This window comes from Lissotriton helveticus, chromosome 9 (genome assembly GCF_964261635.1).
Source record: "Lissotriton helveticus chromosome 9, aLisHel1.1, whole genome shotgun sequence".
Taxonomy (NCBI): Eukaryota; Metazoa; Chordata; class Amphibia; order Caudata; family Salamandridae; genus Lissotriton; species Lissotriton helveticus.
The window spans coordinates 904,941,160-905,013,248 of NC_136070.1; the positions used below are offsets into that span (position 1 = coordinate 904,941,160).

The 72,089-nt window shown below is 45.7% G+C and overlaps 1 protein-coding gene across 1 annotated transcript; it reads right to left on the bottom strand.

The window, feature by feature from the left end:
• Positions 1-18,291: 18,291 nt before the first annotated feature.
• LOC144783318 (uncharacterized) lies at positions 18,292-36,194 on the bottom strand. Its single transcript, XM_078662354.1, has 3 exons — positions 35,789-36,194; positions 34,486-35,429; positions 18,292-18,354 (listed from the first exon to the last, which is right to left on the bottom strand). Exons 1-3 carry the CDS (start codon positions 35,871-35,873, stop codon positions 18,292-18,294), a joined length of 1,092 nt encoding a protein of 363 aa, XP_078518480.1. The 5' UTR covers positions 35,874-36,194.
• Positions 36,195-72,089: the final 35,895 nt, after the last annotated feature.

The following is a 72,089-nucleotide window of genomic DNA, read 5'->3' on the forward strand; positions in this document are numbered from 1 at the left end:
TATTTTAATCTTCCCTGCTTGCCTAGCATTGACTATTACCTGTGCCGATGCCCCTTCATAAATATTCTGTAGCATACGAATAATTGGGGCAGGGAATCCAAAATAATCCAAGGAAAAAAATAACGCTGACCAGTTAACTAAATCAAATGCTTTTTCTGCATCAATCATTAAGATGCATGCAGAAATTGAATTAATATTAAAATAGTCTAACGCCTGTATCAAATATTCTGTATTAGCTGCCATATATCGACCGGCTATAAAACCCGACTGGTCTTGATGGATTACTTCCTGGGCCGCAAACACAAATCTTTGAGCCCAAATTTTCATAAGAACCTTGTAGTCCGAGTTCAATAGACTAATTGGTCGTAGGAATTCATATCCTCCGGATTCTTATCTTTCTTGACAAAGCTAATAATTGTGGATTCTTTAAACTCAGAAGGAACCTTACCGCCTACTCTAATATAATTAAGTACATTTTTCAAGGGATCTTCTAGTTCCTTCAAAAACACCATATAAAATTCAATCGGCAACCTGTCCAGACCTGAAGCTTTTGCTCCCGCTGTTGCTTTTATGCTATTTTGAATTTCCAGGGAACTTATTTCGCAACCTATTTGATTGCTCCTAGAAATTGAGATTTTGGGAATATCCAGCTTATCAAAATATTCCTTAATCAATATTCCCTCCACTTGAAAATCTGTGTAATAAATTCTCTCATAATGATCGAGGAATATTTTCGCAATTCCCTCGCTCCGAGTATCTATTCCATCTGGAGGATCTTGAATTTTCAAAATGATGGAAGACTCTTGTTTTTTTCTAATTGAATTAGCCAAAAGCTTCCCCATCAGTTGACTATCTTCGTAGAGCCTTTGCTGAAAGGCCTTCGAACTGTTTATCTCTTCCAGAGTGAAAAAATCCCTGAGCGATACTTTAGCTTGTTCCCATTTATTAGGCATTTGATTGAGTTTTAAAGCATACTCCTTCTCAGCAGCACACTGGAGGGCAGATATTTTTACCTTGCGAACATTTGCCTTATTACTGGAAAATGCAATAATCTGCCCCCGGGCTGCTGCTTTAAATGCGCCCCATACAGCGAAAGGCTCTGCTGAATCCTTATTCACTATAAAAAATTCTTTCATCCATTCTTTGAAGCCCTCTACCCAAACCATATTCTGTAAAAGGGTGCGATCCATCTGCCACCTAGGACGCTCCCCTTCTATGCCTTCTAGCATCAGTTTCACTACAACCCTCCCATGATCTGAGAAAGGGTTACAACCTATCAGTGCGCTTGAAATTTGAAGTGATCTAGAAGATAAAAAAAATCTATTCTAGAGTCTGTATGAAACCTATTAGAATAACAAGTGTAGGACTCTGTTTCGGGATTCAGGGAACGCCAGGAGTCCCGCAGTTGGTATTCTGTCATAAAAGCTTCCAGCACACCTTTCGTCTTTGGTTTTAGTTGCCTCTTATTCTTGTTAGAAGTATCCCTCCTTAGATCCTGAATATAATTAAAATCATCTCCTACTATGATTTGCCCTGGAGTGCCCCTCAAGATTTCAGTAATTTCCATCAGGGCCGAGGTGTCATAAAAAATTGGGCCATAGTAATTCACAAAATTAAATACCTTTCCCAGCAATTTTACTACAAACCAAAGCCATCTACCTCTAGAATATCTTCGCACCTTCATAATTTCCCAGGGTAAATTCCTTGAGAAATAAATAGCAACTCCCCTCTGGGCAACCCCAGCTGAGGAAAAAAACCCATGAGAGAAATACCTTGGCAAAAACAGCTTTGGAGAATTTGTTTTCAGGTGTGTCTCCTGAAGGAAGGCCACCTGAGGATTAAGGGCAATTGCCCATTTCAAAAGGGCTCCGTACTTTTTTTTGTTGAGCAACCCATTCGCATTAATGGACAGGGTGCTACATGAATCAAATCTCATCTACAAATCTGTTAAATCTTATACATATTCCGTACCAACCAATCTTGAAAATCAAAACACCAAACCTACTGCACTTGTACTTTTTTACTGCCTTCACCCCCCCACCCTGAATCCCCCCCAAGGATGCGGGACCTCCCTCCCCGTCCACCCAGCCCACATCCCTCCCTCTACTTTCTTCTTCGGGTGTCTTCTTGTTACACCCTAGTGTGACCCATTAACCCAGGAGCACCCACCTCTTAAGTTGTTCCTAATTGCTAGTGAAAGGAGAAGAAAAACCAAACCTAACAAATCACTTTCAAACTATAAATCCAGATTCCCTTCTCTTTTTCTCCCTCAAGCCTAAGCCTTTACGGATATCTCATTGAGAAGAGTTTGAGCCTCCTCTATATCAGTGAACAGAAAAACTTTCCTTTGACAAGGACCTTCAGCTTTGATTGCTGCGCAATCGAAGCCTGAGCGCCATTAGCTTTAAATAGCTGCAGCAATTTTACAAATTCTTTTCTTCTTTTGGCCGCTGCCGCAGTCATATCTGTAAAGATCCTACATTTTGCCGTTTCTGAAACAGCGAACTGGCGTTGTTGATATGCTCTAGAGAGAATCCGTTCCTTAATCCTGAAGTCAGCAAAATTCAATAGGATAGTTCTTGGGAATGGAGAATTCGCAAACCGCTGCGCTGGTACTCTATGGGCCCTTGTTATCGTCAAGTCCCCCTCGAACTCTGGTAGGACTACTTTCTGAAGGAGTTAACCCACTGTACTCTGTCGGAGCCTTCTGTTCCTTCCGGGACCCCCACGATCCTCAGGTTAGATCTGCGAGAGTGGTTTTCCAACTCCTCGAGTTTATTTTCCATGGAGATCCTCTTCTTTGTAGCCTCCTTAGCTGCCCCTGATACCAGATTCATTTGATCTTCCAAGACTGAGATCCTGGACTCAGCCTCCAATACCCTATTAGGGAGTGCCAATGTTAACTCCTCCAGTTTATCCATTCTGGTGTGAAGGACCGCTAGCTCCGCTCGCTGATTATTTTTAATTTCGCGGATCTCGTCGAGAATAAGATTAAGCATTTCACGAATGTCCAACTGATATCTTGCTTCAGATCTCGCTTCAGATCCCAATAGATTAGAGTCAGCTCCTGCTACCCCTTCATTCCCGGGAATTACATCTTGCAAGATTTCCCCATCGCTTGCTGCCTCATTTGCTGTAAGAAGCGGAGTTTGAGGTAAAGTTACTATCATGCCAGGGTCTTTAGATGAAGCACTATCGGCCGATGTATCTAAAGTGATAGGGACTGAAGGAGGCTGTGGCGGATGAGGGGGAAGAGATTTCGGAGTTGTTCTTTTTGCGAAGAGTGGAAAGTCTTTTAATTCCTTCCCTCCGGCACCACTCTTTCTCTTCTCCTCCTCTGCCTGAGGTGCTGCCAAGACCAATACCAGAGAAGGATTAGGAGTTTGAGGTTGAACTTCCACTTCAGATTGGGGTAATGAATTTACGATATTGATATCGTCCAAATTGTCCCCCTCTATTACTACCTTTTGCTGTTCTTCGTACTGCAGGGGAGTAGAGGGGGGGAGCGGTTCATCATCTGAAGATTCCGGTGTAGTATCTTCAACTAGAGAGTTCTCCTCCCTGTTACCATCTTTATTTTTGTCTTTGGCTGCCTTACGCGCAGCTTTTCTAGCTAAGGCAAGACGAGTCCTAGCCTTCTGTCGGGCAGCCGCTTCCACTTTGCTAAGTTTAACTGCATCATCACCCTCCTTCAGTGGTGTGCCCATTTTATCTTTTAGAAGCGCTCCTCTTTTATATTTTTTTAAATTTTTTTTTTACCAGTAAATGTACAGAGCTTCTATCGCTTTTCAACTGCAGAAAATCCGTTGCAGGTTTTAATATGGCCACAGTAGTCTACACATAGTGCAAAGAAAAGCAGTCCATCTCGGGCTTTACCGTGTCCAAGTACTGGAACCCTGGTCAAGAACAGTTACTTCCTGCTGCACCTGATTCCCTGCCGATTCCCCTGCTGATGAGGTTCCTTATTACCGGCAGCGAGGACTGAATAAATCACCTGTCTCCTGGTAAAATTCAACAATATTTACAGTCTCTTACTTTTGGCCAGCCAACACCACAAAGTCTCACTGCCACCCCAACTGCTGTGCTCCAGAAATGTGCTCCAGAAATGACAGTAATGACACCGCTGCCAAAAACAAGCTCACCTCGGAAGAAAACAGCCTCTGGTTGTGTAGCGTGAGCCGGGTTTCAGGGGCAGAGATTTCCATCAGCAAACCAACTGGACAAAATTCAGAGCGGCAACCCCTCGTTGGTGCCTTCTCTATTTCCCGTACCAATTCCTTTGTGCCACCTACCTTGTTGTGCTATTTTTTAAGTATTTTTAAATAAATCGGTATTAATCTGTGCTATTCAAGGAGTTAATACTGTTACCTGATTTTAGTCATGAAATGTCAATATTGAGTAAGGTAATACATTGTTTTTTGCTGTGCCTTCATGTGTTTGTCTTATATTGCGGTTTTCAGTGAACTGTCAAAATTGTAATATTTTACTCCGTGAGTTCCAACAGGTATTTTAGTTATTAAATAGGTTTATAAGTCATGTAGGATTGTATGATTTCTCTGCATGCTTAAGTTACATTTTCAGACGTATAGGGTGGTTAATGTTATTAAATTGCTTGAGTTGATGCTGCTCACTTCCTGGAGTTATTGTTTTCAATTTTTCTGGTGACTTATGGTGTCCCATATAAACATCTTGGTATCAGCTCTCTGTTCTAAAGAAAGTGAAACAGTTTCTCCTAGAAATTGACTTCAGAACGTCTGTGAAATCCCTCATACTCGTGTATCTGGGTATTTTCCTAAAGTAAATAACAGCAATGAAAAGGATACAAACAATTGCCATACTGGAAGGTAGTAAAAGGATGGTAGATATAACAGAATCCCAATCCCCTCCTCCCTTCCGGTGGAGTGGGAGAAGTGGTGGGGGGTACAGGTGGTAGAAAAAAGGTATTGGTGGGTAGAATCACAAAAAAGAGGGAGAAAACAAGGAGAGGTAGGCTGGCAGGGGACTCATTAACAAAATATTGCCATATCCAAATATATCATTGCCCTAAATATCGTCATTCTATACTTTTAATTCTAGGTTCAAAAACATTTTCTTTTAATATCGTTGTCATTAATACCATTGTATTAAATATTGTTTTTTAAATATATATATATATATATATATATATATATTCACAGAAAAAACCATAGGTTATAGACCATATATAGTTAGGAATTAGCATTTACAAAACCTTGAAAATTCACTGAAAAAACCATAGGTTATAGACCATATATAGTTAGGAATTAGCATTTAGAAAACCTTATTTTACTCACACAAAACCATTGAAATTCCATATATAGTTAGTTGCACTAACTATATATCGCGCACCCGCAATCCACTGCTGATGATGTCACATATTACATCATTCATGACATGGTCAGTGACATCACTGATAACAACATCCAGTGATTTTTTGTTTCTATAAAGTTTAAATATGTCTTACATATTGAAGAATGAGTGGATGTGTAAGTGTCTGGACGAAGGATTTAGTAGGTGCATGACTGACTGTATGAGTGAGTGATTAAATGTGTCTCACTGACTGCATGGGTTAGTGACTAAACTGTCTTAATTTGTGCATCATTATGTCTGTTGTTCTGTAAACTGCTGCATGTGTTGATCAGTAGCTATATGAGTAACTATATGGGTTATTGATTGATTGCCCAAGTATTTGTATGGGAGACTGAGTGTGTGTGTGGCTAGCTGGGAGGTGTGTGACTCTGTGCAGATCAATCTGTACTTGTATCAATGATTGTATAAGAAGGTAAGTATGTGTTAGTATATGTTTGAAAATGTAAGGTGCTCTATGTTTAACTGTATAGACAAGAAAATGGAAGTGTCATTGATTCTTTACAGGACTGACTAGGTGTGTGAGTAACTCCATGGATGAGTGGCAGACTGTGAGTGTCTGTATAGGTGTATGAGTGCATATGATAGTGTTGTAAAGATGAGTGATTGTATGTATGAATGATTGTATGGGTGAATGAGTGAAGGTGTGTGTAGACGTAGCAATCAGTGAGTGCGTATGTAGTAACTAGTATTGGTGTGTCAATGGTTTCAAAAATTATACTCTCTTTTTAACACTGGGTGAAACAGAGGTTATATTAAAATGTGAGGAGATGCATTGTATTGTCACATGAATGATATCATCAGTGATGTGGTCATTGATGTCAAATGAGATGTCATCAGTGATGTCATCAGTGATGTCATTTGAGATGTCATCAGTGATGTCATCAGTGATGTCACTGACCATGTCATGAATGATGTAATATGTGACATCATCAGCAGTGGATTGCGGGTGCGCGATATATAGTTAGTGCAACTAACTATATATGGAATTTCAATGGTTTTGTGTGAGTAAAATAAGGTTTTCTAAATGCTAATTCCTAACTATATATGGTCTATAACCTATGGTTTTTTCAGTGAATTTTCAAGGTTTTGTAAATGCTAATTCCTAACTATATATGGTCTATAACCTATGGTTTTTTCTGTGAATTTCATTGGTTTTTTAACAGCTAATATCTGTAGCTGTAAAATGTATTCTTCTTTAAATCCAAAAATATATTTTATATGTTTATGAATAATTTTTTTTTTTAATATTTTTTTTTCTTCGTTCCCGCTTCGCGAATCGGGAAGCTTCCCGTTAGCTGACCTTGATGCCGCGAAATAGACCGCGAGCCGGTAAACGTTTCTTTACCGCAAGTGCCGCGTTAGAAAACAACATCGTGACGCCTCCCGTCCGCATGACGTTTCACGTTGTCGCGCGATACGTCATATGACGTGCTACGTTAGCGAACTGGTACGCGAAGCGAGTCGCAAAGCGCAGGTTTCTGGAAGCAAACCGGGAGGCCCTGCAAAGCGCTTAACGTAAACACAGCAAGTCATGTGACTTGGTAATAACACTTTTCATTGGTTCATTTCACTTTTGGTTTCCTAATGATGTAAGACTAGGTCATATAATCTAAAATGAACACTTTTGATTGGTTGAGAACTCTTGTTTTTCCCAAATGATGAAAATCCCTCCTTCTTTCCTCACTCTGACTTTCATCATTGTGAGAGAAAGACCCTTTGTGATCACTGAGCAATAGCTTCTTTAGTAGCTTCAGCTGGTGCTTCCCCACCACCTCCACCACATCCAAGGAAGAGTGGACCACCTGCTCAAGTTATAATTCAACAAGAAGAAGAAGAAGAGGAACAGGACGACGAGCACGAAGAGAGGCAGTTTTTGCCTGAGCAGCCCAGGACGTCTCACCGGAAAGAAAACTTCATTTGGCAATTTTTTAAAATTCCCAAAGGTCAGAAAAAAGTAAATGCAAGATACGTAACTTGCCTTATATGTCAAGATAGACTGTCCAGAGGAACCGAGAAAAAATACAGTTTCGGAAACTACACAATGCATCGCCATATGACTAGGTGGCATCCTCACAACTACAGTGCTGCACAGTTTCGGAACGACCTAGATAATCTCCCTATTATGGCCAGAAGATCTGTTGTACCGGAAGTAACGGGACCAGAGGGCAGGGAGATGGTGCCAAATATACAAATGAAATTTGGTGAAGTAAACACACCTGCGTATTTTGCGATGGATTCATTTCCTACGGAGAAAAAAGCATCACTCTGATCAACAGAGCTATTGACTATCATATGCAAGTTTGTACGAAACGCCCAAAATAATAAATACTTCTTTTTTTGTTTTGTTGCTCCTGTTGAGCCCTTTACAATGAATCGTTTTCATTGCCCCCTCCAAGAAAAACCCAAAAAAATATAAAACTTCAGAAAAATTCAAAAAAAGTAAAAAAATGTTCCGAAAAATAATAAAAAAAATATAAAACAACAAAAACAATAAAAAAAAAAGTTCTTTTCAGAACTACCTCCCCGTTATTAAAAAATTGGTACAATATTTGGAACTGTGCCAACCTCTATTTCTCTTAGTTCGCTTCCCAGTTCGCTCGCCGGTACGCGAACTAGAAGCGAACCAAAAACAGTAAGTATAAGGGAAGGAAACAGACACTTATGTTAAAAGAAAGACAGCTATAGGGGAGTAAACTAGAGATACTATTACCCGTAATCCACTGCTGATGATGTCACATATTACATCATTCATGACATGCTCAGTGACATCATCAGCAGAGGATTGCGGGTTTTTTGGCAACGTGCCTTATCCACGGTTTAATAACGCTGCCTTTTGCTTTATATAAGTTTTCAAATTGTATGAAATATATACCAATAGGTCGTTATGAACCTTTAGGTAGTGCTTTTCTTCATGAGGTCTGGTCGCTTCCATACACATACAGATGTTTCAAAGATGATCAAGAAGTTTATCTGAATGGAGAGGAATGCACTGAGACGCCAGATCATTCACTAATGTGTAGGCACATACAGTTACACGGTTCATGCAACAAACACCGACCAAATATGGCTTGCGTGTTGCAAGGCACGCCAGTTCCTGCTATCATCCCCACGTTCAAGTTGTTGGAAAATGGTAGTTATTTGATGCTCAATAATGAAGATTGTTCTGAGTTAATTGAAAAGGGTCTGCACCTCTGTACGGGTGTTCGCTATGTGAAGCACGAAAGTTTCACGGGCCGAACTCAAGGCCACCTCTCTCTGAGACAAAAGAGCTCTTATTCTTGCCATGCCGTTGAAATCTGTCCCAAGGTTGGTATTTGTGGCCAGATTGAAAACTCCCTATGTTCATGTGTGGGAGGAAATAGAACATTTCTGCAGCAAATAACCCGTTCACTTACTGTTACGATAAAAGGAATACTTTTAATTCAGATTTGCCTTTCAATTTCAGCAAGATGGTTCCGACTATCTTTAACGCATCCTCCACAAAGACCCTGGCGCACTTTTTTAAAGTTGTTACCAGTGGTCTCGTGACTTCATTTGAGAAAATCTTTGGAGTCATCCCTGCTTCCTTTCATTCTATTTTCTCCACTCTGGTTCGTGGATTGGCATTTTTACTTGCATTACCAGCGGACGCACTTGTGCTTTTTTACATTTTTAAATATGGATGTCCCTCCTATGCAACCTCCCACCCTGCAGCTGCTGACACTGTTCCGCAATCGCATGCTAGAATATTATGGCACAATGCCGTTGGCGATATTAAGCACGGCATATGGATTATCTTTTCGATTCTCCTACTTCACCTGTGTCCAGCCTGTATTTCACTGCCTGACCTGGGATTTCGATTGGGCCATTGATTTGTGTCTCTGCGGACCGGTTTCTCCTGACGTCGACTTTAATCAGCTGATGACTCCTATCATTACTCACGAGTTGGTTTGTCCTGGCGAAAGGATTATGGCTGTGGCATTGATGCATGGACTACTTGGTCCCTGGAATTTACTGGCGGCAGCACAGTCTTTCTTGGAACAGAGCTTTCTTGAAAACCCACCGAGCTGTCCTCTGATGGTGATAGATGATCCGGTGCTGGGAGAGCACGTATGTTCTTTTCCGCTTTTAAATTGGATGGCTGAACTGTTTTCGGATGAAGACGGTGACTTCCTATTGGAGGCTGTTGCAGCTTATTTTGCATACACAGTTATGTCATAGACCTTTTTCATGTTTGATATGCTGAGTACTAGCATTTCATTGACAATTCATTGACTTATTTGTCAAGTTTTTATTATTTACCTTGCCTATTGGCTTAAGACTCGATAAAGTACTTGGCTGTTTTATTTTTCTTTAGCATTAAATTTTCCTAGTTTTTAATGCTTTACCTTGCGGACCGTCCACATATAAACTTGCAATCTGCTCTCATGAGATGGCACTTCTATTATCTTATTCAGTTCGTTTCCGGATCATGGGGAGGTGTCATCTAGGTCCTGGATATCTTTACACCGTGTTAAGTTAGCATGGGCTCATTACCGGTTTAAACGCCATTTTTCCTTTTTTGCAACTTCTGCACACGACACTTAGTTGTTGCTTTAGCTTTCCACCTAGTAGTTCATCGTGGTTTACATGAGAATAATATGTTATTGCTCTACTATCTGCTTTGCTTGTTAAACTATATCTGTACAGCGAGTGCTAAAGTTTCAAGAACAACACGATACAGAATTGTTATGAGGTCTGATCTCCACGACTTCATACTCATAACATAAGTGCAACTTCTGCCAATTCTGGGCATGAGGCGGGTTTTATATTGCTTTGCCGAACACACATACACAACAGTTGATGCGGTTCACATGAAGAGAGAGCTGGTGTATGCTGATGTGATTCCTTCAAATCTAAGACACTAAAGTATGGGCACGCCCTAAACCAACACAAAGAGACCTTCTTAGCAAATAATATAATATGTGTATTAGGGAGGGTGAGATATAAGCAGCCGCGGGCCGTGGAGGGAGTTACGGTGAGGCAGGGAGGCGGGGAGGGGGAGAAGCAGGGTGGAGCCCTCTCTACCTTGCCCCTCCCCCTCCCCGCCTCCCTGCCCCACCGTAACTCCCTCCACGGCCCACGGCTGCTTATAAGTGTTGCTAACTCTTATTCATTTACAGCATGTTAACATACTGTCACCATTCGCTTTTTATGTACTAGTAACTATGCTGGTAATTTTGCTACTGATAATATGTGTACTTGTATTCTCCACCCTGCTTCTCCCCCTCCCCGCCTCCCTGCCTCACCGTAACTCCCTCCATGGCCCGCGGCTGCTTATAAGTGTTGCTAACTCTTATTCATTTACAGCATGTTAACATACTATCAACATTCGCTTTTTATGTACTAGTAACTATGCTGGTAATTTTGCTACTGATAATATGTGTACTTCTATTATCTAAGATACTACGCCTGAGAAGACGGCATTAGTAAATAAACATTTCAAATACACATGTGTTCTTCTTAACTCCATGTTCTGGTTTCTAAGAAATATATAACGACCGACTGTTCATGAGTTCCACGTATCCTGAGGTACTATAAGTTCATATTCTGGATTGTCTAAACATTGAGAGTTTGTTATATCCAATGTGACACTGTACCTAGCTTGCTAAGGAGTTTTTGATTACTAACGTGAGTTTTGGGACACCCTAATTCGCCGAGGTTCCAATCCTCTGTCCACAGTTCTGTGTGAGAACAGAAACCCTGCGACAGGGGCACCCCCGACCCTTGCTGGAGCTTCATTACACTTGCGATACAACTCCAGCAATGCGCCACCTTTACGGCACAGATACATCACGCATCTGTGCTGTTTTTGCCCCATGATGCGCCGCATTGTAAATGCAGCACACCATAGGTGACGGAACAGCGGCACAGAATGACTAACACATCCCTGGTGATGCGCCAGTCATCATAAATGTATCCCTATGCTTCTTATCTTGTTAGAGATGAACCGCCATATGTATCATCAAAGTGTTTTGCATTTCCTAAATAGCGAACTTTAAGGAATAAATAGCGATTCTTTACCATTCCTAGTTTGCGATGAGCTATTTGCTAATTACAAATTACCCATTCATTTCCTTCATTTCCATAGGGCGGTTGGACTCACTTTTAGCTCGAACGGCTGAATGGATTTCCACGAAACTTGGCAAAATTGTAGGGACTGGTAGCCCGATGTGCCTTTGCTATGTCTCAAGATATATGCTCCAGTGGTTTTTACGAAAATTAACTTTGAAAAATATATATTGGGCTACATTGGCCTATATATATGTTGGAGCCCAAATGTAGCCCAATGTAGCCCAATGAAGCCCAATGTAGCCCAATGTAGCCCAAAGATGGCCGCCAGACACACAAAAAAACAAATGTAGCCCAAATATCAGCCAGATGTAGCCCAACTATAGCCCAGTGACAGAATGACCAATCAGCTTCGCAAACCTCCGTTACGCGAAGCGGAGCGCTGTTACAGATATATATCTTTTTTTGAACGTTAATTTCTCAAAATCCACTGGAGCACATATATTGAGACCTAGCAAAGGCACATCGGGCTACCAGTCCCTAATATTTTGCCAAGTTTCGTGCAAATCCATTCAGCCGTTCGATTATTATTATTATTTTTTTTTTTTGCCCCGCGGGGCCCTTTTAAAACCTCCACATCAAACCTAGGGGGTCAGCGAGGATCTACTATGCCCCCTTATAGTTATTTCCCCCTTTGTTTTGACCTCCTCTTGTCTCTCGATCCTACCGAGAGACAAGATGGCGGCCGCTACGGACTTTTTGGAATGTTGACAGACGCCGGAGAACCAATCAGCTTCGCTTCACAAAGCTCCGTTGCGCGTAAAGTACGCGTCCTGGGACGCTGCCAGGTCCGCTGTTACAGATATATATCTTTTTTTAAACGTTAATTTCTCAAAATCCACTGGAGCACATATATTGAGACCTACAAAAGGCACATCGGGCTACCAGTCCCTACAATTTTGCCAAGTTTCGTGCAAATCCATTCAGCCGTTCGGGCTAAAAGTGAGGCCAACCGCCCTATGGAAAACTCAATGTTAAAAACACGTTTTGGGACCCCCCTTTTTTCTCGGCCCCCCCTTGACGAACCCCCCCCAAATTTTCAAGGGCTGCTCAGAAACAAAATGTGCCATTTTCCTGAAAATTTCAGCCAATTCCGTCCACAAACGCCAAAGTTATTAGACATAGAATTTTCAAAAATCCCATAGAGAAAAAATCCTAACTATATATACCTACTGGCGACTGCCAGTAGGTAATATATATATATATAAACATTTAAATATTAGTGGAATATTTAGAATGTCACTCAGAAGGCTTGCCACCCGACATCCTTGGTTTGAGTTCACTGAGTATTACAATTACGGCGTTCGGAATTCAAACCGTCCTGTCTTTCCAGCTGACTTTTGACCGTCTCAAGAGCCATTTGGCCAGTTGGATAATCCCCTGAGGAAGGTGCTTCCGTCTTCGGAATTATGAGGGCACTTTCCAAGAGCAAATCTATGTTGGCCTTTCTGACATTGATTTGCTGTCGGAAAGGGCCTATGGGGGCCCCCTTCTCCCCTGGCCCTCCGGTTGGGGACAAAGGGGGATGTATGGTGCCCCCTGAAAATCCCTGCACCGTGTGGCAGGCACCATGAGGTACCAGCCATATGGTGCAGGGATTTACCCAGGCTCCCATTTCTCAATGGGAGTTTGTGTTATGGCCGGTTTATGGCTGCAGCACAATCTCCTATAGAGAAATGGGAGTATGCGACTGCACCATGTGGGGTCGCATTGTATTGAGGTGTCGGCACCTCCACGGTGTCAGGCAGGCATGAGTCTGCTAAACATCATAATCGTGCCCTAAATATTAAAAATATTAAATGATAACATTAATTTAATAAAAATAAAATAGATTTAATATATATTTCAACAAATATAGCAAATAAACGTATTTAAAAAAGTTAGAGACACATATATAGTATTATAGATTTACATATATTTATATATATCTAGTTAAAACTATTATTAAACTAAAATTTTTAATTTATATTGTAATTTCAGATATACACCAATAGCAAATCATTTTATTTAAAACAAAAAAGTAAACAACATACATTTCTTATATTTTAATAAAAATATTTTACACATTACAAACATTAATAAGTATCAATATTATAATTTCAAATAAGCAAAACATAATAATATGAATTGTAACAATTTTAAATAAATTATTAAATTGTACATTTAATACATATACAATTACCACTACGATTTATACAAAAGTAGGCAACGTGTTGTACTAAGGAAGTATAGAATTTACTACCCCCACTTCAGGCAAAGCAACTGTAGGAAAACTGTTACATCACACAGGGGTAAAATTTACTATTCCCACTCCGGTCAGTGCAACAGTAGGAAAAGTGTTGGATTGCGGAGGGATAAAATTAACTATTCCTATTGCAATGTGTGCAACAGTAGAGAAAGTGTTGGATTGTGGAGGGGTAACATTGACTATTCCCTGCTAATGAATGCAACAGTAGAGAAAGTGTTGGATTGTGGCGGGATAACATTTACTATTCCCACTCCAGTCAGTGCAACAGTAGGGAAAGTATTGAATTGCGGAGTGGTAAAATGTACTATTCCCACTCCAGTCAGTGCAACAGTAGGAAAAGTGTTGTATTGCGGAGGGGTAACATTTACTATTCCCACTCCTATGAGAACACTAGTAGAGAAAGTGTTGGATTGTGGATGGATAGCATTTACTATTCCCACTTCAGTCAGTGCAACAGTAGGAAAAGTGTTGAATTGCAGAGTGGTAAAATGTACTATTTCCACTCCAGTCTGTGCAACAGTAAGGAAGGTGCAGAATAGCAGAGGGCTACAATTTATTATTCCAACTCCAGTAAGGGCAAAAGTAGGGAAAGTGTTGGATTGGGGAGGGGTAAAATGTACTATTCCAACTCCAATAACTTTAACAGTAGGGAAAGTTTTGGATTATAAAGAGGAAAAATTTAACGATTCCCACTCGAGTCAGTGGTACAGTAGGGAAAGTGTTGGATTGGTGAGGGATTGCAGAGGGGTAAAATTTACTTTTCCCACTCCTATGAGTGCAACATTAGGGACAGGGTTAGACTACAGAGGGGTAACACTTACTAATCCCACTCCAGTCAGTGCAACCTTAGAAACAAAGAACTTCTCCTCAACATAATAAAATAATTACAAAAACATAGAAAACAAATAAAAACATAAATATGTAAAAAACGAAATGCAAATATGTTATATTAAAAATGTATTCAATAAATACATATTACAATGTTAAATAAATATAAATAACTGCACATATTAATTATAATTAAACTGCAAAAATATTTTTCAGTTAAATAAAAAAATGTATTAAACAAATGTGTTAAAAAATCTATTTTATCATAAATTAAAAATGAATTTTTCCTAAATTAGAATTAATTTACTTCCCACAAAATAACCCCACGCAACACGCTCCTAACATTTAACCTAACAAAAAATTAATTACACATATAAAATAAATAAATATCAATTTAATAATTAATATAGGTTAAAACAAGAATCCTTATTTAATTAAAATGTGCTTACTTCCCACGCTATACCCCTACAAAACCCAAAACCCACACCTAAAATTTTTGTATAAAAATGTAATTACAAAATTAACATAATTAATTATCAATTACATAATTAATATTCATTAACAACTAATTATTAATTCATTAGAATTAATTTACTTCCCACCCCGTACCCCTAAAAAACCCACAATCCACACCTAACATTTAAACAAATTATTTACACAATTAACATAATTAATTGTCAATTAAATAAATATTATTAATTAACAACTAATTAGGAATTCATTCAAATAAATTACTTCCCAACTTGTACCCCATACACCCAACAATCTGCTACTAAAATGTAATTCAGCCAACTGTATTGCACAATTAGTATAATTGGTTATCAATTAAATAAGTCGTATTAATTTAAGATTAATTACTTCCCACACTGTATCCCTAAAAAACCCCATCCGCTACGGTACTAAAAATCACAAAAATTAATTGCATTTAATTTAATAACTACTATAAATGTAACTATATTAAAAAACGTAAACAATATTTATACAAAAACTTTACATCATATACATTCAAAATATATACTAAAATACCTAACAATAATTAAAAAACGATATTATAACCAAATATATTTTTGTAAACAATTAATGACTTGGATATTTAAAAAATGTATATTACTTACCTTAAAATGGATATTCTTACTGATGATATTTCCATTTCACAATATTTTGGCAGGACGATATTTTAATTTCAATATTTTGTCTGAATACCCTGGAAGGGCTAGGCAACTGTGGAGAGTGCACCAGCAGGAGCCCGTTGTGCATAATGTGGTGTCAGCCCACTATAAAGGCGGGATTTAGGATGAGTCTGGGGCAGTTATTTCTTGATCCTAGAACAAAAGGAGCAGGGTGTCCCATTCCATTGCAATAGCATATTGACAAAACCCTCTCACATCTTCCCTGTGAAGCGCCGTGCCCTCAGCCTCGGCCCAGGCCAGGGTCAAGAGTTTCCACACTGCGAAAGTCAGAGGTTTGTTAGCCCACCTGTGACACGTTATGAGGCATCACTCCAGGAGTATGGTCAGGTCTAGGAAGCGTGCCTCGACCCGCCACCCTGCAGGTTGCCGGAAGTTGCCCAGGGCAGAGACTTGCCAAGTATAGAGAGGCACCAGGTCAGTTAGTTGCATGAGGGGGAAGGATATCGCCGACCAGTAAGGTGTAAGTGAAGCACATGCCCAGTACATGTAGTGCAGGTCAGCGTTCCGCATTAGGCAGAGGGGATAGGTTGCGTTTGAACCAGGAAACTATCTATTAATACTCTCTGGGGTTAGGTATACCATGTGGAGCACAGAGAATATCATGAACTTATATTTGGCATTTCACAATACTGTCAGCTGGCAGGCTTGGATTCTATCTCAATCTTTTTCAGGAAGTGATCTGCCCAGGTCTGTTTCTTAATTTTCACGAGGGTCACCTGTATGAGGTCTTGCAGTGCCCCTGATAGCCAAGTGATGAGGCAGTTGACAGTTCCTAATGTATGAAGATGTTGAAGGAGGGTGTGAGGATGTGGGATGAGGCTCTGGTGTAAGTAATGTGCCAATCAGTGTGGAGAGTGCGGAATACAGCATGATGTATGAGAATTCTTTCTGATTGCAGCGACATGAGCATCTCTCTGTCAGCGTCACTCCACAGTGTTTTGGTGTCCAAGGGGAGCATGGAGTCTTTGTAGCCCATAAGCTTCCTTTCCACGGTTTTGCATTCCCTGACCACTGCGCCAAAGGAGGCACCTCTGCTCGTGACCTTTAAGGCATCCCATTCAATGGCCCCAGAAGACACTGTGCTATCATTGTGGGCATAAAAAGAAGAGATCTCACCCTGGAAATAGGCTCAAACAGGCTGGTCTTCAAGTAGAGAGGGCGGCAGTAATCAGCTTGGTGGGTATAGGGGCTTGGGGTCCTGCACCAGAGGCCTGCAACAAAGGTCTGATGGTCAAATACTTTTCGGCCCAAATAGTCCAGTTGTGAGGAGGTACTGAGAAAGCCTGAGCAAACAATGCTATCAAGGGATACATGAAAGTCATGGGGAAAGAGGGTAAAAGGAGTACATTCGAGAAATTGGGTGGTGCTTGCGCTAGATGTCTTCTAAGAATAGGTCTTGGAGCCAACACATCTAGTAAGCAGTGCATCTCATCGCTAATGCGTGGGGCAGTGGGCAAAGGAGTGGTCTCAACTGGTTTGACAGGATGCAGTTAATGTTGCCACCCAATATCCAGGGCACTGCGATTGAGTATTCTATCATTCCGTGAAAGAATGCAATCTGTTCCTCTTTGGGAGCTTTATGCCATCAAGCACCACCAGCTGTATGTGAAGCGTTTTGCTCAACTGGTATATATCTTCCCTCTTCATCTAGTTCCACATTGTGCAGTTGAAATAGAACCACCGCTCTAACCCATATTAGGGCTCCCTAGCCAAAGCTGAGTAGTTTGTGGAGAAGAGTTGTCCATGCCAGCGTGTTTGAAGTCTTCTGATCTCAGATTCAGTTTTGTGGGATTCTTGCAGGAAGGTAATATGTAGCCCTCTGCGTTTCAGAGTACACCGCATGGTGCTTTTTGGCCGTTTTTATCCCCATGATATTTGAGGTGATGAGATTGTAATTGCCCAGTGGTATGGGCATGAAAGGGAGAGTGTAGTGTCCCCGTTGGCTCAGGGAGCATGGTGGTGAGTTATATGCATAGGGAAATAGTGCATCACCAAGGGCTGATGAGTGGGAATCCAGCCAGGGTTGCAGGAGAATAAACCGGGGAGGAGACATTGCGAACAGAGTGCAACAAGCTCTCCATTCAAACATCAGACAGTGATCATGGGACATAATTTGTATTGATGACTACAGTTGAATGACAAAAGAGGGGGGTGCTGATAGACCATTCTCTGTTGCTTGCTGGGAGCGAAAGCTGTTGGAGGGAATGCGCAGGGGGGAGGCAGATCAATGCCCACCAGAGAAGGGGCAGAATGTGGGATGGGGGAGGGAGGGAAGGATGAGCAGCAAGGGACAGACTTGAACTTGATCCACCCAGGCCACCTCAGGGTCATCCAAAAAATGTGATCTGTTGTCATGCACCACTCGTAGACGGGCAGGGAGGAGGAGAGAGTAGGTGAGATTAAGTCACAAAGCTTGTGTTTCATTCCTAGGTAAGAAGCCTGCTGGCACTAGACAGCAATGGTGTATTCTTAAAAGTGCATCATGTGGGCGTTATTATCAAGCCTCCTTCAAGATCTCATCCCAGTCCCTGTAGTGAAGAATCCGAGCTATAAGCAGTCAGAGCGCAGATCCCTGTGGCAGTTACTGCACTGGGATTCTGCACACATGCTCTATGGAGAAAAAGGGGGAGAGTTTGACAATTGGCTTAAAGCTTTTTATCTAGGTTTCTCAAGGGATACTGTGTTTGGCACTCCGCTCCATCCAGCAGTCCCACTCTGCAGACATTGTTTCTGCAGGATCACCCTTCCGCATCCTCCATGCGTTCCTCACAGTGGCCCACTCCACCGAGCAGGTCCATGACCAATCATCGCACGTCCGTAAACTACTGGTGCAGTTCCTCAAGTGTCTTCTCTGCATTTATGACCCTACCAGGGAGCTTCCTATGATCATCACAGAGCAGGCCGTGGTCCACTGCAACGGAATTGATTGTGTGCTTCAGTGACGTCCTGATGAGTGCCATGACAATCAGGATGGAATCGTGTTTCTCCGAGGTGTCCGTTCTAGTTATGTATGTTGCAGTCGACCTGCTCGATGCCCTGGCTACTGCGCCACTGTCACAAAGCAGAGTTTTTCCATAGTGGTGGGAGGCAATGAGGGTGCAGTGTTACGGATGGCCCTGCTTACAGGTAAATGTCAGTCTTCCCTGTAGCACGAGCATCACAACTGCACAGAAAATTACCTTTGCCCTAGTGCCGTAGGTGAGGGGCACAGGTTGTGGTGCCTGGCACTGAGATGGAGGGGGCAAGCCAAGGTGGTCATCTGCATCTGGGGCCCTCCCAAGATGGGAGCAGGTGTCAGGTGAACGGATGATCCTGCGAGAGATCCGTACCCAGGGTGGGTAAAGGGGAACAGAACCCCCACCCCACTGGTGTGGCAACACAGTCTTTGGGTCAAACTCGGTCCAAGTGGAGCCTCACTGCTGCATTCATTGGGAATGTCATTCACTGGCTGGATGCATGTTAAAAGTAAAGCATGTCACAGAGGGCCATGCATGGTTGCAGCAGTGGTATAGCAGGCATGTGGGCCAATCAAAGGGGGTTTCAGGGCTTCAGTGATGACCTCATCTCACCCCCCTCGAAGGGGCTATGTAGGTGGTGTAGACTGGGGCCCACTATCCGATGCAGAACAGCCCCTCACCTTCAAGAGGGGCCGTCAGCAGTACGGGGCCTTGGAGATGCCCAGCTGGGTCATGGTGGTAGCAGGGTCCAATGGCATTGCTCCGCCACTAGCGGTGATGGTCGACAGCGGGGTCGAATGTGCCTATTCTACCCTCTAGCAGGCATGAGGGTGGCGTGGTCCAGGACTGCACTCCTGTTGTGATGTGCTGTTCAACGGACAGAAAAGATCCTAGGGTCACTGCTTGTCTGCGATTGATAAGGAAGGACGTTATCCATTCAAATGAAGTGCCTGAGATGCCGCAGGATTTCAGCCTTTGCAGAAGAATAGAGTGTGAGATGGTATCGAAGGCGGCAACAGATAGAGTAAGATCAGGACCGCCCTTCTTCCTTTATCAACTAACATTTTTAAAGTGTCTGAGTGTGGATTCTGTAGAATGCATTGGGCGAAAAGTTAAAACCAGATTGTTGGGGGTGAAGGATATTAGCGGCCTCAATGAATTTAGTGAGTTCTTTATGAACAAACTTTTCTGTGATTTTGCCCAATAGTGGGAGTAGTGATATACGCCGGAGATTTGAGAGCACCGAAGGGTCAATGTTTTGCTTTTTTGTAGAGGTTTTATGAATGCCAACTTCCATTCATCTGGCACCGTACCTGAACTTAGTGAAGAATTGACTATGTTGTTTATGATTGGGTTAACTATATGTATGATTTTGTGGAGAGTTATAGGAGGGCAGGCATCTAAGGGGGAACCTGATTTGCATGCTATAATGGGAGTATCCCCCAGATTCATCATTGTGCTCTTTTGCGAGTCCTTAATAGCGATTATTAAGGAATCGCTATTAAAGACTCGCAAAACGGGATTCATGTAGAATTCGCAATATTATTTGCGATTTCTACAGCTTCCTTATTTGCGATTAGCAAATTGCTAATCACAAATAAGGAATGAGTCCACATTCATTCCTATGGGCCTAAAGGCCCATAGGAATGAATGGGGAATCATTCCTTATTTTCGATTAGCAATTTGCTAATCGCAAATAAGGATGCGATTTCAAGGGTGCCAGGGGTGTCCAAAGGACACCCTGTAGCACCCCTGAAATGTAAATGTAGACTGATGTTGCGCACACACATGTCCAAAGGACATGTGTGTATGTAACATACAACTGAGAAAAATGCACTAAAGTGCATTTTTCTAGGTTTTCGCTATTTACCACGAAGTCAGACTTCGCTGTAAATAGCGGCCAAAAATAGCGATTTCGCAATTCTAAAATGGTTCATGAATTGCTTTTAAGGAATCTCAAATAGAGATTCCTTAAATGCAATTCCTCGCAATTTAGCGATTTTTGCATTTGGGGTGATGAATCCCAAATGCAAAAATTGCGCTCGCAAAGGGCCAGATTCTCAGAATCTGGCCCTTTGCAAACCGATTTTCCGTTGATGAATCTGGCTGTATGTTCTATTGATACTGGTTTGTAAGGAAAAGGCAGTGGTAACAAAATCATGCTTCTGGGCGACATCTAGGACTGAGGGGGTTCTAAAATCCTTGGATTTTTTGAATTTTGTCTTCAAAGAAGACCAAAAGTTAATCGCATAATTCTTGGGATGGTGGAATCTCTTTCTGTAGTACTGTCGGGTTACTAAAGGACTTTACAACTAAGAAGATAGCTTTTAGGTTTTGGTTTGCTTCCTGAATTTTTTTAGCGTAGTACTCTTTTTTAGCTAATTTAATCTCGGAATGCTAGAGTTTCCTACTGATTTTAAAAGCTAATCTATCTCCTGTATCATAAGATCTTCTCCACTTGCGCTCGTGTTGCTTACATTGGAGGTGTGTTTGTGCAAGAGCGGATGTGAACCAAGGGGTTTTATGCGTTTTTGATTTAGTAGGCTTGTCAGCTTTGTCTAGTGGAATAAGTTCATTACTTGTAGTGGTTAACCAAGTGTGAAAGAGATGCGAATAAGTTACAGTATTCCCTGTTAGTACGGGGAGATAGGCCTGGGCAGTGGTAGCTAACCTATGGTCGGCAGCTAGTTGTGCCCATTTACGCCTGGGCTGGGAGTGAGTGGATATCTTATCCTGTTGAATCCTAGGAGGGAATTTGAGTGACAGGGGGACAAAGTAATGATCTGACCATATCTGTGGAATGGGGGTGTCTGCAGAGAGTGAAGTGAAGTTAGAGCAGACCCCATCTAGAGTGTGGCCTGCCCGATGTGTTGGGGCATCTACCAACAGGTGCAGTTTGAATAGTTCAATTATTTGAAGAAAGTTGTCCACTCCACGCTTAGTTCCGCCTTCCAAGTGGAGATTGAAGTCTTCCAACAAGGTAAAATTGGCATATCTGAAAAGCAGGTGGCTTAGAGTGTCTCCTAATGATTCTATGAAGGCTGCGCTGGGACCCGGCGAACGATAGGTCAAAGCTCATGTAAAGGATAGAGAGGCGTTTAGAGAGATGCAATGGTGGGTGGTATGCAAGCAATTTTTACTTTAGGATGCAAAATAGTGCATTTATTTGTGGTGCAATTCTGTTTGCCGATTAGCTTCTGGGGAACAGCATGTTTTCTGCGTTGGCCCCCCTAGCAATTGACTCTCACTAGTACATCCTACTCAGCGACCTCAACTTCCACATCAACAACCCAAACTACGCCAACTCTGTCACCCACCTAGAGAACCTGAACAACATCAGCCTCACCCAACTGGTCACCAAACCCACTCATAAAGCCGTACACACAATAAACCCCATCTTCACCTCCAGCAACAGAATCAAATTCAACCACACCACAGAACTCACCAAGATTAACCACATCGATGCCCAGCTCACCGTCACCAGGCGTCAGCTCTCCCCCACTGCAGCTGGAGCAAGGTCAACATACATCAGTGGTTACAGACCCTCACCACCTCCCAACCTGAGGCCTCAACAGACTTTGACCAGTCCGTCCGACTTTGCCGCCTGGATCACTAACAGTGTAGACAGAGTCGCCCCACCGAAAACCTAAAAATCCAAACACGCCAGCTGGTACATCCCAGAACTCAGGACCAGGAAGTGCAACTACCACCAGCTGGAGAAACTATGGCACACCAGTAAGACCCCCACTGACATAGCAGCTCTAAAAACAGCCATCATCAAATGCCACTGGTGCATGAAAGAAGCCAAGGAAGCAGCCATCACCGCCTGCATCAACTCCACAGCCAACCATTCAAAGGAACTCTTCAAAATAGTCAAATAATTCTCCAACCCAACAGCCACAAAGAACACCATCCACCCCTCTCAAGAACTCTGTGACACCCTCTCAGACTACTTCCACACTAAAATCACCAACATCCACAACAATTTCAACCTCCAACCTGCCACCTCCACCCCAACGATGACTACCAACCAACGAACATCAGCCAAACCGTCCCCACCTGGTCTCCATTCGCTGCCCTTATGAAACTCAGCCATCATGTCATGTTTTCCATCCATTCTAGAGCACCCACCCACCCCTGCCCTCACATCCTCTACAATGAACCCAATCAGCATGCAACTGACCACCATTCTCAACACCTCCATTTACACAGAAACCTTCCTGGACAGATGGAAACACGCAGAGATCAGACCCCTCCAAAAGGAAGCCTAAACTGACCCCAGCGATCCACTTCCCGGCCAAAGTACTCGAGAAAGCCATCAACCAGCAACTCACAGAATTTCTGGAACAAAACCACCTACTAGAGGCCTCGCAATCTGGATTCTGTGCCAACCACAGCACTGAGACCACACTGATTCCCGCCACAGATTACATCAGAGCACACCAGATCACAGAGAAACGGTGGCCCTGATCCTCCTCGACCTCTCCCCAGTGACTGATCCCATCTCCCACAACACCCTCATCAACAGACTCTACAACATAGGCATACAGCAAGACTCTCTCAAGTGGGTCGCCTCCTTCTTTACAGGACGTACAGAGAGAATGGGACTGCTTCCCTTCACCTCCACCCCCAAAAACATCATAGGTGGCATAGCACAAGGATCATTCCTCAGCCCCACCCTGCTCAACATCTACATGACCCCCCATGCAGACGTTGTCAGATACCACAGACTCAACATAATCTCCTACGCAGACAACATTCAATTGATCCTCTAGCTCAAGAGGACCCCTCCTACGCCAAAACAAACTACTGCAATGCCATGACCACAGTGGCAGCTGACACATTTTGGCGATGGCAGGGCATAAGGCAATGGGTGGGGTGTATAAGGGGCTAAAGAAAAAAAAATACCTCCTCGCCGCGTCTCTCCTCGTTGTCCCTCACCATCGTCCCTCCGCTCTGGATGGAACAAGAAGCGCCCATGCTTCCCTAAGCCAACCACAATGCTGCAATGCAGCGGGACTGGCCTGAGCATCATTGTTTGGCACTCAGCCAGGGACTGGGAGCCTGAACCTGTTCTCCACCCAGGCTGTAATGCAGCCTGGGTGGAGAAAATGCAAAGTGCGCATGACTGTTTGGCTGGCCCGAGATGGCCGGCCATACAGTCATGCAAACTTTACAGAGTGCCCACCACTTCTCTCCCTGCTCTGAGAGCAGAACAGTTCCCTGCTCCGCAAAGCTGCTGCAGCAAGAACAAATAAAATGATAATAAGAACGAGTTATTATCATTTTATTTTTCCTTTATTTCTACTGATGAAAGCAGTGAGGCAATGCTCTTTCGTCTTACCTGAGGAGCTGCCACGTCATGACCAATATAGCCAAATGGATGAGAGACAACTGCCTCCAACTAAACTCAGACAAAACTGAAGTACTGATCTTCTGGAAGAACACCTCCATATGGGACCACAGCTGGTGACCTGTAGAACTCAGACCTACACCGACTGACCACGACACACAACCTCTGCATCATCCTCAACATCCAACTGACCATGAAATGACGAGTCAACGCGGTCGCCTCCTCCTGGTTCCATAACACTTCACATGCTCTGCAGAATCTTCAGATGGATCCCAACACCAGAAAGACCATCACTCGGGCCGTCGCCACCAGCTGCCTCCACTACGGAATGCCCTCTGTGCCGGTCTCTCCACCCAGCTCCTCAGAAGACTCCATATCATACAAAACTCTGCTGCCAGACACTTCCTGAACCTCCCCAAATGAACGCATATTGCCCCCCACCTCCACTGGCTCCCTATCCAGAAGAGATGCCAGTTCCTCACACATGGCTACATCGCCCTCCATGACCCAGGACCTGCCTACATCAACCATCGACTAAACTTCCACCAACCCGCTAGACACCTGCACTCCTCTTCACTCGCCTTCGAACACACCCTTCGCTCCTTCTCCTACATCACTGCCAAGTCCTGGAAAGACCTTCCCCTCCAGCTCTGTACACCCCCCTGGCTGACTTCAGAAAGAGACTCAAGACCTGTTTCTTCCATTGAGACACAGCTCTCAGATACCCCTAGGAGTTGCAGTGTTGCGCTTTACAAATGATGATTGACTGAGTGTCGTCACCTGTACCTGACACATGGTAAATTTGACACTGTGCTATTCTTGGTACTTCATGCAAAGCAACACAGCTTTTTCTCGCGATATACTGAGTTGCGTGAAAATGAGTAAATCTGGTACTGGGTGTCACCATATGGTAAATAGTCTTTTCATTTTTTAAGTGTGTAATGTGTATTAGTACCGAACTGCGTTACTTATGCAGAAACGACGGCCATGCTGTTCTCTGTGCTGCATATTCCTGAGGTGTTTTTTCTGCCTCCAGTGTTTGGAACGTTTTTCATTGCGAATGGCACGGAGTCAGAGCAGGAGGCTGGTAAGAGCTAAGCTGGCAGTCTGAGCCTGCGTTTAATTACATTTTATGCTGAGATAAACTAAACAGTGGACTGTCACTGTTGTGTTTTATTGCGGCTTCTGTGAGACCGGTGACAAAGTGCAACATCTCAGCTTGTTTCCAGCCCGACCTGGCAGCGGTCCCAGTGGGTATGAAAGGAGGAATGGAAACCGCGAACACTTAATTCCTGGCATGGAGCAGAAAGACCAAGCTGATCAGATCTCGAGCTGGGACGCGGGCTCCTCCTGTCTGTGACACTGATTTGTTTCTCACCTGCACGAGGCGTTCATATCACCCATAAAGTGCAGATTACGCCCTCATCAGTGTTCACTTTTCCACAATTATTCACCCCAGCACATTTTGGTGAGAAGGCCTTAAATTTACGTATGCTTTTTTCCTTTCTGACTAATATGCACTGGCCTTTGGACGAGCATGGGACCTTCAAATGGAGCAGCGATAGAGCCCTGTGTTCAGGGCACTAGAATTATACGGTTGTGCGGCCGCTACGTTTTTTCCATGGCCATAGATTTGCCGCATTTGCCACATAATCTAACATCTGCTGCATGATCTGCAAATTATGGCAACAAAAAGATTGTTTCTTGCTCAAACAATTCAGAAGTTACTAAAAATGCAGCTACAAGTGTTGCCGCACAGTGGAAGGCCATTTCCAATGCTGATTGGGTCATCTTTCTGTTGCTTATTGTAACCGATGCCAGACAGTGTTAATAAGTGTAAAAATGTCAAAATAATGAAGTAATACTATCACAAAAAATGTTGCGTTATGCCGCATAATTCATTTTACTTGCTACATAAATTACTTAATCCCTGCTGCATAATTGGACTCCCCTGCCGCATAATTCAAGTAGCCCTGCCTATATGTAGTTATGATGCTCCATGCTGGCAACGATATAGTAACCCAGACGTTTTATGATTTTGCGCATATGTTTGCACGATGCAATGCAACACTGCTTGATGCAAAGTGGTGGAAATGGAGGTGCTGATCTACTTTCCAGCACAAAATATATTTTGCACCGAAACTTTGAGGGAAACCCAGTCCCAGAGATTTTTCGGTGATGAGTGCCAAATTCCGGAATGCATAAAATCAAGCTGCTGTACAATGTCTTAGAACTACAATAGGAATTAAAACCTGATTATTTCCTATGCATTAAATTGTTTCAGTAGCCCCTTACAGTGTTTCTGGAAAGCGCCCGGGCACCATTTAGAAAAATGTTGCACTATTCAAATTGTTAATTTTTACATGTATAAAAAAAACATATAATTGGCCTAGTATCACATAGCTCCAAACCCCTCAATAGAATGCAAAGGGAGCCCAACAGGCTACAACAGACCAACCACCACTAGGATGTCACAGATAGCCAGATATTCTAGAGCAGTACGCCCTGGCTTTGCCTGAAATCCTAGCGTCAAATTAAACCAGGCGCAAACAACGAGCAAGCAGAATATGGGGTGATATTCCCTCACATATGTCATTTTCACAGAATAACATATTTCATATAGCTTAAATATTTGACTATAAAGTAAACACAAGACATCACTGGCTTACCTTCACGTCAAGCCACAATGCTTAACCTCACACTAAAACAGCATTTTTGTGTGGGTGTGGCTGATGACATCATCGCTATACTGCTCTTTCTAGACGTGGTGCTGCACGGTTTCTTTCACCAGCGGGGTAATACAGCACTGCGGAATTTCACACGTTCTGAACTGATCGACTTATAGTAAATGTGGGCCCTTGTTTCCATCTGTGCTACAAAGCATTAGTTGTTTGTCTAGATGTTTCAGCCTAAAGAAAACAGGACTACAATTTACTGAACTCACTGGCAGGAAAGCCCTGGACTGGAAAATGAGTGCCCTGCCAACATGGACCTACATTGCAGCCCTACTATGTTACATCATCGTTTCTACACTCATGCTCACTAGTCCTGCACCTTGACTCACGTCCTCAAACTTGTCAACACTATTCCCACACACATTTTAATTTTTCCTACATCCATGCTAAACAGTCGCTTACCCATACTCACTGTTTGTGCACACATGCATTGGGTTTTTTATTTATATTTTGCGTTTGAAAATGTACATTTGATAATATTTACAATGTTGTAGTAATGAAATAATTACTGATTCTGCAAGTAAAAATGTATAAATATAAAATGTAAATGTGATATTTTCATGAGTTAAAAATATTTTTGATGAAAAATAAATTAAACAGAATATAGGACAATTTATGATTTCTTGTAGTGCGTACTAGAGTCCTGGTGATTGATTGCACCAGGCCATATACATTCTTTACACTAGTGGGCAGGCACTAATCTAGCACAGCACACATATTGGAACAATATTTTGAAAAACAAGTTGAAATTGAGTGCAGCACCCTTCTTCATTCACATGCTCAGTATAGCCACAAAAATGTTCACTATTTCCACCTTAATTAACCCTGGGCGGTGAACTCCGCTCCGCTCGCGGAGTGTGCAGAGTTTCCCGCACTCCGCGGTACGCGGAGCTCGCAGAGTTTCGAAAAACTCCGCTTCTCGCAGCAGAGCTGAGTTTTTTTCGTCACTCGCGTTCACCAACGTCAAGTTGGCGAACGCGGGTGAGGAAAATCCACCTTGCGGCCAGATTTTTCCTTGTTCGCGATCGCCAACATGAAGTTGGCGAGCGCAAGCGTGGAAAATAAACCTCCAGGCGAGAGTTCTCAACGTAAGGGGGTAAGGTTTCTCATTGTGGTAGTCGCGTATGCTTGCGACCGCTCGCGTTGAGAAACTGCCTGTTCGCATTGAGAAAGCTGCTGCTTGAGTAAAAATCTATACGAGTGGCAGAAAAGGTAAGCTTGCGCTGTGCATGGCACTGTTCTCAATGATTGCACAGTGCGGACAAGCTTCCGGCACTGTGCAATCACCGCGAACGGCATTTTTCTACCATACTCCGCCACTTGCGGAGCTCCGCGTAGTGCGCCAGAGTTTTTTTTTGTGCACTTCGCGTAGCTTCACGTAGTGCAACTCCGCAAACTCCAACCATGGTTTACCTTAATGCTGATTATTGCCAAACCTTCTCTCGTCACTGACCCATACATATTACTCCTACAATCCCCTGCTCACTATAAACCATGTATGGAAACCTGGGGTGACCTTCTGGCAGGACTGTAAGCAATCGTGTTCTTAAGCTGTTATCAGCTGCTCTCAGCTGGAGCTGTGTATGAGGTTTTCTCCCTTAGTATTGACTTCAGAATATCATGCTGCCAAAAATATTGCGGACAAAATACAAAGGTTAAAAATACTGAGAAGGTATGTGCATATAGGAGAGTATAAATTTACTATTCTTTTGAGAAAATGTGTGGAATATTCCATATTTAGGATGGATCAGTAACACGCAAAACCGAGCCATATTTACAGGCATTATTGAGATTATGTACAAAAGAAATTTTGTTGTAAAGTAAATTAAAACCAAAAGGTACATTTTAAGGCACTTAAATTGCTTGGCCTGCTCAACAAAGAGAGGAGGGATATGTTTGAATGTGTTTCCCTGGCACTAGAGTACGTACAACTCCAGCAACTTCTCTGGCCATTTGTTTCAGCTCATAGAGCAATAATGCAGTAAATATTAAGACTCTAACCCTCATGGCCATAAAGACAAGAGAGCACAAAAGCTAGTTCCTATTGATATTTGTGCCCTTCTTTTATATAGCTAGTTTAGGTGAGAGGAAATCTCAGCTAGTTGCGCACTGTTCACTGTGTGTTATCCAACACTCATCAATGTAAACACAAAAACAAAATGAAACTTCAGTTATTTTAATCCATAACCTAATGCTTCCATGATCACCATAATGTTTTTACAAGATACAATAATAATTCAAATGAACACATAAATGTGTGATTCTCAATTCTATACATGAAACATTCTTGTTCTCAAATTATCACAACGCAAAACATATAGTACTTGATTTTCATATTTTCATATCATGCCCAATGCATTTCGGCACAAGGGTGTGCCTTCATCAGGGGCTAATCTGTAATAAAGGTAGAAACAATGGAACAAGTAAGTGTATTGTATATGTTGTATTACATGGGGGTGTGTATATGCAAATAGAGTGTCATCATACCTCTAATGGAAGTTAATTCCTCAAGTAAACTGTAGGAATAAAGTAACAAACCAAATAAAAGCCAGTGGTAAAATTGCATAAACCAAATAAAAACCAATGACAACAATAATAAAGAGAATAGTAATGATGGTCCATCAAACAAGTAAATAAGCAGCCGCTTACCTAGATAAATCTGAAATTTATTGCCCTGTAAATACAAGTAACAGCCAAGACATTTACGCCTGTTCGTTCACATAATGCTCGTGACATAAGAGACTTAAAAATAAAAAACATGAGGTCCTACCTGATCTGCGTTGACTATTCCAATCTAGAAAATATATGATATGGTTTAAAGTATCTAAAGGGACTCCAGATGCCCGTGATCAATCCGCCAAATCTAAAATCACATACCTCATACGTGCTATATTCTGACCTAAAACACAAAAACGAGTGATTTGTAACTACAAAAAGTTTATGCACTATGACTATCCTACATCATTAAAGCTAGTGTAACAATAAATCACAATTACAACCGAGATACCCATTTACCTGCATGAAGCGTCGCCAATATTTTAAACAGTAGTTCTCAGCCTCGTATTTCAATTTAATCCAAGTTGCCTTGAAACAAGACGTCTCGCGCCATTACTCAAATCGACCTTGTTTGTAGCGTGTGAGAGTCATCAACACTGAAAACGGACTCTGACAACCAAGTGTACCGATAATCAAGGAAACCAAGATCGCCATTTTAAAAAAGGGATAAAACATTATAATGTAGACACGAAATCCCTGTTAAAGAACCGCTATGCAATCTATACTGTTATCAAACACTGTCAATGGGTCCCACGGTACCAGCGCTGTGCGCACTATAGTCCTGCTACGTTCCTGTAATCTACCCTGTCGAACCTTTATTTCCATCAACGACACTAGAAACGGACTGGCAACTACGTGATCGACCGTGTTGAACCTTTTCCATCCTTAACAACACTGAAGACGGGCTGACAACTCATTATTTAACTCGTGCAAAAAACCTAAATTGCGTGTTTAAACAAATTCAATCCCAGATAAGAAAACACGATGTGGTATGTGGAATGACAACCTATCACTTATTGCCAAAACTGGGACTACACTAAGTGTTGTGAAGCGCCGCTCCGATATGTAAACACACGAAATGAGTGGTAAATAAAAAAGTGTTGCATATTAAATACATAGGGGCTCATTAGGATGGCGGACGGAAGAGCCACCGCGGCCCTGTAGTAGGCGAAAAAAGCCTTTTCCGTGTCCGCCTGCCGCGGATACTCCGTCCGCCATATCAGGATAGGAAAACGTGTCAAATTCCCGTCCGCGACGGGAAAGCACGCTCCGCCGCCGAACTACACACGAGAGCGTGGCGGACGGAACACATCCGGAGGCCACGCCGTACGGACTGACGTCGAAGACCGTCCTCCAAATCAAGATGGCGGAAAATACACATAAAACCGCAGCGGAAAAACAACCTGTCTGAACACGGCGGAATCCCCACTGCGAAGACAGGTGACATAGCAGAGATACCCACCGCAAGCTGACCAACACCATGGACCCAGCGCTACACGCTTTCCCGATGCTCTTCGCGATCCACCACGTCCTAGTCATGGCCCACCACGGACGACGACGCAGGTAAGGCACAAATCATTGGCTGTCTGCAGGGGAATACCAGTAAGGGACGTGACGTAGGGAGGGGGAGTGTCATGTTACCGAAACCACTGATGAGAAGCATATACAAATACACATTAGTAGTACGCAAGCAGGAATGACAACGACAGACCACGAGACCTGATAGACAACCTTTATTGTACAAAATAGGGGTAAAATCACAGTGTATGCGTGAGCATGGGCAAAGTGGGCACCACAGCAGCTACATCATTGGCAGTCAACGAGAGGGCAGAATGCAGTATCAGAGCATCAACAGGGCATTGTGCAGTACAGAGCAGGTACATCATTGGCAGTCAACGAGAGGGCAGAATGCAGTATCAGAGCATCAACAGGGCATTGTGCAGTACAGAGCAGGTACATCATTGGCAGTCAACGAGAGGGCAGAATACAGTATCAGAGCATCAACAGGGCATTGTGCAGTACAGAGCAGGTACATCATTGGCAGTCAACGAGAGGGCAGAATGCAGTATCAGAGCATCAACAGGGCATTGTGCAGTACAGAGCAGCTACATCAGAGGCAGTCAACGAGAGGGCAGAATACAGTATCAGAGCATCAACAGGGCATTGTGCAGTACAGAGCAGGTACATCATTGGCAGTCAACGAGAGGGCAGAATGCAGTATCAGAGCATCAACAGGGCATTGTGCAGTACAGAACAGGTACATCAGAGGCAGTAAACGAGAGGGCAGAATGCAGTATCAGAGCATCAACAGGGCATTGTGCAGTACAGAGCAGCTACATCAGAGGCAGTCAACGAGAGGGCAGAATGCAGTATCAGAGCATCAACAGGGCATTGTGCAGTACAGAGCAGCTACATCAGAGGCAGTCAACGAGAGGGCAGAATGCAGTATCAGAGCATCAACAGGGCATTGTGCTGTACAGAGCAGGTACATCATTGGCAGCACATGAGAGGGGCTAAGTGCATCAACAGTCCATTGCACAGAACAGGTCCATCACAGGCAGCACATGAGAGGGGCTAAGTGCATCAACAGTCCATTGCACAGAACAGGTCCATCACAGGCAGCACATGAGAGGGGCTAAGTGCATCAACAGTCCATTGCACAGAACAGGTCCATCAGAGGCACACATGAGAGGGGCTAAGTGCATCAACAGTCCATTGCACTGAACAGGTCCATCACAGGCAGCACATGAGAGGGGCTAAGTGCATCAACAGTCCATTGCACAGAACAGGTCCATCACAGGCAGCACATGAGAGGGGCTAAGTGCATCAACAGTCCATTGCACAGAACAGGTCCATCACAGGCAGCACATGAGAGGGGCTAAGTGCATCAACAGTCCATTGCACAGAACAGGTCCATCAGAGGCACACATGAGAGGGGCTAAGTGCATCAACAGTCCATTGCACTGAACAGGTCCATCAGAGGCAGCACATGAGAGGGGCTAAGTGCATCAACAGTCCATTGCACAGAACAGGTCCATCATTGGCAGCACATGAGAGGGGCAGAATGCAGTATCAGAGCATCAACAGGGCAATGTGCAGTACAGAACAGGTACATCAGAGGCAGTAAACGAGAGGGCAGAATGCAGTATCAGAGCATCAACAGGGCAATGTGCAGTACAGAACAGGTACATCAGAGGCAGTAAACGAGAGGGCAGAATGCAGTATCAGAGCATCAACAGGGCAATGTGCAGTACAGAACAGGTACATCAGAGGCAGCACAACTACGTGTCCCTACCAAACCGTCACAGGGACCACAAGAGTGCCACGCAGTTCTCAATGGACACACCATGTGAACTAACATTTGAGTGAAGTGTACAGCACCTCACATCACAGAATCAGGGGGACTGCGTGAACTACCTGCCTCGGACACACTGGCAGCACCAGCAACAGGAGTGTGAGACACAGACACAGTCCGAGTGACACACACATGGGCCACGGACCCAGACACACTGGCAGCACCAGCAACAGGAGTGTGAGATACAGCCACAGCCCGAGTGACACACACATGGGCCACGGACCCAGACACACTGGCAGCACCAGCAACAGGAGTGTGAGACACAGCCACAGCCCGAGTGACACACACATGGGCCACGGACCCAGACACACTGGCAGCACCAGCAACAGGAGTGTGAGACACAGCCACAGCCCGAGTGACACACACATGGGCCACGGACCCAGACACACTGGCAGCACCAGCAACAGGAGTGTGAGACACAGCCACAGATGTAGTCACTGACACGTGAGCCACTGACCCAGACAGACTGCCAGCACCAGAAACAGGAGTGTGCAACACAGCCACAGATCTCCTAACTGACACGTGAGCCATAGACCCACATACCCTGCCAGGATCTGCAACAGGAGAGGGCACAACTGACACTGTGCCACCATCTGATACACGAGAGTCAACTGCACCAGCGCCACTGGGACAACTGAAATGATGAGCCACAGGGCTGTATGGGCCAGGAGGCAGGGTGGGCCTGGGAGCTGGGGATAGCTCACCTAGAGCCAAATCGGGGTTGGCAGGTGTCAATGGTGTGTGTCTGCGTTTCTTAGGGTGGTGTGAGTGCACCCTGGACAGGACAGGACTGCCAAGTGGTGGGGACTCCAAAGAATCACCACCCAGCATAGGTGGAGCAACTGCTGCGGGGGATCTGGTTTCGGGGGACGTGCTGGAGCCTGCTTGTCGTTTGCTCTGTGCCTGCCGCCTGGACTCGGAATGATGTGTAATGGGGGATGCAACAACAGGGGACACCCTCCTCTGCTTCTGACTGGCCTGGATGGGAGTGGAGGTATGGGGGGACTCCGCCGCGGAGACATCAGTGTTACGTTTAGTAGAAAACATCAGCCTCAGTGCAGCCAGGGGTGAAGTATGCCTGTCCTTGATAGCGCCATTGTCCATGCCAGATGCCTTGTCCGTAGGATGTGCCTTATCCTTAGGTGGAGTGTTGTCTCTGGATGTAGCCTGTGCCCTGCTCGCCGCCCTGTTCCTGCCAGCAGACTTGTCGTCTGTGGTGCACCTGTCTCCAGCAGACACCTGCTGTCTGTGTGTGTCCCTGTCCTTGGGAGAGTCCCTTACCTCTGCTGTGGGCCTGCTCTTGGGAGTCTCCCTGCTCTTAGTAGGTGCCTTAGTCTTCTCACTGTCCTTGGGAGAGTCCCTTACCTCTGCTGTGGGCCTGCTCTTGGGAGTCTCCCTGCTCTTAGTAGGTGCCTTAGTCTTCTCACTGTCCTTGGGAGAGTCCCTTACCTCTGCTGTGGGCCTGCTCTTGGGAGTCTCCCTGCTCTTAGTAGGTGCCTTAGTCTTCTCACTGTCCTTGGGAGAGTCCCTTACCTCTGCTGTGGGCCTGCTCTTGGGAGTCTCCCTGCTCTTAGTAGGTGCCTTAGTCTTCTCACTGTCCTTGGGAGTGTCCCTTACCTCTGCTGTGGGCCTGCTCTTGGGAGTCTCCCTGCTCTTAGTAGGTGCCTTAGTCTTCTCACTGTCCTTGGGAGTGTCCCTTACCTCTGCTGTGGGCCTGCTCTTGGGAGTCTCCCTGCTCTTAGTAGGTGCCTTAGTCTTCTCACTGTCCTTGGGAGAGTCCCTTACCTCTGCTGTGGGCCTGCTCTTGGGAGTCTCCCTGCTCTTAGTAGGTGCCTTTGTCTTCTGACTGGCCTTGTCCAAGGAACAGTCCATGGACATGTGACTATCCCTTGCCTTGGGAGTACCTTTCGTGTTGAATGGCTGTGTAGCTCCGGAAGGCATGTCCCCCAACAACACTTGTGGATCCTGTGTGTGTACTCCAGTGCATCTGACGTCGTCTACGTGAACAGATTTAGCTGATCTAGGGGATGGGGTCTGTGCCCTGCGTGCCCTGACGTGCTGTCTGACGCTGCTTCTAGTGCAATAAGCTGTATTTGAGTCCTGCTCAGAATAATCACTACCCCCTGAGACATCCAGCGGTGTAGATGGTGAAACACAAGTAGCACCCTGTTCGTTCGACTGTACTATTGCAGACGACACACTGCTTGCCAATGACTGCACTGTCCTGTGTAGACCTGCAAGATCGCCATGCATCCCTTCCATGAATGCCACCACCTGCCCCAACTTCCTATCATGGTCCTGGAAAGCATTTGTCATATTGGTCTGCCCCACACACAGCTGTCTGAGCAGATCAACGGCCTCAGCACACAGTGCATTTTGGCTCACCGTGGCAGGGGCAGCGGTGCCTGCACCGAACGCCACTCTGCTCCCCCTACTCCTCCGGCCACGAACAGTACATGGTGCAGTTGGCGGAAGTGTGGGCCCTGTGTGCTGTCTTACGACAGAAGGTGGTGAGTGCCCACTCCCAGTCTGTGACAACAGTGCAGGCTCACCCAGAGTGTCCGACGAGGAGGACGATGGCGTCTCCACATGCGAGTCCTCAGGGACGGTCCTGTCCCCCTCTCCGGCGCTGGCCTCCTCCGTGTCAGTCTGCGTGTGTGCGAAGTCTGAGCCGGACTCATTTCCTCGGCTACTCTCCACCGTCTGTGGCTGAGTGTCCTCTGTCAAAGCTGAAATGCACAGAAAAGATGTGTGAGTCATGGGCACACTCACGTACAGAAGGAACAGGATAGCCAAATCACATAGCAGACAAAGGTTTAGGAGCCCTCATCCTGCACATGGCCCACCCCTACCAGTCATCCTCACATTTTCTGCCATGGGGCCATGGACCACTAGGGGATGTGCTTTTACACTCAACTACTAAGCAAGTGGCGTGTCAACATGGCGGACCTGGATGTCAAATGAGTACCGCCCAATGGGACCAAAAAGGCATCACAGGCATACATACGCAACACGGAACTCAATAGTGTGTCTGTGCACCAATACATGCATAGCACTCACAGGTTTCCTACACAGACAGTATGCTCACCGCTAGTTTGCTGTCGATCGGCACTCAGACGTTCGGCCAGTTCAGGATGCGTCACTGCAATGATACGTTGCATGAGAGGGGTCATGGAGCGTCGGGCCAGACGGGGCGTCCTTGGAATCAGGCCCAGTGTTACTTCCGCTACATTCTTGCTCAGCCTGGAAATGTCGTCCCAGCGTTTGTGGCAGTGTGTATGTCGTCTGTTGCACACCCCCAATGCCCGTACTTCCCTTGCTATGCTCCTCCACAGGTCCTTGCGAAGGTGCAGCTTGACCTACCATGATGGGAGACAAAAGGGTGTAAGTCAGTGGACAGGTGGCCTGTCACACACATAGGGGCAAGACGTTACTGTCAGCAGCCATGCACAATCAGGAACATATGTCTAGCCCACACTACACAGCTAAGATAGAAATAGGCCTGATCATTCGGCCCCCTCATGCACACCAACATGTCCCACACTGCACTTACCACCCGTCCCGGTGCGCCGTAGAGGCGTCCATAGTTGCGGAGTACACCGTCCACGAGGACATCAAGCTCCGCGGCGGTGAAGGGTCGAGACCGGATCTCTTTGCCTGACGACATGGCAAGATCACGGAGTATGGCACTAGAGCAGCAGTCGGTGGTCAGCTCAGCAGCAGCAGCAGGTCGAGGTGATGGTCACAGGCAGCAGTCGGTGGTCAGCTCAGCAGCAGCAGCAGGTCGAGGTGATGGTCACAGGCAGCAGTCGGTGGTCAGCTCAGCAGCAGCAGCAGGTCGAGGTGATGGTCACAGGCAGCAGTCGGTGGTCAGCTCAGCAGCAGCAGCAGGTCGAGGTGATGGTCACAGGCAGCAGTCGGTGGTCAGCTCAGCAGCAGCAGCAGGTCGAGGTGATGGTCACAGGCAGCAGTCGGTGGTCAGCTCAGCAGCAGCAGCAGGTCGAGGTGATGGTCACAGGCAGCAGTCGGTGGTCAGCTCAGCAGCAGCAGCAGGTCGAGGTGATGGTCACAGGCAGCAGTCGGTGGTCAGCTCAGCAGCAGCAGCAGGTCGAGGTGATGGTCACAGGCAGCAGTCGGTGGTCAGCTCAGCAGCAGCAGCAGGTCGAGGTGATGGTCACAGGCAGCAATGGTCCCCAGGGTAGAAAGTTTCATTTTGGCCAACACACATATATAGGGCCCTCAGCACGTGTCAGTGGCATACGTCGCCAGCAATTGGTCAGCCCTGGAAGCGTGATCGTGAAATGGCCCAATGACTGGCCCTGTTGTTGCGGTGCACAGCTTCCTCTACTTGCGATTGGCCGTATGCGGCCAGCGTCCCTCTTCCCATTGGCTGCATGTGCAGGGACCGTCACGGGCACACATCGGCAACCGCACGTGCAAGCCTCACGGAAGGAAGCTTCAGTTGCAACAATGTTGTATCACTGGCGCCTCCATGGCGGTGCACGTACACAGCGGGGGAGGTGCAGGCCTATACACCCTGTAGATGTACTCAATGGACATGCCAGTTCATGACCCCCCTTACAGTCACCTTGCATCATCCACCGTACACCGGCCGGAGCGGCCGGCCCATGAACAACCGCCGTGCCAGGCCCTGCCCAGGACCGCCGTGCCGGCCATGGCAACAACCGCCATTGCACGGCCCTTCCACTACCGCCGTGCCAGGCCCTGCCCAGGACCGCCGTGCCGGCCATGGCAACAACCGCCATTGCACGGCCCTTCCACTACCGCCGTGCCAGGCCCTGCCCAGGACCGCCGTGCCGGCCATGGCAACATCCGCCATTGCACGGCCCTTCCACTACCGCCGTGCCAGGCCCTGCCCAGGACCGCCGTGCCGGCCATGGCAACAACCGCCATTGCACGGCCCTTCCACTACCGCCGTTCCCTGGCGGTCCGTGCAATGGCGGTTGTTGCCATGGCCGGCACGGCGGTCCTGGGCAGGGCCTGGCACGGCGGTTGTTCATGGGCCGGCCGCTCCGGCCGGTGTACGGTGGATGATGCAAGGTGACTGTAAGGGGGGTCATGAACTGGCATGTCCATTGAGTACATCTACAGGGTGTATAGGCCTGCACCTCCCCCGCTGTGTACGTGCACCGCCATGGAGGCGCCAGTGATACAACATTGTTGCAAATCGACCATCCGTCCCGGAACCTTACACATGCACTTGCCGGTGTGTGGGCGTGACGGTCTGTGCACGTGCAGACAGTGTGAATGTCGAAGGCGGCCCGCGTATGCCCAGACGTAAACAGCGGATGCAGTGCACCGCCATGGCGTGATCAATGTTAGCATCTTAGCCGATGATGCACCTTGTACCATTGTCTGCAGCTGCCTGCTCACGGTTGTGTGCGTGATTGCGTGGCTACACATGTCATGCTCCATCCCATGTGTGTCCATACCATGGCCATCGGTGAGCCACAAGTGTCCATCACGTGTGCATGTCCACATCGGGTAGTACCCTACACAATTCAGTCGTACCTCACATGTACACAGTAGATCCCGTATGAATGGGCACCTGTGAATCAGTTGTGAGTGAGTGGTATGTGTCAGATGATGACTATGGTGGGGGTTCTGTTGTGTACTGTACATGTGTGTTGCCTATTGTGTCCCCATGCATGTGATGTCCGTATGCCCACCATTCCTGGTGTTGCCATTGGGGCATCATGATATGGGGGGGTGGGGGGGTGTTTAATTTAGTATGTGTGCATGTACTTGCATGTGTGCATGTGATGTTGGGCCTACACATGTGGGTCATGTCACATGTCTGGTTGGCAGTGATGTTGAGGTGAGACACTGTGCATTGCACATGTTGCTAAACATCATGTTGCTAGTGGATGCACATTGTAGCTACGTCGGTCCATGTTGTCCTGACAATCAGAGGAGTCACACATATGACAAGCATACACTGGATACTACATGTTGGTAGAGGGCGTTGACATGTGATTGAGGTGCACACACGTGCGTTGTATGTTAATTGACTTCCATTCCATCTACTCCCACACAGGAGGGCTCCAAATGTCCTTCGCCCATACACTGTGCTGGAGGATATGGTGGACGAGGAGATGATCCGGAAATTCAGGCTGGATCGCCGTCGATTGTTGCAACTTGTGACCCTATTGTCTCCTCATCTGCAGCCGCGAAGAACCTATCCAGGTTCCATGACACCCACGCAAAAGGTGATGGCGGCACTCCATTTCTTCGCAACAGGCACATTCCAGTACACAGTTGGAGATGCCGGGGGAATGTCACAGGCCATGTTCAGCACGGTACTCCGGGATGTACTGACAGCCATGATGCTGTACAAGCATGACTATATACATTTCCCTCAGGCGGCGGACTTGCCAGCGGTCAAAGCTGGCTTCTATGCCCTGGGTCGTATACCACACGTTGTGGGTTCCATTGATGGCACGCATATCGCGATCATTGCACCACGGGCACGTGAGCAGGTGTATAGGAATCGGAAACACTTCCATTCCCTGAACGTGCAGGTGGTGTGCCAGGCCGACAACATCATCTCACATGTGTGTGCAAGATTCCCTGGCTCTGCACATGACGCCCACATCATGCGGAGCAGCATGGTCCCCCAACTGATGGCTAATCTTCGTCCAGCACAAGCGTGGCTTGTTGGTGAGTATGCTGTGGTGACAGGAGTGATATCTGTGTGGCATGGTGTGCCCCACAATGCAGGTTGTGATGTTTCTCTCTCTCTCTCTTCCACCAACACAGGCGACTCGGCTTACCCAAACAGGCCTTGGCTGCTCAGTCCCTTACGCAATCCCACTACACCAGGAGAAATGAGATACAATGATGCCCATGGTAGGACACGTCGAGTGGTAGAACGGACATTTGGCCTGCTCAAGTCAAGGTTTCGGTGCCTGGATAAGACTGGAGGGGCCCTGCCTTACTCACCAGGCAAAGTATGCAAGATCGTGATAGCGTGCTGCATGCTTCACAACCTGGCTGTGCGCTATAACATTGAACTGCTCTTGGACCCTGATGAACTGCAAGTTCCTCGCCCTCCCGACCCAGCCATGTCAACTGATGAGGATAGTGGTGAGGAGGAAGGTGTGGACCAGAGGCGCCAGATCATTGATCGCTACTTCCCTTGATTGTGAGTGTGCTCCTCTTGTGCTGCTTGGGTATGCCCTGTGAATGTGTGCTGGTGTTGTGGCATAGTGGTGTGCTTCATCTCTGTGTTCTGCTATGTGATGCATGCATGTGTGTGTGTGTGCTAAATTGTGGCCAATGCACGTCTCCATGATGTGTGTCGTCTCATCCATTACTGTTGTGATGCGTGTGGGTAGTTAAATGTTGCACTGCAGTGTGTTCTGATGTGTGTGATCTTGTTTCCTGACGTGTCTTTGCGGTTTCTATTTTCCCTAGGTCACTCCCGCAGCGCCATGATTCTGTACCAGTTGGATACCTGTACCTAGTAACATCTGTTTCTGATGCATTCATGTGAATAAACATGGAGACAACACATGATTGAGTGAGTAAGTGGCTTTTATTTACAAAATGTGCATGGGTGTAGGTGCATATTTACAAATGAGTGAAGGGGTGGGGGAGTGAGAGTTGAAGGTTATGGCAGATGAAATGTCCGTGCGGACACCACATAGGGTGGTGTCTGCCTAGTACAGCAGGCCTGTGGCAGGTGGGACCGGATAGTTGGCAGGGTGAATGGCATGCGCAGGTACTGGGACAGTCATTTTCTGTTCCTCTTGGAGCGTGTGGCAGGTGCTTCCACACTGCTGTCGCCCACTTCCAGCCTCGGTCGGCCCCTCCGTCTTACTGCCGGTACGGTGTCATCTGGTTGCGCAGGGGCATCGGGTACCACATCCGCCGCAGGTGGCGGTGGCGGTGGCGGTGGCGGTGGCGGTGGCGGTGGCGGTGGCGGTGGCGGTGTTTGTGGCCTGATTGTCCTGGTGAAGATGTCCACTAGTTGGCCAAGCCGCCTCTCAATGGCCCCCAACATTGCAGTGTTATCTACAAAGTCCTGGTGGGCCCGGTCTGCCTGTGCCTGACCACGTTGGTAGCTCACCTCCACCCTGCCCAGTGCCTCCAATGACTGTTGCACTGGATTGGGTGTGTTGGTATCCTCCCGTGTTCTTTGACGTATGCTCCTGCCTGCCGGATCTGGCCTTGCATCTCTGCCTTGCCTCACACTCTCCCTGCGTGGCTGGGATGGCGCTGGCACGGCGTTGGCCGTTGGGTTGGGCAGGGTGGCAGGAGTGGTGGTAGCAGTGGTGGTGGTGGTGGAGGTGGTGCTGGTGGTGGCTGTGCAGGTCACAGTGGCCGGTGTTGTCACAATGGCAGAGGCCGTAGTTGTTGGTGCAGGGGTGACCTGGGAGCCAGATGGCCCTGGCTGGCTGCTTGTGCCGGGATCATCCTCTGCCCCGGAGGTGGCTGGCCAATCGTCCCCTGAGACGTCTGTGATTGGCGAGTCTGGAGGGCGGGTGTTGCTTCCAGCTGTCAGATGAGGATGACCTGCAAAACCAAAATGTGATGATGAGTAATGTGGACTTGACAGGTTGTTTTCACTTTTTTGGCCGATTCTGTCTGCACTGGTACTCACCCCACCCACCACCACCGCCATCCCTATGGACATGGGGGCCTGTTGGGAGTTGTGGTTACATCCCCTCACACCCACCACCACCGCCACCGCCATCCCTATGGACATGGGGGCCTGTTGGGAGTTGTGGTTACATCCCCTCACACCCACCACCACCGCCATCCCTATGGACATGGGGGCCTGTTGGGAGTTGTGGTTCCATCCCCTCACACCCACCACCACCGCCACCGCCATCCCTATGGACATGGGGGCCTGTTGGGAGTTGTGGTTCCATCCCCTCACACCCACCACCACCGCCACCGCCATCCCTATGGACATGGGGGCCTGTTGGGAGTTGTAGTTCCATCCCCTCACACCCACCACCACCGCCACCGCCATCCCTATGGACATGGGGGCCTGTTGGGAGTTGTGGTTCCATCCCCTCACACCCACCACCACCGCCACCGCCATCCCTATGGACATGGGGGCCTGTTGGGAGTTGTGGTTCCATCCCCTCACACCCACCACCACCGCCACCGCCATCCCTATGGACATGGGGGCCTGTTGGGAGTTGTAGTTCCATCCCCTCACACCCACCACCACCCACCACCACCGCCACCGCCATCCCTATGGACATGGGGGCCTGTTGGGAGTTGTAGTTCCATCCCCTCACACCCACCACCACCCACCGCCACCGCCATCCCTATGGACATGGGGGCCTGTTGGAGTGATTTCGACGTTGGTGAGTATGTGGACTGCATGCATGGGTTGGGCTCTGGGAGATGTGTCTTCACAGTTGTGTGAGGCACACCATGTAGTAGTGCTCGTGGTGCTTGGTTTGTACTTACCAGCCTCTTCTCCCTCAGGAAGTCCATCAAGGCTCTCAGGGTGGATGATGGTCATCACCTTCTCCTCCCACTCGGTGTAGGGTAAGGGCTCCGGAGGGGTTCCACCGCCTGTATGATTAGCCCGGAGATAGTTCTTGGCTCGTATGGCTTTGACTCGGGTCTTTAGATCGTGCCACCGCCTCTGGATGTCCTGCTTCGTCCTCGGGACGCTCCCGGAGGCATTCACCCTGGTGACTATCCGGTCCCACATGCTGTTTCTCCTGGCTATGCTGGTCTGCTGCACTAGGGCCCCGAATAAGTGGGGTTCCACACGGATGATCTCATCGACCATAACCTTCAACTCGGTGTCAGTGAATTTGGGGGTTTTTTTTGGTGCCATGGTGTGTGGTGCTCGGGGTGTGGGTTTGCGTGGATGGGGTGGTGCAGGTGTGTGGTGTGTAAGAATGGTGTGGTGGGTGTTTGTGTGGTGGGTGTGTTTGGGTGTGGGTTGTGTGAATGCTATTTCTCTTTGGGCTCAGTTCAGTGGTGTGTCCTGCTAGCAGCTATGCTGTGATGCAGAGGAGTTGTGGAGTGGGTGGGAGTTCTTTTATGGTGTGTGTCTAGACCGTGTCTGAATGGTTATTGGCAGTCAGGTGCTAGGTGGGAGTGTTGGCAGGTGTGGATTGTGTGGTGCTTGGCGGTGGATCATTGTGTGTTGTGATTGGTTTGGATATTTTCGGTGGGTGGGCGTTTTTTTTCGTGTGTTTGGTGATAAACTTCCGTGCCAATGTATGGCATTGGTTTGACAGTAGGGATGTTGTTTGTGTTGTCGTTCCGCTGTGGTGCACGGATTCTCGGTGCATTGGTTCCGCTGCGGACGTGGATGGCGGTGACTACCGGGGTACTTGCGGAGTTATCCTAATTGCGGACACGGACATTGCGCAGGTATAGCGGGGGTGGTGGATGTATTCGCGGTCATGTGCGTACGCGGCGGTCGGTGTTTTTACTGTTCCGTCCGCCTGCCGCGGACTCAGGTGTACTCCGACCGCCGCGGACGGGGATTGGATTGCTCCGTACGCCGCGGTCGGCGTTTTTTGTATGTTTTATCCTAATTGCTGTTGCGGATTTTCCGCGGACAGGTCCGGAGTAGCTTGCCACCTTCCGCGGCGGACGGTACACGTTTCCGTCCGCCATCCTAATCGACCCCATAGTGTGACATCTTGATAATTAAAGGTGCGTGCCCATCTTGGAATGATCTATACCGATAAGGTAATGAAGGATGGGAGATGAATAGAAATACAGTTCAGTAGAGATGTCTTTTCACGTTCACAGTACATGTAAAAAATAAACTCAAATGCTCACTTTACCCACTTTATCAATACACCGCTAAACAACTGTTGTATATAAGCTGAACCATATCTATGACAAACATTCCAAAACTATACATGCAATAGAACGTTGCAAGTTCACTGGTCAATACTGTTTCTCAGTACATATAAATTCATCCAAATATATAGTTGTCATCCTTAATATGCAATTATAAACATGTAGTCAGATCAAAAATCATTAATAATTATCTTGGGTGTATACACACAAATACATATGATACATTGGATAAGCAACATGTAAATCATGATATCATTCGGACTTATAATAATGTCACTATTGGTGATATGTATTTCAAGGGCAGACCACTTATCGTTTTTCAAAAATAACCTTAACATAACTCAAATTAACCTGTAGTGTGATGAAATATAATGAACTTGAGTAAAACCGATATGCATAAATGTCCGATTTCCAGAACCCTATAAATAACATGAAAGATCATATCTATCATTCAATCCCTTGGGCTGCATTGTCTGTAGAAATTTAATCCAGTACAACTCACGTTGCAAGAGACGGAGTCTGTTGTCAATGCCTGATTTAATCTCTACCTTCTCAATAATGACGCATCGTAATTGAGAGATCGTATGGCTGGACTCTTTCCAGTGGGTGGCTAATGGAGATGATAGGTTCTGATTACGTATTCGACTCTTGTGCTCATTTAGTCGAATTTTGAGCTTGCGCTCTGTCTTCCCAATATATAACTTGCCACATGGGCACTTAATGCCATAAACTACATTAAGAGTATTACAATCACTACTGTGTCTGAGTTTGATTGTCTGGCCAGTTGTCGGGTGCGAAAAGGTATTTCCAATGGTTATATTATTGCAGTTCACACAGTTCAAACAACGAGTTGTTCCTTTGTAGTCACCATGTTGGTCATCTTCTCTCCCTTTCAGGATTTGTCGTATGTTAGGTCCTCTCTTATATGCATGCATTGGTGGTTGGGCAAATATCCCATTAAACTCTGTTTCTGTGGAAAGTAATTCCCAACGTTGGTTGACAATACGTTTAATCTTTGGTGAAACTGTAGTGAACTTGGTCACAAATACCATTCTGTCCTGGTTGGTTTTGAGTTTTGGTTGTAACAATGTGTCTCTATTCATTTCTGCCACTCGCTCTCTGCTCCGTTGTATGACGGTATCAGGATATCCACGACTTTGGTATCTTTGAGCAAACTTCTCAATATTGGTTTCACTTGTGGTAGTCTGTGAACAGATCCTTTTAATTCGGATAAATTGAGACAGAGGTAAATTCTCAATCAATCTTCGCGGATGAAAACTGGCGTAATGTAACGCGCTATTTCGGTCCGTGTCCTTGGTGAACAGTTCTGTCTGAAATCCTGTAGGTTGTTTTTGGATCCTCACATCCAGGAAATCCATTGTATTAGAATCAATTTTATAAGTAAATTGAATCCTGGGATTTACGGAATTCAAGTAATGTATTGTATCAAGTAAAGATTCCTCAGTACCTCGCCAGATTAAAAAGATGTCGTCTATGAAACGACAGTACATCTTAATTTGTGTCCACGCTGCTGTATCAAACACATGTTCAGCCTCAAATTGCGCCATAAAGATGTTTGCATACGCAGGAGCCCCTGCAAAGCCCATGGATGTACCGGTCATTTGGGCATAAAACCTTTTATCCCATTCGAAGTAGCTGTTGTGCAAACAGAATTTCAGTAGCTGCAAAAGGAACACTTTCTCCGTAGGTAAATCCTCCATTTGTAGAAGAGCCCATTCTACTGAGTCTAATCCATCTGAGTGTGGAATCGAGGTATAGAGAGAGACTACGTCTATTGTACATAGAATCCAATTCTCGTCCATTTCACCTCCAATTTCTGAGATCTTTGATAGAAAATCACTCGTGTCCCGAATGTAAGATCTCCAATTTTGAACGAATTGCTGCAAAAAGAAGTCCAAAAATTTTCCGAGGGGGTCAAATAAAGACCCACACCCCGAGACAATGGGTCTACAGGGTGGGTTTGTCAGATGTTTATGCACCTTGGGGAGCATGTAAAGCTTTGGACAACGTGGATGGGTCGTCGTCAAAAAACTTTGGATCTTCTCATCTATCCATTCTTGTTCTCGTGCTCCCAGTAGAAGATTTTTGAGCATTGATTGCAATGTAATCGTAGGGTCTCTGTCCAAAATCTGATAGGTGCCTGTGTCTGAAACATGCTCCTCAACTTTAGCCGTGTAAAAGTGCTTATCCATCACCACCATTGCTCCTCCTTTATCAGCTGGTTGTATTTGGATATTGCTGTTCTTTGCTAGATTATGCAAAGTCCGTTCTTCTGATCTTGTGAGGTTGCCACGTGTGCGCGACTTGTAGTCCAAAGCTTGTATGTCTTTCTTCACCATTGTCTCGAAAGTGTCAAGCATTTTGTGGGAAGTGGGTGGTTGAAATGTACTTTTAGGTTTAAACCGTGAGCTATATTCAGACTGCATTGTATCTGTTGCTGGTACGATGTTGTTAAAAAAGTGTTTCAGTCTTAATGTTCTCATGAAGCGATAAAATGCTGCTTCCAACTCCATTTCATTTGCTCTGACTGTCGGAACAAAAGATAAACCCTTGTTTAAAACTCTTATTTGTTGTTGAGTGAGAGTAATTGAGGATATATTAATAATCAGACTACTGTCCTCCCGCTCCTTAACGATTTTCCTGTTGCTTCCTCGTCTGGTTTTCCGCTTGATGTTAAAACTTCGCGGCGGTCCGTCGGTTGTAGCCCTTGATTCTGGGTTTGTGACAAAAAAGCCACATTGCCACTGGTGGTCGGTTGTTGGGTTCCTTCTGTCGCGGTTGATGCTGTTTGGTCAGTCAATTGAACTGGTCCGCGAGTGATTGATGTCTCTTTATCTGTAACTAAACTCTCTTCTGAAGAGTGTACCGGTGTCTGTGATTTCTTCGGATGGTATTGTCGTCTGGCGTAGATTTCTGCCCAGGTATACACCTCATTAAGTTTGTAATCAATGGTATCTCGTTTGTACTTTCTCAATTTACCCTCCTGAAGTTCTCTGCTGTATTTCTCCAATTTCTGTTTCAGCCCATCAATGCTTATCTGCCATGAATCATTTTCCATCCTGGACTCAAGTTCAGTTTTCAAAATTGAGATTTCCTCTTCAAGTTCTCGTATGGTCTTTGCGAGTTCCTCAACTATCAGGAGAATTAAGTCAAGAGAGCATTTGTTAAGAATATTATACCACTTCTCCATAAATTTCGCGTTCAAGTTAAACCTGAACAGCATCGGCTTGATTGATAGTCGCAATCCGCGGGGAATTCGTTGAGCCTTGTGATATTGCACCAGTGTAGATGCGTGCATTTTCTGGTTCAGTTGTCGTCTTGTGAGGTATTCTAATTGCCTTAGTTGTTGACTGATGGAACCCCCATGTGCATCCATTGTCCTGACTTCCTGTATCATGGCATAGATTTTATCAGCCTGTTCTGCAGTGTAGGCCAATGTACTAGCCCTATTGTGCGTCATTCCTGTGATATTATCAAACTGAATGGTTGGCGTTGGGTGCCTCCCCACTAATGACTGATAACAAAGTGAGGTTTAATAGGTTTGTGAGGAGCACTCCGTTATAAACAATATATTCAACCTGTACAATCGGTGCTGCAACTAATCAGGTGTGTCACGCCTGTGACTTAAATGCTAGTTTAGGTGAGAGGAAATCTCAGCTAGTTGCGCACTGTTCACTGTGTGTTATCCAACACTCATCAATGTAAACACAAAAACAAAATGAAACTTCAGTTATTTTAATCCATAACCTAATGCTTCCATGATCACCATAATGTTTTTACAAGATACAATAATAATTCAAATGAACACATAAATTTGTGATTCTCAATTCTATACATGAAACATTCTTGTTCTCAAATTATCACAACGCAAAACATATAGTACTTGATTTTCATATTTTCATATCATGCCCAATGCATTTCGGCACAAGGGTGTGCCTTCATCAGGGGCTAATCTGTAATAAAGGTAGAAACAATGGAACAAGTAAGTGTATTGTATATGTTGTATTACATGGGGGTGTGTATATGCAAATAGAGTGTCATCATACCTCTAATGGAAGTTAATTCCTCAAGTAAACTGTAGGAATAAAGTAACAAACCAAATAAAAGCCAGTGGTAAAATTGCATAAACCAAATAAAAACCAATGACAACAATAATAAAGAGAATAGTAATGATGGTCCATCAAACAAGTAAATAAGCAGCCGCTTACCTAGATAAATCTGAAATTTATTGCCCTGTAAATACAAGTAACAGCCAAGACATTTACGCCTGTTCGTTCACATAATGCTCGTGACATAAGAGACTTAATAATAAAAAACATGAGGTCCTACCTGATCTGCGTTGACTATTCCAATCTAGAAAATATATGATATGGTTTAAAGTATCTAAAGGGACTCCAGATGCCCGTGATCAATCCGCCAAATCTAAAATCACATACCTCATACGTGCTATATTCTGACCTAAAACACAAAAACGAGTGATTTGTAACTACAAAAAGTTTATGCACTATGACTATCCTACATCATTAAAGCTAGTGTAACAATAAATCACAATTACAACCGAGATACCCATTTACCTGCATGAAGCGTCGCCAATATTTTAAACAGTAGTTCTCAGCCTCGTATTTCAATTTAATCCAAGTTGCCTTGAAACAAGACGTCTCGCGCCATTACTCAAATCGACCTTGTTTGTAGCGTGTGAGAGTCATCAACACTGAAAACGGACTCTGACAACCAAGTGTACCGATAATCAAGGAAACCAAGATCGCCATTTTAAACAAGCATTTACAATGCAATGGTCTCGGCATCATTAAAGGTAGAGCTATTGGCATTGCTCATGACATTTCTTTTTTTTTCTTTAAATCATAAATAAATGGCATTGTCATTTACATTGTCAATACACACCACTCTGCACTCAACTGCACTCACCTGCACTGCACTGCACTCACCTGCACTGCACTGCACTCAACTGCACTCACCTGCACTGCACTGCACTGCACTCACCTGCACTGCACTCACCTGCACTGCACTCACCTGCACTGCACTCACCTGCACTGCACTCACCTGCACTCACCTGCACTGCACTGCACTCACCTGCACTGCACTCACCTGCACTCACCTGCACTGCACTCACCTGCACTGCACTGCACTCACCTGCACTGCACTGCACTCACCTGCACTGCACTGCACTCACCTGCACTCACCTGCACTGCACTCACCTGCACTGCACTCACCTGCACTGCACTGCACTCACCTGCACTGCACTCACCTGCACTGCACTGCACTGCACTCACCTGCACTCACCTGCACTGCACTGCACTCACCTGCACTGCACTCACCTGCACTGCACTCACCTGCACTGCACTCACCTGCACTGCACTGCACTCACCTGCACTGCACTACACTCACCTGCACTCACCTGCACTGCACTACACTCACCTGCACTCACCTGCACTGCACTCACCTGCACTGCACTGCACTCACCTGCACTGCACTCACCTGCACTGCACTCACCTGCACTGCACTCACCTGCACTGCACTGCACTCACCTGCCCTGCACTCACCTGCACTGCACTCACCTGCACGCCACTGCACTGCACTCACCTGCACTGCACTCACCTGCATGCCACTGCACTGCACTCACCTGCACTCCACTGCACTCACCTGCACTGCACTCACCTGCACTCCACTCACCTGCACTGCACTGCACTCACCTGCACTGCACTCATCTGCACTGCACACACTGCACTCACCTGCACTGCACTCACCTGCACTGCACTGCACTCACCTGCACTGCACTCACCTGCACTGCACTCACCTGCACTGCACTCACCTGCACTGCACTGCACTCACCTGCACTCCACTCCACTGCACTCCACTCCACTGCACTCCACTGCACTGCACTCACCTGCACTGCACTCACCTGCACTGCACTCACCTGCACTGCACTGCACTCACCTGCACTGCACGCACTGCACTCACCTGCACTGCACGCACTGCACTCACCTGCACTGCACTCACCTGCACTGCACTCACCTGCACTGCACTGCACTCACCTGCACTCACCTGCACGGCACTCCACTGCACTCACCTGCACTGCACTGCACTCCACTGCACTCCACTGCACTCACCTGCACTGCACTGCACTGCACTCACCTGCACTGCACTGCACTCACCTGCACTGCACTGCACTCACCTGCACTGCACTGCACTCACCTGCACTGCACTGCACTCACCTGCACTGCACTGCACTCACCTGCACTGCACTCACCTGCACTGCACTGCACTCACCTGCACTGCACTGCACTCACATGCACTGCACTGCACTCACCTGCACTGCACTGCACTCACATGCACTGCACTGCACTCACCTGCATTGCACTGCACTGCACTCACCTGCACTGCACTGCACTCACCTGCACTGCACTGCACTGCACTCACCTGCACTGCACTCACCTGCACTGCACTCACCTGCACTGCACTGCACTCACCTGCACTGCACTCACCTGCACTGCACTGCACTCACCTGTACTGCACTCACCTGCACTGCACTCACCTGCACTGCACTGCACTGCACTCACCTGCACTGCACTGCACATACCTGCACTGCACTCTGCACTCACTACTCTGCACTCTGCACTCACTACTCTGCACTCTGCACTCACTACTCTGCACTCACTACTCTGCACTCTGCACTCACTACTCTGCACTCTGCACTCACTACTCTGCACTCTGCACTCACTACTCTGCACTCACTACTCTGCACTCTGCACTCACTACTCTGCACTCACTACTCACTACTCTGCACTCACTACTCTGCACTCACTACTCACTACTCTGCACTCACTACTCTGCACTCACTACTCACTAGTCTGCACTCACTACTCACTACTCTGCACTCACTACTCTGCACTCACTACTCACTACTCTGCACTCACTACTCACTACTCTGCACTCAGTACTCACTACTCTGCACTCACTACTCTGCACTCACTACTCTGCACTCGCTACTCACTACTCTGCACTCACTACTCACTACTCTGCACTCACTACTCACTACTCTGCACTCACTACTCACTACTCTGCACTCACTACTCACTACTCTGCACTCACTACTCACTACTCTGCACTCACTCCTCTGCACTCACTAGTCTGCACTCACTCCTCTGCACTCACTCCTCTGCACTCACTCCTCTGCACTCACTACTCTGCACACTCACTCTGCACACTCACTCTGCACTCACTACTCTGCACTCACTACTCTGCACTCACTACTCTGCACTCACTACTCTGCACTCACTACTCTGCACTCACTACTCACTACTCTGCACTCACTACTCACTACTCTGCACTCACTACTCACTACTCTGCACACTCACTCTGCACACTCACTCTGCACTCACTACTCTGCACTCACTACTCTGCACTCACTACTCACTACTCTGCACTCACTACTCTGCACTCACTACTCTGCACTCACTACTCTGCACTCACTACTCACTACTCTGCACTCACTACTCTGCACTCACTACTCACTACTCTGCACTCACTACTCACTACTCTGCACTCACTACTCACTACTCTGCACTCACTACTCACTACTCTGCACTCACTACTCTGCACTCACTACTCTGCACTCACTACTCTGCACTCACTACTCACTACTCTGCACTCACTACTCACTACTCTGCACTCAGTACTCACTACTCTGCACTCACTACTCTGCACTCACTACTCTGCACTCACTACTCTGCACTCACTACTCACTACTCTGCACTCACTACTCTGCACTCACTACTCTGCACTCACTACTCACTACTCTGCACTCACTACTCACTACTCTGCACTCACTACTCACTACTCTGCACTCACTACTCACTACTCTGCACTCACTCCTCTGCACTCACTCCTCTGCACTCACTCCTCTGCACTCACTCCTCTGCACTCACTACTCTGCACACTCACTCTGCACACTCACTCTGCACTCACTACTCTGCACTCACTACTCTGCACTCACTACTCACTACTCTGCACTCACTACTCTGCACTCACTACTCTGCACTCACTACTCTGCGCACTCACTACTCTGCGCACTCACTACTCTGCGCACTCACTCCTCTGCACTCACCTGCACTGCACTCATCTGCACTGCACTGCACTCACCTGCACTGCACTGCACTCACCTGCACTGCACTGCACTCACCTGCACTGCACTGCACTCACCTGCACTGCACTACACTCACCTGCACTGCACTGCACTCACCTGCACTGCACTCACCTGCACTGCACTGCACTCACCTGCACTGCACTGCACTCACCTGCACTGCACTGCACTTACGTGCACTGCACTGCACTCACCTGCACTGCACTCACCTGCACTGCACTGCACTCACCTGCACTGCACTCACCTGCACTGCACTGCACTCACCTGCACTCACCTGCACTGCACTCACCTGCACTGCACTCACCTGCACTGCACTGCACTGCACTCACATGCACTGCACTGCACTCACCTGCATTGCACTGCACTGCACTCACCTGCACTGCACTGCACTCACCTGCACTGCACTGCACTGCACTCACCTGCACTGCACTCACCTGCACTGCACTGCACTCACCTGCACTGCACTGCACTCACCTGCACTGCACTGCACTCACCTGCACTGCACTGCACTCACCTGTACTGCACTCACCTGCACTGCACTGCACTCACATGCACTGCACTGCACTCACCTGCATTGCACTGCACTGCACTCACCTGCACTGCACTGCACTCACCTGCACTGCACTGCACTGCACTCACCTGCACTGCACTCACCTGCACTGCACTCACCTGCACTGCACTGCACTCACCTGCACTGCACTCACCTGCACTGCACTGCACTCACCTGTACTGCACTCACCTGCACTGCACTCACCTGCACTGCACTGCACTGCACTCACCTGCACTGCACTGCACATACCTGCACTGCACTCTGCACTCACTACTCTGCACTCTGCACTCACTACTCTGCACTCTGCACTCACTACTCTGCACTCACTACTCTGCACTCTGCACTCACTACTCTGCACTCTGCACTCACTACTCTGCACTCTGCACTCACTACTCTGCACTCACTACTCTGCACTCTGCACTCACTACTCTGCACTCACTACTCACTACTCTGCACTCACTACTCTGCACTCACTACTCACTACTCTGCACTCACTACTCTGCACTCACTACTCACTAGTCTGCACTCACTACTCACTACTCTGCACTCACTACTCTGCACTCACTACTCACTACTCTGCACTCACTACTCACTACTCTGCACTCAGTACTCACTACTCTGCACTCACTACTCTGCACTCACTACTCTGCACTCGCTACTCACTACTCTGCACTCACTACTCACTACTCTGCACTCACTACTCACTACTCTGCACTCACTACTCACTACTCTGCACTCACTACTCACTACTCTGCACTCACTACTCACTACTCTGCACTCACTCCTCTGCACTCACTAGTCTGCACTCACTCCTCTGCACTCACTCCTCTGCACTCACTCCTCTGCACTCACTACTCTGCACACTCACTCTGCACACTCACTCTGCACTCACTACTCTGCACTCACTACTCTGCACTCACTACTCTGCACTCACTACTCTGCACTCACTACTCTGCACTCACTACTCACTACTCTGCACTCACTACTCACTACTCTGCACTCACTACTCACTACTCTGCACACTCACTCTGCACACTCACTCTGCACTCACTACTCTGCACTCACTACTCTGCACTCACTACTCACTACTCTGCACTCACTACTCTGCACTCACTACTCTGCACTCACTACTCTGCACTCACTACTCACTACTCTGCACTCACTACTCTGCACTCACTACTCACTACTCTGCACTCACTACTCACTACTCTGCACTCACTACTCACTACTCTGCACTCACTACTCACTACTCTGCACTCACTACTCTGCACTCACTACTCTGCACTCACTACTCTGCACTCACTACTCACTACTCTGCACTCACTACTCACTACTCTGCACTCAGTACTCACTACTCTGCACTCACTACTCTGCACTCACTACTCTGCACTCACTACTCTGCACTCACTACTCACTACTCTGCACTCACTACTCTGCACTCACTACTCTGCACTCACTACTCACTACTCTGCACTCACTACTCACTACTCTGCACTCACTACTCACTACTCTGCACTCACTACTCACTACTCTGCACTCACTCCTCTGCACTCACTCCTCTGCACTCACTCCTCTGCACTCACTCCTCTGCACTCACTACTCTGCACACTCACTCTGCACACTCACTCTGCACTCACTACTCTGCACTCACTACTCTGCACTCACTACTCACTACTCTGCACTCACTACTCTGCACTCACTACTCTGCACTCACTACTCTGCGCACTCACTACTCTGCGCACTCACTACTCTGCGCACTCACTCCTCTGCACTCACCTGCACTGCACTCATCTGCACTGCACTGCACTCACCTGCACTGCACTGCACTCACCTGCACTGCACTGCACTCACCTGCACTGCACTGCACTCACCTGCACTGCACTACACTCACCTGCACTGCACTGCACTCACCTGCACTGCACTCACCTGCACTGCACTGCACTCACCTGCACTGCACTGCACTCACCTGCACTGCACTGCACTTACGTGCACTGCACTGCACTCACCTGCACTGCACTCACCTGCACTGCACTGCACTCACCTGCACTGCACTCACCTGCACTGCACTGCACTCACCTGCACTCACCTGCACTGCACTCACCTGCACTGCACTCACCTGCACTGCACTGCACTGCACTCACATGCACTGCACTGCACTCACCTGCATTGCACTGCACTGCACTCACCTGCACTGCACTGCACTCACCTGCACTGCACTGCACTGCACTCACCTGCACTGCACTCACCTGCACTGCACTGCACTCACCTGCACTGCACTGCACTCACCTGCACTGCACTGCACTCACCTGCACTGCACTGCACTCACCTGTACTGCACTCACCTGCACTGCACTCACCTGCACTGCACTGCACTGCACTCACCTGCACTCACCTGCACTGCACTGCACATACCTGCACTGCACTCTGCACTCACTACTCTGCACTCTGCACTCACTACTCTGCACTCTGCACTCACTACTCTGCACTCACTACTCTGCACTCACTACTCTGCACTCTGCACTCACTACTCTGCACTCTGCACTCACTACTCTGCACTCACTACTCTGCACTCTGCACTCACTACTCTGCACTCACTACTCACTACTCTGCACTCACTACTCTGCACTCACTACTCACTACTCTGCACTCACTACTCTGCACTCACTACTCACTAGTCTGCACTCACTACTCACTACTCTGCACTCACTACTCTGCACTCACTACTCTGCACTCACTACTCTGCACTCACTACTCTGCACTCACTACTCACTACTCTGCACTCACTACTCACTACTCTGCACTCAGTACTCACTACTCTGCACTCACTACTCTGCACTCGCTACTCACTACTCTGCACTCACTACTCTGCACTCACTACTCTGCACTCACTACTCTGCACTCACTACTCTGCACTCACTACTCTGCACTCACTACTCACTACTCTGCACTCACTACTCACTACTCTGCACTCAGTACTCACTACTCTGCACTCACTACTCTGCACTCGCTACTCACTACTCTGCACTCACTACTCTGCACTCGCTACTCACTACTCTGCACTCACTACTCTCTACTCTGCACTCACTACTCTGCACTCACTACTCACTACTCTGCACTCACTACTCACTACTCTGCACTCACTACTCACTACTCTGCACTCACTACTCACTCCTCTGCACTCACTCCTCTGCACTCACTCCTCTGCACTCACTCCTCTGCACTCACTCCTCTGCACTCACTACTCTGCACTCAGTACTCACTACTCTGCACTCACTACTCTGCACTCACTACTCTGCACTCACTACTCTGCACTCACTACTCTGCACTCACTACTCTGCACTCACTACTCTGCACTCACTACTCACTACTCTGCACTCACTACTCACTACTCTGCACTCACTACTCTGCACTCACTACTCACTACTCTGCACTCACTACTCACTACTCTGCACTCACTACTCTGCACTCACTACTCACTACTCTGCACTCACTACTCACTACTCTGCACTCACTCCTCTGCACTCACTCCTCTGCACTCACTCCTCTGCACTCACTCCTCTGCACTCACTCCTCTGCACTCACTACTCTGCACTCACTACTCTGCACTCACTACTCTGCACACTCACTCTGCACACTCACTCTGCACTCACTACTCTGCACTCACTACTCTGCACTCACTACTCTGCACTCACTCCTCTGCACTCACTACTCTGCACACTCACTCTGCACACTCACTCTGCACTCACTACTCTGCACTCACTACTCTGCACTCACTACTCTGCACTCACTACTCTGCACTCCCTACTCTGCACTCACTACTCACTACTCTGCACTCACTACTCACTACTCTGCACTCACTACTCACTACTCTGCACACTCACTCTGCACACTCACTCTGCACTCACTACTCTGCACTCACTACTCTGCACTCACTACTCACTACTCTGCACTCACTACTCTGCACTCACTACTCACTACTCTGCACTCACTACTCTGCACTCACTACTCTGCACTCACTACTCTGCACTCACTACTCTGCACTCACTACTCTGCACTCACTACTCACTACTCTGCACTCACTACTCAGCACTCACTACTCTGCACTCACTACTCACTACTCTGCACTCACTACTCACTACTCTGCACTCACTACTCTGCACTCACTCCTCTGCACTCACTACTCTGCACTCACTACTCTGCACTCACTACTCTGCACTCACTACTCTGCACTCACTACTCTGCACTCACTACTCACTACTCTGCACTCAGTACTCACTACTCTGCACTCACTACTCTGCACTCACTACTCTGCACTCACTACTCTGCACACTCACTCTGCACACTCACTCTGCACTCACTACTCTGCACTCACTACTCTGCACTCACTACTCTGCACTCACTACTCACTACTCTGCACTCACTACTCTGCACTCACTACTCTGCACTCACTACTCTGCACTCACTACTCTGCGCACTCACTACTCTGCGCACTCACTACTCTGCGCACTCACTCCTCTGCACTCACTCATCTGCACTCACTACTCTGCACTCACTCATCTGCACTCACTACTCTGCACTCACTCATCTGCACTCACTACTCTGCACACTCACTCTGCACTCACTACTCTGCACTCACTACTCTGCACTCACTACTCTGCACTCACTACTCTGCACACTCTCTCTGCACACTCTCTCTGCACACTCTCTCTGCACACTCACTCTGCACACTCACTCTGCACACTCACTCTGCACTCACTACTCTGCACTCACTACTCTGCACTCACTACTCGGCACTCACTACTCGGCACTCACTACTCTGCACTCACTACTCTGCACTCTGCACACTCACTCTGCACTGTGCACACCGCTGATATCATGGAATCTTCCACCACACTTTCTAAAACTCTATAGTCCGAAGCATAATAGGCACAGAACCAAAAGAAGGGTAGACATTGCTTAAAATAATCTTATTGTATTTATGAGAAGCAAAAGCGAGACTGTGAAATGTGCTGAATATCAGTTTGTTACGAATCAACAGAGTGGAGTTAGAGAACCAAGAAATAGTAATTTAGAATCCGGGTTAGAAGGAGTAGTAATCACAAGCTGAGGATCAACGGGCGCGAAACAGCGTGGTGGGCGCACAGGAGACGCAGCGTGAGCGTGCACATCAGCTGAAGATCGCTGGAGAAGACACCGAGCCTGCCTGCTGCCATGACTGACCCGCTGCAGAGGGAAAGAGCCCGGTGAGTGGGGGTAGAGGGGGGGGCGGCAGAGAGGGAGTGGGCAGAGAGGGAGGGTGTGTGTGTGTGTGTGTGCGTGTGTGTGTGCGTGCGTGTGTCTGTCTGTGTCTGTCTGGTGTGTGCCTGCCTGCCTGCCTTTGTGTGTGCGCGTCCACAGACCCTGGTCGGCTCGTGCACCGCTCTGTACTCCCTTGCGAGCTTACATGGCGACAATAGTTCTCGTTGCCGAGACCTAAAAAGGGATAAAACATTATAATGTAGACACGAAATCCCTGTTAAAGAACCGCTATGCAATCTATACTGTTATCAAACACTGTCAATGGGTCCCACGGTACCAGCGCTGTGCGCACTATAGTCCCGCTACGTTCCTGTAATCTACCCTGTCGAACCTTTATTTCCATCAACGACACTAGAAACGGACTGGCAACTACGTGATCGACCGTGTTGAACCTTTTCCATCCTTAACAACACTGAAGACGGGCTGACAACTCATTATTTAACTTGTGCAAAAAACCTAAATTGCGTGTTTAAACAAATTCAATCCCAGATAAGAAAACACGATGTGGTATGTGGAATGACAACCTATCACTTATTGCCAAAACTGGGACTACACTAAGTGTTGTGAAGCGCCGCTCCGATATGTAAACACACGAAATGAGTGGTAAATAAAAAAGTGTTGCATATTAAATACATAGTGTGACATCTTGATAATTAAAGGTGCGTGCCCATCTTGGAATGATCTATACCGATAAGGTAATGAAGGATGGGAGATGAATAGAAATACAGTTCAGTAGAGATGTCTTTTCACGTTCACAGTACATGTAAAAAATAAACTCAAATGCTCACTTTACCCACTTTATCAATACACCGCTAAACAACTGTTGTATATAAGCTGAACCATATCTATGACAAACATTCCAAAACTATACATGCAATAGAACGTTGCAAGTTCACTGGTCAATACTGTTTCTCAGTACATATAAATTCATCCAAATATATAGTTGTCATCCTTAATATGCAATTATAAACATGTAGTCAGATCAAAAATCATTAATAATTATCTTGGGTGTATACACACAAATACATATGATACATTGGATAAGCAACATGTAAATCATGATATAATTCGGACTTATAATAGGACTGATAAAGGAGGAGCAATGGTGGTGATGGATAAGCACTTTTACACGGCTAAAGTTGAGGAGCATGTTTCAGACACAGGCACCTATCAGATTTTGGACAGAGACCCTACGATTACATTGCAATCAATGCTCAAAAATCTTCTACTGGGAGCACGAGAACAAGAATGGATAGATGAGAAGATCCAAAGTTTTTTGACGACGACCCATCCACGTTGTCCAAAGCTTTACATGCTCCCCAAGGTGCATAAACATCTGACAAACCCACCCTGTAGACCCATTGTCTCGGGGTGTGGGTCTTTATTTGACCCCCTCGGAAAATTTTTGGACTTCTTTTTGCAGCAATTCGTTCAAAATTGGAGATCTTACATTCGGGACACGAGTGATTTTCTATCAAAGATCTCAGAAATTGGAGGTGAAATGGACGAGAATTGGATTCTATGTACAATAGACGTAGTCTCTCTCTATACCTCGATTCCACACTCAGATGGATTAGACTCAGTAGAATGGGCTCTTCTACAAATGGAGGATTTACCTACGGAGAAAGTGTTCCTTTTGCAGCTACTGAAATTCTGTTTGCACAACAGCTACTTCGAATGGGATAAAAGGTTTTATGCCCAAATGACCGGTACATCCATGGGCTTTGCAGGGGCACCTGCGTATGCAAACATCTTTATGGCGCAATTTGAGGCTGAACATGTGTTTGATACAGCAGCGTGGACACAAATTAAGATGTACTGTCGTTTCATAGACGACATCTTTTTAATCTGGCGAGGTACTGAGGAATCTTTACTTGATACAATACATTACTTGAATTCCGTAAATCCCAGGATTCAATTTACTTAACAAAATTGATTGTAATACAATCAATTTTCCTGGATGTGAGGATCCAAAAACAACCTACAGGATTTCAGACAGAACTGTTCACCAAGGACACGGACCGAAATAGCGCGTTACATTACGCCAGTTTTCATCCGCGAAGATTGATTGAGAATTTACCTCTGTCTCAATTTATCCGAATTAAAAGGATCTGTTCACAGACTACCACAAGTGAAACCAATATTGAGAAGTTTGCTCAAAGATACCAAAGTCGTGGATATCCTGATACCGTCATACAACGGAGCAGAGAGCGAGTGGCAGAAATGAATAGAGACACATTGTTACAACCAAAACTCAAAACCAACCAGGACAGAATGGTATTTGTGACCAAGTTCACTACAGTTTCACCAAAGATTAAACGTATTGTCAACCAACGTTGGGAATTACTTTCCACAGAAACAGAGTTTAATGGGATATTTGCCCAACCACCAATGCATGCATATAAGAGAGGACCTAACATACGACAAATCCTGAAAGGGAGAGAAGATGACCAACATGGTGACTACAAAGGAACAACTCGTTGTTTGAACTGTGTGAACTGCAATAATATAACCATTGGAAATACCTTTTCGCACCCGACAACTGGCCAGACAATCAAACTCAGACACAGTAGTGATTGTAATACTCTTAATGTAGTTTATGGCATTAAGTGCCCATGTGGCAAGTTATATATTGGGAAGACAGAGCGCAAGCTCAAAATTCGACTAAATGAGCACAAGAGTCGAATACGTAATCAGAACCTATCATCTCCATTAGCCACCCACTGGAAAGAGTCCAGCCATACGATCTCTCAATTACGATGCGTCATTATTGAGAAGGTAGAGATTAAATCAGGCATTGACAACAGACTCCGTCTCTTGCAACGTGAGTTGTACTGGATTAAATTTCTACAGACAATGCAGCCCAAGGGATTGAATGATAGATATGATCTTTCATGTTATTTATAGGGTTCTGGAAATCGGACATTTATGCATATCGGTTTTACTCAAGTTCATTATATTTCATCACACTACAGGTTAATTTGAGTTATGTTAAGGTTATTTTTGAAAAACGATAAGTGGTCTGCCCTTGAAATACATATCACCAATAGTGACATTATTATAAGTCCGAATTATATCATGATTTACATGTTGCTTATCCAATGTATCATATGTATTTGTGTGTATACACCCAAGATAATTATTAATGATTTTTGATCTGACTACATGTTTATAATTGCATATTAAGGATGACAACTATATATTTGGATGAATTTATATGTACTGAGAAACAGTATTGACCAGTGAACTTGCAACGTTCTATTGCATGTATAGTTTTGGAATGTTTGTCATAGATATGGTTCAGCTTATATACAACAGTTGTTTAGCGGTGTATTGATAAAGTGGGTAAAGTGAGCATTTGAGTTTATTTTTTACATGTACTGTGAACGTGAAAAGACATCTCTACTGAACTGTATTTCTATTCATCTCCCATCCTTCATTACCTTATCGGTATAGATCATTCCAAGATGGGCACGCACCTTTAATTATCAAGATGTCACACTATGTATTTAATATGCAACACTTTTTTATTTACCACTCATTTCGTGTGTTTACATATCGGAGCGGCGCTTCACAACACTTAGTGTAGTCCCAGTTTTGGCAATAAGTGATAGGTTGTCATTCCACATACCACATCGTGTTTTCTTATCTGGGATTGAATTTGTTTAAACACGCAATTTAGGTTTTTTGCATGAGTTAAATAATGAGTTGTCAGCCCGTCTTCAGTGTTGTTAAGGATGGAAAAGGTTCAACACGGTCGATCACGTAGTTGCCAGTCCGTTTCTAGTGTCGTTGATGGAAATAAAGGTTCGACAGGGTAGATTACAGGAACGTAGCGGGACTATAGTGCGCACAGCGCTGGTACCGTGGGACCCATTGACAGTGTTTGATAACAGTATAGATTGCATAGCGGTTCTTTAACAGGGATTTCGTGTCTACATTATAATGTTTTATCCCTTTTTTAAAATGGCGATCTTGGTTTCCTTGATTATCGGTACACTTGGTTGTCAGAGTCCGTTTTCAGTGTTGATGACTCTCACACGCTACAAACAAGGTCGATTTGAGTAATGGCGCGAGACGTCTTGTTTCAAGGCAACTTGGATTAAATTGAAATACGAGGCTGAGAACTACTGTTTAAAATATTGGCGACGCTTCATGCAGGTAAATGGGTATCTCGGTTGTAATTGTGATTTATTGTTACACTAGCTTTAATGATTTAGGATAGTCATAGTGCATAAACTTTTTGTAGTTACAAATCACTCGTTTTTGTGTTTTAGGTCAGAATATAGCACGTATGAGGTATGTGATTTTAGATTTGGCGGATTGATCACGGGCATCTGGAGTCCCTTTAGATACTTTAAACCATATCATATATTTTCTAGATTGGAATAGTCAACGCAGATCAGGTAGGACCTCATGTTTTTTATTATTAAGTCTCTTATGTCACGAGCATTATGTGAACGAACAGGCGTAAATGTCTTGGCTGTTACTTGTATTTACAGGGCAATAAATTTCTGATTTATCTAGGTAAGCGGCTGCTTATTTACTTGTTTGATGGACCATCATTACTATTCTCTTTATTATTGTTGTCATTGGTTTTCATTTGGTTTATGCAATTTTACCACTGGCTTTTATTTGGTTTGTTACTTTATTCCTACAGTTTACTTGAGGAATTAACTTCCATTAGAGGTATGATGACACTCTATTTGCATATACACACCCCCATGTAATACAACATATACAATACACTTACTTGTTCCATTGTTTCTACCTTTATTACAGATTAGCCCCTGATGAAGGCACACCCTTGTGCCGAAATGCATTGGGCATGATATGAAAATATGAAAATCAAGTACTATATGTTTTGCGTTGTGATAATTTGAGAACAAGAATGTTTCATGTATAGAATTGAGAATCACAAATTTATGTGTTCATTTGAATTATTATTGTATCTTGTAAAAACATTATGGTGATCATGGAAGCATTAGGTTATGGATTAAAATAACTGAAGTTTCATTTTGTTTTTGTGTTTACATTGATGAGTGTTGGATAACACACAGTGAACAGTGCGCAACTAGCTGAGATTTCCTCTCACCTAAACTAGCATTTAAGTCACAGGCGTGACACACCTGATTAGTTGCAGCACCGATTGTACAGGTTGAATATATTGTTTATAACGGAGTGCTCCTCACAAACCTATTAAACCTCACTTCTTTTATATAGAGCATTTGCCAGATAAACAATCCCAAGCATGGATCTGCAGCTCTTCACAAAGACCAAAGAAAGGTTAATGGTTAATCTTACAAAGATGCTTCCCCTATACTTTTGAGTATGACTTAGAGAGTTTTTATGTCCAGCAGTCCTGGATTCAGACAGTGATTAGGCTGCAAGCACTCACACTCTGATTAGTCAAGCTCCTGCTGAATCTTTCATTGTTTGTGCACACAGCTTCTATCCTAGTGTGATGACCTTTGTCCTACATCCGAGAGATACTCTGAATAGATATCAAACTCGGTCACTGCTATTGATCCTACAGGGGATAAATTCTCTTGTTCGTCTTCTAATCCTCTGTCAGCCATCATAGCCTTTACCTTGCACTTACCTTGAGACCAACAAGAATGCCTTTCTGAGCACAACGAAGGTCTCTCTAGCAGTCGTGGCTGGTGCAGGTGAGGTCGTGGGGAGGAGCGGGGGCGGGAAGCCGACAGATGGCAGAATAGGGAAAATAAATAAATAAATACAACCACCTACTTTGCGCCCCCAGGATAGCTGAGTCGGCGATCCAGTGAGCGCAAAGTAAGTGGTTTTCTTTTTTTATTTTATTTTCCCTATTCCATATTCTGGCGACTTCCCCCCATGCTCCACCCCACCCCAGCCCCACACCACCACGCTTACCTGCACCAGCCACGACCGTACAAGCCTTGGGTGTACCTCTCTGGGGTAACAGGTGATTGCATCTCCTACACCCTCTCAGCTGGCCTTGCAAGAGCCTAAAGCATATAAGACTGAAACTCTTCAGACTTTCAGGGATCTTGTGGCTCAAAGTCCTTAAAATGTTTCATAGTTAAAAGCATATAGGGTCAGATGTACCACCATCTCGTCACAAAATACTCAACACAAACCGTGACCAGCATTTTTTACTAATAGTAACAATTTTAGTACATATGTTGGTTAATAAAAAAAAGTTTGAATCGTAGTGGGTTGGAGTCTGGCAAACCTCATCCATATTAATGAGGTTGCCCGTACATTGTGACTCATTACGATTGGCGGATATCACAGGAATGGTGGCCTGCTGGGGTCAGCAGACCACTATGCCTGTGATTGCTTTTAATAAAGTAAACTTTTTTTTAAAATACAGCCTGTTTTCTTAAAGGAAACAGGGCTGTGTTTTAAAGAAAAAAGTTAACTTTTTTTTTGTTTGTTTAAGAGTAAATGGTTCTGTAAATTCACAAAGGGGAAGGGGGTCCAATTATGAAAGTGTTACCGCCTCCTATGAGGTGTCGGTAAAATATCAATGTTTTGTGACCATATTGTGGTCACAAAACATTGATGCAATAGATACTGATTCAGTATCTGTAAAGGACAACTACAACACGCCCCTTCCACATACCAAATCCGTATCCATAGAGCATCCCATTTTTGGAGTCAGAAAATCTTTTCTGACTCTTAAAATGGGATTAGTAAATGGGAAAAAGCATATGAATGGGGCAAACGCCAAATCATACAGTTTTAGGCTGTTAAAATGCTTAGTCATGTTGTCCGTAGTCCCCACATTTAAGGAAGAACAGATACCCAAAGGCATAATTTCCATCTCTATCCTCACAAAGGGGCAGATGTATCAAACTGTTTTTTTGTCGCAAATGCTGCGAATCGCTAAAAAGCAGCATTTGCGACAAAAAAATAGGAAAATGGAATGTATCAAGAAAAAAGCCTCACAATATTAAGGAATCGCAAATTTTGCGATTTCTTAATATTGCGTGAGCATTTAAGGAATCGCAAATTGCGATTCCTTAAATGCTATGTATGAAGCATTTAAGGTTTGCGAATTTAGGCTAAGAAATCGCAAAATACCACCAACTTGTAGTTGGTGGTAATTTGCGAATTCTTTTAAAAATGCACTTTTTGGCATTTGTAAAGGTGCCATGTGGCGCTGTTTTTTTGTCGCAAATGCTGCGAATCGCTAAAAAGCAGCATTTGCGACAAAAAAATAGGAAAATGGAATGTATCAAGAAAAAAGCCTCACAATATTAAGGAATCGCAAATTTTGCGATTTCTTAATATTGCGTGAGCATTTAAGGAATCGCAAATTGCGATTCCTTAAATGCTATGTATGAAGCATTTAAGGTTTGCGAATTTAGGCTAAGAAATCGCAAAATACCACCAACTTGTAGTTGGTGGTAATTTGCGAATTCTTTTAAAAATGCACTTTTTGGCATTTGTGAAGGTGCCATGTGGCGCTCATTCACGCCCTTAGGGCATGTATGTGCGCCATATGTGCACACATGTCAATTCCAGGGGGGTGCAGCAGGGTGTCCTTAAGGACACCCTTGCACCCTTGAAATTATTCTCAATTTGCGATTAGCAAATTGGGAATCGCAAATTGGGAATAATTTCACATTCATTCCTATGGGCCTCCTGGCCCATAGAAATGAATGGGAAATTATTCCTTAATTGCGATTAGCAATTTGCTAATCGCAATTAAGGAATTTTAAGAAATCGCTAAAAAATTGCGAATTTTTACATACATACCATTTTGCAATTCTCAAATAGCGATTCTCAAAAAATCGTTACTTGAGAATCGCAAAAGGGTATCTTGATACATCTGGCCCAAAGACTCCAACATGCCTTTAATTTGCAGTTCCCTAATTAATTGTCCTAATGTGAGCAAAAATAGTTGCAATTAACAAAAACAATACTGGGGAGGCGATATGGACTAGCTGTAAGAGCTGAGAACTTTGGAACTGGAGAATCATGTTTGTATTCTGACCTTGCCTCAACATCCTGTTATTCTGGGCAAATACTTAAGCTCTATGTGCCTAAAAGAAAAAGAAAAATGTGTTACGTGATCTGGTTCTCTCATAAAACACTCGAGTCAAGTGTGTGCCACACAAAGCTGCAAAAGAAAAACAAATAACAAATGCATCACTTAATGCAACTCCTAAGACTCCAGCTAGATTTATTTGCAGAGGAAAGTCTCAGTAATACACATTTTATGCAGAAAAAATCCTGTTCTAATCTTATCCCTTTATCATACCAATCACAGATTAAATATATGGAATGGGTGAAGATCAGAACCTTGTCATGATATGACGTCCAAAAGTGATGGTGACTACTAAAAGCTGCACCCAGGAAGGTACAGTTACCGTAGACCTCCCATATCTTGGTGCTGTGACCAGTTCATACAGGAGTGACTGGTATGTCCAACCACACTCATAACTCCTTCCAGAACTAAAGCGTATTTGGTGGAAAAGGAAATGGTTGTTTATTTTTAGAATGCTTGAAAGCTCAAAGGACCTCTTATCACCTATGATTTCATTTGGTATACAGTTGTGGGGTACAGTACTAAACTGATGACATCCGCAAATATAAGCGCTAAAGAATACAGAGTGAGGTACCACTCCACTCAATTGTAGATAAGCGAGCAAGTGGATCCAGCTAATCACAAGAATTCTAGGCCATTTCTATTCATTATATATAAAAAATCAGCGTTCAAGACAGGATTTTCAAACAGTAATGGCTCAATCACAATCAGCTTTCACCATAAGTAAATAGGTTTCAATTTCCATTTAGTTACAAATGAGACAGTTTTGATATAATGAGCCCTTAGACAAATCAGTCCTCCTTGTTAATTGTTTTATATATAGACGGGAAGTGGATCCTGTTGAAGCAGTTGAAGATGAGCCGGAAACCAGCCGACACATGTTTCATTCCACCTTGAACTTTTTCAAGCCCACAATGAATAACGTGTACACATCAATATCCAGCAAGTCTTATATCATAAATGTGCATGTCTTAAGAAAGTGCATCCCAAGAACGAATAAAGGAAATTGATGGTGACTCAATGTCCACAGACAAAAAACCTACAAAGTGAGTCATAACAAAAAAAAGTTCAAGTGATAGAAAAATTGCGGGAATAGAAATAGGAAAGTTATGGTGGATTCCCGATACAAGTACTTAGCCATTATAATCCTTGTGCTCCCAAAGGTGTACGATTTTAGAGTCAAAGTTGAGGTGAAAAGTCCCCAGCATGGTAAAGTGTGATCTTTATATAAATGTGTGCATTATAGTAGTTTTATGATGAAACCTCTTAGGGAATGCTACAAGAAAGTTTAGAAAATTAAGGACATATGTCTTGGAGCAATGCTGCCTATGCAATATACAGCTTCAAGAAGTAGAGGTAGAGCACCGTTGGAGTGCGTGAAACTTTGTACATTTTTAGAATTTAGGAAAAGAGGATATTAAATTGAGGAGCCAGTCTTAGCATTACATTATTGTTCCGAACTATGATGAAAGTGTAAGATGAATTAAGTCCCAGAACAGTCGTGTATCGAGGAATATTTTAGTATGAGTATATAGTCAGTCTGTAAGGTGTCCATTGTGAATTAAACTACGATAGGCACAACAAATGAAGTTTATTGTTCCCTTATGTAAAGGGTAAAGGTGAGAAGCACTCAGTAATTTAAAACAGACTCTGTATGAATGGTGGCTTCAGTATACGACAATAGTGATATCCAACTCAGTTATTTTATATCTGAAGTAATGTGAGCATTCACCACTATTGTGTGGGTCCATTGAGCCTTAGTGTCAAAAGGTAGGACACGATAATGTCAAAAGGCGGTTTTAAAAGTGATTATCTAACTACATGCAAGTATATGGGTATACTAAGTGTCTGACATTGGGTCCAAATGGGGCATGACAAAATACGCCCAGGGATGCTGAAACAGATCATTGACATTCAGTATAGGTGTTGGTACTAGGCAATATTGGCATCGATAGTTGAAATAAGAGCAGCTCAGCAGGGCAAGTCACACAAAAATTGGGATGTGGAATCAATCTTGTTGAGAAGTGAGTTACAGCATTACTAGATACCCTTTTTATTGTCCTGGTAGATTCGAGGAGTAAACATAGAATAAGAATGAAACTGTAATCCTGTACATTAAAAAATTCTCAGTTGTGTGGCGAATAAGGTACACTATCATGCTCATCTTGGGGAAGTTGCATGCATTAAGTATGGGTGTATTACCGTATGAATTCATTTTTTAGGTAACTCGGCTATTTAGTATAAAGTAATAGCTTTTTTAAATTGCATATGCTTGCAATATAAAATAAATAATCCAACTGTTCCACCAACTTTCCAAGACCTATTGGCTTGGCCAATGCTTGTTGCATCTTGGTTCCTGGCTTGATTATTTGGTTAAAAGCTATTGAGGATCTGCATTATCCCAGCTCTTGTTGCAAATGAGGATATTTCTTTGTTTTGTATTGTGTTACAGCATTTATCTTGCGATGAATACCGCTATGTGAGAGACTGAAGCACTTGCCTACATGGGCAGCGACCTACGCTGTGTATGGTGTGTGGTCAGAAGGGTGTTATCTTTGTTTTTTGATCCTATTTGGGAAGGGTTTTCATGTTGTGCGAGATGATCACAAAGGTGGAGTTATCATGTTATAGGATACAGTGCTTACCAGTGTGGTGGAGGAAGAGGTGTGAGAGAGAGAGGGGTACACTGCAAGTTACTTAAATATGATAAGGGCCTGTGAAGTTCTTCTGAAAATGCTCAAGACTGTTGTTCGGGGAGTAGTTGAAGAACCAAAGGTCTGTGCAGCTCAAGCAAATTCACGAAGACATGCGTTTCAGCAAGATGTAGCTGTCAAATATTTTGCAAAACAGGTGATATGACACTAAGTTGAAAGACACCCTCATATGATCGCATTTGCTAAGTCAATAGTGATCACAGTGCCATTGTGTGTCTGCCTAAACTTTCTGGTGTATGTGCTTATAGAATCCAATCTCAGTCTTTTTCAGATGTCTGACCAAGTTAATATAAACAGTCTAATCAACATCTCTGTGAAGTGATAGATCATAGCCTTTCTGAGTTGTCTGATCCCGGTATCTCTCATCCGTATAATCAGTGTCTCTGTGAATTGTCTGTCACACTCTGTCTGAGGAGTATGATCACTGTCTGTCTCTGGTATCTGATCCTGGTATCTTATCTGGCTGTGTTATCACCATGTGGAGAGTGAGAGGAAAAAACGTTCCACAGCCTCCCTATCAATACTGCGTACCAGGCAAACTACAACAGCTTAATCTGAATGACTGTTAGACCATTAATCACCCAGAGGTTTCAAAGATTATCGATAAGAGAACCTCGTCTACACTTTAGTGGCATTCTTCATCATTGGTTTCCTTATCCCATTCTGGTAGAGAATTACCACTCGACCTCAAGGTTAAGGGAGTTCTGATAAAAAAACTTAACTGGATAGCTGTGGGGACCCAAACTGATAAAAATTACCGTAGGGTTACGCCCAAGAGGTATCTCTTTATTAACCAAATACCCTGGGTACGGTTAAATGGATTGACATGGGCTGTCCTTGCATTCAGTGGTTGGTACTTCCACTGTCCAGTGCCAACATGTTTCGGCCATACTGAGTGCATGTAAGGGTCAACGGCCTTCATCAGGGCTACATTTTATCCCTACCTAGTCAGCATTCATATTCATTCATGCATGGCCCAACTTGGGGAACACTCTCATACTTCTATTGGTTAATAGTAGTACTAGGCGTTAACTTAGCTTGAGATTACATCCATGTCAAGGTCATGAAGAGGGGGCGCTCTCTGAAGTCACACTTTCCTTAAGAGAAGATGTCAGCATGTTAACCTTCTGTTACCTCATTCTGCTGTAAGAGTTACCTCATGCTGTAAGAGTAGGATTCTCGCGTGTCTGATCCGGGTATCTCTCATCTTTCGGATCATTGTCTATCTGAGGAACCTGACCACTGTTTCTCTGAGGAGTCTGATCACGGTCTGGGGAGTTTGATCAAACTACCTGTGGTGTCTGATGGTGTGACCAATATTTCTAATTACAATCCCCATGGTGTCGAATTACAGCCTCCCTCGGATGTCTAATTTTCAGTCCCCTTGCTGCCTGCTAATAGGCCATGTGGGGACAATGGTGGTGTCTGATCGGGTTAGGCTGTGCGGTATTAAGTGGGAGCGTCCCCCTAGACTCTGTCTGTGTTACTGCTGATGAAAAGCCTTTTTGACAGGGGGGCAGGGCCTCTGTAAGAGGATAAGCGCCCGTGAACGGAGGTCTGGTGGCCCAGCGTCCACTCCCTGCCACGCTCTGGGGGTGGCATGGTGTGCCCGTGTCCCGGAGTCCCCCTTGCCCGGCCTCTGCCACCACCAGACCCCGAGGGGGATTAGCCGTCTAGGCCCTGGCTGGAAAAAGGTTAACGCTCAGCTATGTTTAGTTAAATTCTCCATCATCCCCCGAGTTGCTGCGTGACATTTTGTAAAATAATTATCCTATGGGGAGGGGGGTCCGGGGAGGCTATCAGGAGTCTGTGATTGAATCAGGGCTGTGCTGGAGACGAGCTGCGCGGCTCGCAGCCTGTCTCTGAGCCGGTCATTAATCACTGTCAGGGGGGTTATTGCATTAGAATCTTCAGCCTGCGCCCTCCGCGTGCGCTGCAGGCCCTGGCACGGCTTCCACCTTCCCCTCCGCCATCGTATTATTTTCTCTTCCTAGCTTACCTTCCCTTATATACCTCTCGCCTTTCTCAGACTCTCTCCTTCTCTCTCTCTCTGTTCCCTCCTTTCTACGTATACATTAGCCCTCCCCTCTCCTCTCCTCTTTTTCTCCTGCTTACCTTTCTTCTTTTCTCCTATTCCTCCTCACCCACTCCCTCTTCCTCTCCTGCTTCCTCATTCTCTCCCTCTCTCTTCTGTCTCTCTGTTCCCTCCTTCCCCCTTATATCCTAGCCCTCTCCTCCCCTCCCCTTCCTCTCTTCTCCTCTCCTCCTGCTTACCTTTCCTCTTTTTCCAATTCCTGCTCACCCACTCTGTCTTCCTCTCTTGCTTCCCCATGCCCCCCCCTCGCCTTCTCCTTCTGTATCTCTGTTCCCTCCTTCCTCCTTATACCCTAACTTCTCCTCCTTTCCCCCTCACCTCTCCTCTCCTCTCTTCTCCTCTGCTCTCCTCTCCTCCTGCTTACCTTTCCTCCTTGTCCTATCCCTCCTCACCCACTCCCTCTTCCTCTCTCTCCCTCTCCTCCCTTCTGTCTCTCTGTTCCCTCCTTCCTCCTTATACCCTAGCCCTCTCCCTCTCCTCTCTTCTCCTCTCCTATCCTCTCCTCCTGCTTACCTTTCCTCTTTTTCCTATTCCTACTCACCCACTCCCTCATCTCTTGCTTCCTCATTCTCTCCCTCTCCCTTCTGTGTCTCTGTTCCCTCCTTCCTCCTTATACCCTAGCCCTCCCCTCCCCTCTCCTCTTCTCCTCCTGCTTACTTTTCCTCTTTTTCCTGTCCCTCCTCATCCACTCCCTCTTCCTCTCTCGCTTCCTCGTTCTCTCCCTGTCCCTCATCTTCCTCTCCCTCTTCTTCCTCGTCTTCTCATCCTCTTCCTCTTGTGCTTCCTCTACTTCTCCTGCTTCCTCTGCTTCCTCGCCCTCTCCTGCTCACCCCCGCACACACACCTTCTCCTCTTTTCTATTTCCCCTCTCCCTGCCTCTCTTATAAACCCCACAGGGTAACTTTACCTCTGCACATGCACATTCCCTTGAGGGCGTTCTGCTGCCCAGGGAGACCTGATTCGCACTACAGCCACAATTAAATAAATAAATGAGATGTTTTAACTTGGTACAAAGTGGAAAATGCCGGAAGTGCAGTTATTGAGCCGACCTTTGCATGGAGGGTTTTTATCTCAAGTGAGTTTGTGGTTGCAGCTATAGGGAGAATTTTCTCCAAGGGAGCATCACTAAGCGGACCACGTGGAATTGGCAAAGATTCCACAGATTTTCTCCATGGAATGCCTCATATGACACTGTATGGCTGTGTGCTCATTTATATACTGCAGTGAGGTTTCACGTCCATTTTCCTAGTAACAGGCCTACTCCTCAGGCAAGGGGGTAAACAGTGCACTAACATTTTCTACTGGCTCCAAGTAAAAGACAACGGGGCGGATTCACTTTTTGTGACGCAGCAGCGGCGTAAAAATGCTGCCCATTTACAACGTGACGCATCTAGGGAGGTGCGTCACACCGTGTAAAGCCCTGCGTCACATTATACCTGCGTCAGGTATAATGTATGCGGGGTGGGCGTTCCAACGCAAAAAGACTTCGTAGAAGTGACGCAGTGAAATCTACCAGATTTCACTGCGCCACTTCTAGGATGCCACTGCGTCAAATTCTTACGCCTGCTGGAAGCAGGCGTAAGGAGTGATGCAGCACAATGAGGATAGGCCTCTCCCTGCATTGCTGGAGTTGCGTCGTGCTCGCGACACAACTCCAGCAATGCATCACTTTTGCGTCAATAGATGCGTCAGAAT

What these genes read in the sequence shown, in the direction of transcription:
- LOC144783318 (XM_078662354.1), bottom strand. Translation starts at nt 35,873, where the DNA reads ATGACCCCTCTCATGCAACGTATCATTGCAGTGACGCATCCTGAACTG. An exon ending in CGATCGACAGCAAACTAGCG is followed by an intron (nt 35,430 to 35,788) that starts GTGAGCATACTG and finishes TGTGCATTTCAG; the next exon opens with CTTTGACAGAGGACACTCAG. An exon ending in AGAGCAGGCCCACAGCAGAG is followed by an intron (nt 18,355 to 34,485) that starts GTAAGGGACTCT and finishes TTTTCTCCATAG; the next exon opens with AGCATGTGTGCAGAATCCCA.